The sequence below is a fragment of the Phaseolus vulgaris genome, chromosome 3 (genome assembly GCF_000499845.2).
Source record: "Phaseolus vulgaris cultivar G19833 chromosome 3, P. vulgaris v2.0, whole genome shotgun sequence".
Lineage (NCBI taxonomy): Eukaryota > Viridiplantae > Streptophyta > Magnoliopsida > Fabales > Fabaceae > Phaseolus > Phaseolus vulgaris.
This window is the reverse complement of record NC_023757.2, coordinates 8,189,850-8,243,786: the sequence shown is the minus strand read 5'-3', so window position 1 is coordinate 8,243,786 and position 53,937 is coordinate 8,189,850. Positions and strand designations below refer to the sequence as shown.

The 53,937-nt window shown below is 32.7% G+C and overlaps 5 protein-coding genes across 5 annotated transcripts; 4 read left to right on the top strand and 1 right to left on the bottom strand.

Moving 5' to 3' along the window:
- The first annotated feature begins 6,241 nt into the window (after positions 1-6,241).
- On the top strand, positions 6,242-8,521 carry LOC137806540 ((+)-neomenthol dehydrogenase). The gene is made up of 4 exons (XM_068606733.1): positions 6,242-6,434; positions 6,868-7,135; positions 7,233-7,415; positions 7,859-8,521. The coding sequence occupies exons 1-4, from the start codon at positions 6,388-6,390 to the stop codon at positions 8,267-8,269; spliced, it is 909 nt and encodes a 302-aa protein (XP_068462834.1). The 5' UTR covers positions 6,242-6,387; the 3' UTR covers positions 8,270-8,521.
- A 15,364-nt stretch (positions 8,522-23,885) lies between these two features.
- On the bottom strand, positions 23,886-24,541 carry LOC137806539 (uncharacterized). The gene is made up of 2 exons (XM_068606732.1): positions 24,384-24,541; positions 23,886-24,212 (listed from the first exon to the last, which is right to left on the bottom strand). Exons 1-2 carry the CDS (start codon positions 24,489-24,491, stop codon positions 24,117-24,119), a joined length of 204 nt encoding a protein of 67 aa, XP_068462833.1. The 5' UTR covers positions 24,492-24,541; the 3' UTR covers positions 23,886-24,116.
- Positions 24,542-26,380: 1,839 nt separating this feature from the next.
- LOC137806538 (probable phosphoinositide phosphatase SAC9) lies at positions 26,381-37,892 on the top strand. The gene is made up of 13 exons (XM_068606731.1): positions 26,381-26,582; positions 26,665-27,260; positions 27,899-28,031; positions 28,462-29,681; positions 30,004-30,111; positions 30,224-30,394; positions 30,727-30,969; positions 31,675-32,100; positions 33,311-34,132; positions 34,846-35,043; positions 35,129-35,587; positions 35,688-35,915; positions 37,331-37,892. Exons 1-13 carry the CDS (start codon positions 26,570-26,572, stop codon positions 37,610-37,612), a joined length of 4,899 nt encoding a protein of 1,632 aa, XP_068462832.1. The 5' UTR covers positions 26,381-26,569; the 3' UTR covers positions 37,613-37,892.
- A 3,193-nt stretch (positions 37,893-41,085) lies between these two features.
- Positions 41,086-41,992, top strand: LOC137806537 (uncharacterized). The gene is made up of 2 exons (XM_068606730.1): positions 41,086-41,422; positions 41,587-41,992. Exons 1-2 carry the CDS (start codon positions 41,211-41,213, stop codon positions 41,843-41,845), a joined length of 471 nt encoding a protein of 156 aa, XP_068462831.1. The 5' UTR covers positions 41,086-41,210; the 3' UTR covers positions 41,846-41,992.
- A 4,094-nt stretch (positions 41,993-46,086) lies between these two features.
- LOC137806536 (uncharacterized) lies at positions 46,087-53,600 on the top strand. Its single transcript, XM_068606729.1, has 7 exons — positions 46,087-46,288; positions 46,382-46,451; positions 46,548-46,707; positions 46,959-47,040; positions 52,040-52,256; positions 52,477-52,541; positions 53,121-53,600. Exons 1-7 carry the CDS (start codon positions 46,205-46,207, stop codon positions 53,373-53,375), a joined length of 933 nt encoding a protein of 310 aa, XP_068462830.1. The 5' UTR covers positions 46,087-46,204; the 3' UTR covers positions 53,376-53,600.
- Positions 53,601-53,937: the final 337 nt, after the last annotated feature.

The following is a 53,937-nucleotide window of genomic DNA, read 5'->3' as shown; positions in this document are numbered from 1 at the left end:
GACCACTCTTTCAATGCAACAGTTAGAACAAAATCCACTATCCACAACTAAAGAAAATGTTTTATCCAAAATATTACATCTTGTGTGGAATAGATTATCCTCTTGTGACTATTCTAAGTTACTAGAATGGTTACCAAGTAATCTTTTGACCATTAAATATTTTTCTGGAGGGAAAGATAAAAGAGGATCCACAAAAGATATTTTCTTTCTAGATTTATCGTTAGATCTTGAAATGCATGTATGTATTATGCTATGATCACCCATTTTTGAATTTAAAACAGAAATTGTTATCACAAAAAAAATCAATTCAACTTAGGTGATAAAATGTTTCCGAAAATATTTTTAGTTTTTGTGAAGTAAATCAAAGAATCTAGTATGAGTTTTCTCCAAGTTCACTTATAGGAAAGTTAGGTGAGTCACAATGGACTACTTAAGTATCAAAATTTTCCTAGCCAGAGTTTACCTTAGATAGTTCTCACAGAAGTTTTCCCAAAGAGCTTCAAAACAACTTTTAGAAACTAAGGTGTGTGTCTGAATGCAAAATGATCTACTAATAGCACAGAAAAATCCTATGTATCACAAAGACTTAAACATAAGAAAATAAAAAAGGAAAGTAAAAGCAAAAATAAAGGCAAAAAAGTAAATACTAGTGGAAGTAAACTAAACGAATCCTAAGGTGAATATGCAGTTGACACTAGGAGCCGACTCACACACTTCCACCACTAATTAGGGGTGGCAATGCAGGTTGGTCTGCCCACATAGGCCCGCCCTGCATTTGGCTGCAAAATGCGGGTCGGGTTGACCCGCCCTACGCAAGGAGTGCGAGCTCATTTCATTGGTCTGCCTCGCATAAGAGGTAACCTGCGGGCCTGCAGGCCAACACACATAAGAAAAATATTTTTTAAAAGAAAAATAAAATTTCATTAAATATAAAAAACCTTATTCATATTACTAAAAAATAAAATTTTATCCATGTTTCAATTCATTCAATTAAGATAAAAATATAAATTCAAGTATGTAAATTGTTAGAAGGCTTAATTAAAAATAATTAAAGTTTTGTTTTGCATCTATTTTTTTCTATATATGTTACATGTATAAGAGTATCTTATCAAACTTTTGCTACAAAATATTTTAATGAAGATGACTAATTTTTTAACTATCCTATTGAAATCTCTTCTTTATATTATTTTTTTATTAACAAAATTTAAATACAAGACTTTACTTAAATCTAAATTCATTGTCATTCTTAATACTAACTCTTTTAGATGATTAAAATGAAACATTCCTTTAGTTAGTACATTAAATTCATTTTTTTTAAAAATAAAATAAAATAAATGTCACACTACAGTAATGGGTGAATGAGGTATATTTTTTTTTTACTAAAAAAATAAAATAATTATTTTTTTATTTATACACTTCCTCCACCACTTTCGCGCTCCACTATACTCTCTTTTATCCAAAACAAAAGAAAACACACAAGCATGGAGAAGAAGGCCATCAAAGTGGGCCAAGTCAATATCGAATCTTGACACTTAGGCTATTACACTCTTAACTAGAAAGAGTTGCACCCTAACTATCAGCTAGAACTTTTGGTCTAGTGGTAAGCGCTTGATCCAATGATTAGTATTAGAGTCAAAGTCACAAGTTTGATTCTCAATGAAGTGATTGTTGCAATTCACATAATTGTCCTATGGCATAGGCTAGGTGGGATGAGTCACGGTCGAAGAGTTTGATTCCTAATGAGACAATTGTTGAGGAAAAGATTGTTGCAGGTGACATCAATTGTATCATGGTGGAGGCAAGTGGGTCAAGTAGAAAGAATTGTGCCTTGAGACTATCAACCATAACTTTTTGCTTAGTGATAAACGCGGATCCAACATTTAGCTCTTTAAGTATTCCATCAAATTGAGTAAGTTCTTTTGCTATTTAAAATTTGTCATTAATATGTTTATAATTATATCTTTACATTTCTAAAATATTAATTGTTTCTTTTATTTATTTGTAGGATCAAAATCTTTAAAATTACCCTTTTATTACTATATTTTAAATATTCAATTTAAATATTTTGAAGAAGAAATATATATATATATATATATATATATATATATATATATATATATATATTATTAATAATATTACTATCAAATAATAATATTACTAATAATAATAATAATGTTACTAATAAAATGATTTTATTAATATTTTTACTTTAATATATATTAATATAGAATAAATTATTATTATTATCTTCATTATTATTACATCAAATTATTAAATTAACATTTCCGTTTTAATATATACTAATATAAACTAAGATTATTAGTATTACTATTATCATAAACTATTATTAATAATAAGAAAATTATTAATATTTTTATTCTAATTATTATCATAATTATTTTTTATATTATTATTATTATTATTATCGCAATTATTATTATCGCAATTATTATTATTATTATTATTATCATTTTTATTGTTATTATTAAATTAATATTTTCATTTTAATATATATTAATATAAAATAAAATTATTAGTATTACTATTATCATAACTTATTATTAATAAGAAAATTACTAGTATTTTATTATATTTATTATCATAATCATTTTTTTATTACTACTATCAACATTATTACTATTATTATTATCATCATCATTATTATTATTATTACAAGTTATTAAGTTAATATTTTCATTTTAATATATATTAATATTATTATTATGTAAAATTATTAAATTAATATTTTTATTTTATTATGTATCTATATAAAATAAAATTATTAGTATTATAATTATAAAAAATGTATTAAAATTAATAACATTATTATTTTATTATTATTATTAACATGATTATTATTATTATTACTATTTGTCTTATTATTTTACTATGATTATTATTATCTTAAGTAATATTATTATCACTATATTATTATTATAAACCGTTATAGGCGGATATCACTTATGGATATTGATTAGTGGTAAATTATTGATGAATATCTATCACTAATTTTTCATCGATAAATCCTAGATTTGTTGTAGTGTTGTTCGCTTTAGAACTCGAAACTCCATCAAAATTTTGTCTTTAAAAGGAGTCTCAAAAGGTTAAGAGAAGAAGGTCTATATAATTTGTCTTTGGTCTTAACTCCAAAGTGATGTGAAAAATACTTGAGCAAGCCCCCTGTTGAGGGCTAAATGAATGTGGGTTCATATTTGGAACCACTTTTCCATTCCCACGCCCAATATTCTAACCTCAATATCATTGAGATAACATCACTAGGGTCAATCACTACATTCGAGTTATTGTCCTCTTTGGAGCCCGAAGCTCCATCATTGTTTTGTCCTCACAAATGGTGTCAATGCACTACAAGAAAAAATAATTTTAACGGGGTTTATTTTTACATTATCCAGAGTTAAAACTTCTATTAATTCGTTTACCTAGGGTTGCAGTTTCCCCCGCCAAACCATCCTTGGGGAACGTGTTCCCCAAGGTTTTTTTAAACCTTAAGAAAAGTCTTTCACAACCCCTGTTAAATACCATGATTTTAAGAACCTCATTAAAATATCATGGGTTTCAAAACCTCCATTAAATACCACGAGTTTCAAAACGTAAAATGACTTGTCGTTTGAAATAACCTCCAACCCCATTTTCCACCATCTCTAACGATCCTCTTAATTTCTCTCTTCCACCAAAGACACAATGCTCTCCAGCACAGGCTCAATGGCCGCCAACACCAGTCCTAACAATGAATCACAATTCACCCACACTTATCTCTATTATATCTAAGGAGAAGAAACATTAGATAAGATATTATCTTCTTCTTACTCTAATATTGCTTCTTCCATCACCTTACTGCCCTAACTTTATATATCCTAAATAATTGTAGTATTTGTCAGATGTGGGTTTCAAAGGCATGTGTGTTTTTGGATACGAGGACTTCAAAGATTGTAAGAACATATTGCGAGGAAAGATTAACTTTATTACTTCTCACTTTCACAGTTATTGGATGCATTTTAAAATAAAGGCTTTAATTTAAAATATTTCAAAATTACGAGAATTAAATTTTAACAATTATAACTAAAACTAAAATTGCACATAAATATACGTACATCAAAAGCTAAAACAACATAAGTATGGTTTTTTGAAGTATGAGCTTGTAACAAAAAAATAGAAATTATATAAACCAACTTCCATCAATCATAAGAAATATGCAAATACTGTTGAAATGCTTATTATCTAAGGTTATTTTGTTTTTAAAATAAAATTTTGAAACTTTAGAAAACTTATTTGTAATGTAAAGTTACACTTTCAAAATTTTAGAGAATTTAACTATAAAATATATTAAAACTATATAGTTTGTAATTATTTATTTATAAATAGATTTAATTATATTTATTTATTGAAGTTTGAAAAATCTGGAGTGTTTTAGTACGACTACACTAAATCTTTGGAATTAAACGAAGATTAAAAAAACCTCGTTATTTTGCTGAGATTTTAAAATAAACCTTTGGAATTTAACGAAGGATAAAAAAACCTCCGTTATTTTGTCGAAGTTTTAAAATAAATCTTTGGAATTTAATAAAAGTTAAAAAAACCTCAATTATTTTGTCGAGGTTATAAAATAAACATTTGAAATTTAACTAATGTTAAAAAAACCTTTCTTATTTTATTGAGGTTTTTGAATAACCTTTGGAACTTAACGAAATCTCCATTAATTAAATCAATTTTTATAGTTATATTAACCTCCGCTAAATAATCTCTATTAAAATACTTTTTTCTTGTAGTAATGTTTCCACCTCAAGTTCGTCCAAATAACATTTTGAAACCACACATCATGGTTTTAAGCCACACATTTTGAAGGCAACATTAAGATAAATGTGACATAAAGTATCAACACTTCAACAACCATGACTTTTAATAGTTTTTAAGTCAGATTTATAAAATTATTAAATTTACTGTGTTTAGATAACACTTTTATACCGTGGTCTAATTTAATATTGTCTAAAGTAAAAAAATAGTAAAATGCTTGTTAGGATAAATTACTACATTGAAGATATTTTCTACTTTGGAACTTGGAGTTCCGTCACAATTTTAATCTTAAGAGACGTCTTAGAAGCTTAAGAAAGAAATGTTAATTCTTTTTTACCTCGACTCAATCTATGAGATTATTAGATATATCAGAAAACATATATTATAAAATGTAGTCATTGGCTTATTTTAAAAAATACCATCATGCATTTTCAAAAGAAGTCCTACCATCCGAAATCATCAGTGGTTGAATTAATTTGCACAAGTTAAGGTAGCCATTACAAAACAATCATACTAATTATATGCTTGAAAGGACAACATTTATAAATTCTCTTTAGAACGTTAACATGTAAAATATTTTATTTTAATTTATGATCTATTATTATCATTATCAACTTCTATTTTATATGAAAATTATCATCTTCTATTTAATATTAATCATCATCGTCGTTATCTTGCATGTGATTTTGCATGTGGGTGTGCATAAATAAAAAGTGCATTATGTATGGACGTAAGATTTTTATTAATTTGGTAAACAATGTCTATTTATACACATGCATAAATATAAATATATTAAATTGTAACGGAAAGAATCTCAGTATATAGGAAGAAAATCTTTCCCATTTTATTATTTTAGTCATATTTCTTAGTTATAATTTTTTAAGCATACGTTAGTTATATAATTATATATTATCTTCTATTTTACTTATACTTAATATTATCATAAAGTATTATAAAATCCTGTATTTAATTAGAGAATTTGACTTCTAAATGATTTATAACTATAAATACTAGAAAGAGAAATCTGTCATTGTGCACATTTTGTGTGTGTAAAATACATTTTTCATATAAAAGAAATCAATGAACTTATTTTAAATAATTCAAATGATCTCATAAAAAATCAATTTATGGTGTAATATGATTCACAAGATAGTTTTTGTTTTTTAGCATATGTAATCAAGAGTTCCATAGGTTTAAACACATAGAAAAATATATCTTTATGGATTAAGAAATTAATCGTTCAAGGTGAGGAAAGATTAATTATAGAATGCATTTAACCGTGCGTTTTATTATATGAGGTTACGTCTGCAAGACTTAACAATGCAGATTTAGTAAAAATATTGCACGTTGCATTTTGCTGCTTATTTTATAGTTCCACCGCCACTGTCCCTAGCCAAGTCTACATATATTATGTGTCTCTCTTCTAGTTTGGTTCTATGATTGTTCCTTCATTCCAATAATGCATGTTTCTGTGTGGATCTTTCTCTATATGTATATCCATCCACTCACCTATTCCATTGCTCTCATCACTGTCTTCCTTAATTGAAGCTAAGCTCCTTCATATTCTCTCTCACACATATGGAACCCGAGCATTATTTTCCTTCTCCCTCTCTCCTCTCAAGCAGGTAGCCATCAATCTATGCATATGCATGTTTGATAATCAAGAATATCTTAAAATTTCAATTCTAGAGACCATTTTTTTCCTGTCATTAGTTTCTTCTGTTCTAAAATCCAGAAACTAATCTGCTTGCAATGATTATTAGTAACTCAACAAGTTTGCAATAAGGATTTGAATACAACGTTTTTTTTTCCAAAGGGTCTTCCCTAGGAACTATAAAGACTTTCCTTTTAACATTTCTATTCTTATGTGTAAACAGATTATGAGAATTGGATTTAGAATGATATCATGTTTAAACAAAGTTTGAATTGAAGGTGTTATTATTGAGATAAATTTGTGGTTTTGATTAGACAAGAATACATTAAAGTGTTGGTGGGGTGTGTTGCACGTGTTGTGTATGTTGAATGTATCTGTGCTAAGTGAGTGGTGAATGAATGAAGGTGGTGGACGAAGGAGACGGTGGCGGTGGTGACGGGAGGGAACAAGGGCATAGGGTTTGCATTGGTGAAGCGTTTTGCGAAACTTGGAGTGAGTGTGGTGCTGACTGCTAGAAACAAGCAGAGAGGGGAAGCTGCGGTGGAGACACTGAGAGAAGAAGGGGTTGGTGATTACGTTCATTTTCTACTCCTAGATGTCTCTGATCCCCTTTCTGTGTCCTCCTTCGCCTCCTCCTTCAAAGCCAAGTTTGGACCCACCTTGGACATTCTGGTGCCATTTTTGTTCTACTATTTTTCTTTTCACATTCTATCTCCGTCATCTCATGAATTATTACAAAACTAAGGCGTTTTGAATGTAATATGATCAGGTGAACAATGCTGGGGTATCTTACAATGAGCTAGAGAAGAACTCGGTGGAGAACGCTGAAAGCGTGATGAAGACTAACTTCTACGGTCCCAAGTTGCTCATTCAGGCTCTTCTCCCTCTCTTCCGTTGCTCTTCTTCCATCACTCGTGTGCTCAACGTTAGCTCAAGGCTTGGCTCCCTCAATGTACCTAATGCTTCTACTTCTACTTCTACTTCTTTTCTTTCTTAAAATGTTCCTCCATGCAAAAAAAATTACCTTTCTTAAACTTCAAATTATTTTCTGACTAAACTCATTTCTTACGAATTTATTTTTTAGTTTCTTTTTATTCGTTAAAACGTGACCATTTGGTTATAGTATATTAGCTATTGTGGTTTTAAAGTGAAAGAGAAATGATGAAGCAGGAAGAATCTCTCTTTTTGTTACACTTTTCTTTCTCCTTCCCCTTTTATTATTTTTATGTATGTGTTTCTTTTGTCCACACTGGTTTCACACCTTTGGAAGGAGTGTGAGGATGATGGTCTCAGATTTAATGTGGTGTTTAAGTTTGTAATATGAGAAGGAGTATTTGTTAATCGTTTATACGTTTTGGTAATACGTTGTTTGTTGAACTGTGTTTGTGAGAGCAGAAGGTGAGAAACGCAGAGATAAGAGCAGTGCTAGAGCGCGAGGAGTTGATGGAGGAGGAGATAGAGGGAGTGGTGGGTATGTTCCTTAGAGACGTGAGGGAGGGAAGGTGGAAGAAGGAAGGGTGGCCGTCATACTGGACGGAATACGCCGTGTCGAAGGTGGCTCTGAATGCGTATTCGAGAGTGTTGGCAAAGAGATATTCATACGAGGGAAGTGGGTTGAGCGTGAACTGTTTTTGCCCTGGTTTCACTCAAACCTCCATGACCAAGGGAAAGGGTACCCACACCCCCGAGGCCGCCGCCGCCTGCGCAGCCACCCTTGCATTGCTTCCGCCGCATCTCTTGCCCACCGGAAAGTTCTTTTCCCTTGGAAGGGCCGCCACCTTCCTCAACGCTACTTCTAAACTGTGATCCCCCACCCCACACCTACCTAATTAATAAGCATAAGCTAGTTTAATACGTTAATTACTACGTACTACCCATTAATCCACTCAAATGTATGTTCACACTGTATTATACTCTTTCTTTGTCTCTTACCACCGGAGAATTCCAAAATACTAATATCCTGGGATTCCATACTTGCCTTAAATATATGAAGAGAAAGTTTTGTTACTATTTTTTAATAAATAATATATCTGATACTATTAAGGTTGATTTGATAAATTAAGGGGTTTTTAACTATGATGGTTTTTTTTTTTTTACTAAAGGGATCCGTTTAAAAAAAATTACAAATTTAAACGCTTACTGGTAGGGATGGCAAAGCGGGCCAGCCCGCCCCGCATTGGCTCGCCCCGCGCTTGGCCCGCAAAAATGTGGGACGGGTTGGCCCGCCCCGCAAAGTTATTGCGAGCTAGAATTCCCAACCCGCCCCGCATAAGAGCTGGCAGGTTTGCGGGCCAGCCCGCGTTCTTTTTTTTTAAAAATTAAAAATTTATTTTTTTACATTTTGTTATTAAAAAATTGTTAAATTAAACCTATATATTTGTTATTATCAAACCTAATTTTTTTTCCTTCCTTTTCAAATATAGTCAAACATCAAAACATTAAGATAAATATCAAATATCACTATTCTTCCACTTCCAAAACATTAAAAATACTTAATTCCAAAACATTAAACATAAACATTAATTCAAAAACATTAAACATAAACATTATTGACATTCTTCCATTTCAATAACATTGGATGCCACCTTAGTAGAACCTTCATCCATTTTTTCATAATTATAATCTTCCCCGTCATCTACATATATTAAAACAATGACAATTAATTAATTAATTTTTCATAAAAATAATACAATAAAAATAAGATAACTTTTGGCTTGGTCATGGGTAACTTCTAAAATACCCTCTGCTTACTTCTCCTTCTCTAACTGGTGTCTTGCTCCTTTATCGTGTTTGAAATTGATTTAATTGGCATGACCCAGTTTAGGCTGGCCTGCTGCTACTAAGTGTCAATATTTTTTTCTTGCGGGTTTGCGGGCCAGCCCGCCCCGCCCCGCAACTGGCCCGCGCGGGTTGCGGGCTAATGCGGGTTAGCGGGTTGAAAAGGTCATCCCGCCCCGCGTTTTTTACCTGCGGGCCGCGGGCCGGCCAGCACGGCCCGCCCCGCTTTGCCATTCCTACTTACTGGGAGGCAACCCAGTCCACATTTTAGTTTTATGTTGTTTTATTACCTTTGCTGATTTTATTTAAAATAAAAAATAAAAAAGAAAAGTAAATAAGAATAATAAAAAAAAAATCTTATATGCCTCCTAATCATTTTGCAGGTTATGTATTTTTGACCTGGGGACAGGTTCTATTATTCAGGGGGCAGATCCAGCAAATGAAGCAAGACTGTAGATAAAAATTTTAACAAAATGCTGGATGATTTCTTAAGAATAGAGGATTGAACAAAAATATGGTTTTATCTCTCTAATTCTCTTTTCTTTTCAGTTATTTGGATTTTTTCTTATTTTATTTATTTTATTTTTCGGTTATTTTGTTTTCTGTTTATTTGCTTATTTGTTTGGTTTGTTTTTATTGCTTATTTTGAATAAATTTCTTGTTTTATTAGTTTGGTAATTTTAAGTCTTGAATTATCTTTCTTGACTAAATTTCAGTTTTAATTTGTTTGTTTTCTAGTTTATTTTCAAATTAAAAAGAACTAGAATATTAATTTTGAATTGTGGAAAAAAGAATTTGTGTTTAGATATTAAACAGTGAGATGAATTAGACACAGGTTAGAAAAGAAAATATGATTGAATCCCTATTCAAATATTGTTAAAATTATGATACATGAAAATTTAACAGGATGATTGATTAGGACAAATAATGACAAGACAAAAAGGAATGAGACCATTTAAACCAAGTGAGTGTGTGAACCTTAAACAGTTTTGAGAGTTTTACTGATGAATTGACAGTTGTGGTTGCTTAATTTTTATTTTTGTTGCATCATAAAAGATCATGAAGATGATTGAGGCATTTGTTTGTGTTAATTAGGAGTCAGGGCCAAAAAGTCAACCTTTATATTAGAATTCCAATTTTTTTATATCCCCTTTGGGCTAAGAAATTTTTTGTTAATATTGCACCTTAACCTTTATTGATATAATTTTCTACCCTTTAGCATGTCTAAGGAAGGAGAACATAGATGCAATACATATAGAAAAGGGAATGGTTGGCTCTGATTTTGAAAGTTCAAAAAGTTGAAAATAGGAAGAATCTTTTCCTATTATTGAAAAAAAAAACAGAAACAGAAGAAGAAAAAGAAATAAAAAAAAAGAAAGATAGAAAAAAATTTCATGAAAATCATGAAAAGAAAGAAAATGAGGAAAAAGGTGACATCGAAAGAAAGTGGTAATTAGATAACATATATGTTCTCTATAATTGAATTGTAGGTATGTTCTTCTTTAAGATGTGCATTTTGTTATCTAAGAAAAACCAATATTTTTTGGAAGCCCAGCCTCATTACAACCCTGTAAAAGACCTCAAGATTCATGTTTCTAATATGTTTGTGATTTGAAGATGAAATGAAAAGCAACTGTGATTTGTTATGATTCAGTGAAAATAGAGAGAAACACTTACCCGTGAGCATATGAGAAGATATTCCTTGATGAATTGTCATTTATTTGTTTTGATTTGATCCTGGAAATTGATTGTGTCTATAATTTTTTATATTTGAATTTGGAAGCATCATAAGTTTCTAATTTGATCTGTTGTTTAGTGAATTAAGCTATTTGATATTTAAATTCAAATATATTCATTTACTTTGCTTGAGGACAAGCTGTTGAAGATGGTTGCTGCCCCTTCAAGATTGTGTTTGATGAAGACTTGTATGTAGTGTTTGATGAAGACTTTTATGTACTTTTCATGTATTTTTGCTTTGCTTTAAGTGTGTCTTAGTTAGTGCTTAGAGGTTGTCTAAGAGTGGGCTTTTTGCTGGGTAACTCACCTCATAACCACTGGCCATGTGATAAGAACAAGCATAAGTTTTCTTAAACTGTTTTTCACATGTTTTACACAAAAACACGTTTACTGCATAAAAATAAATCTGTTCTTTTCTAAATAAACAGATTCATTTTTTCACTGATGCCTTGGCTAAAGTCTTGTAAAAATTAGATTTTGTGCATCAGGTATTTTGACTAAGTCTTCTTCTTTTCAAAACGACTGAGTTTTAAATTGTTAAACTGTCTCTGTTTTCGTTTTGAAAAATAAATCTATTCATCTGTAAATGAATAGATTCTTTTTGCCTCTGGTGCCATGTCAAACTTAAACGTTTTTCAGTTTTATCTCAGCACCAGAATGGTTGACTAAGTGTCCTCACTTAACAAATTCTCTAACTGCTTTTGAAAATAAATCAGTTCATTTTATTTTCACTCAGTTCATTTTATAACAGCTTTAACTGTTTTTCAAAATTCTGTTATAAGCTGGCTTTCTATAAAATGCAAACTTGTTTCTGAGCTTAATAACAATTCATACATTTGCAAAAACGAGTTTTGACAGCAGAGAATTAAGTGTTTACAAAGGATTAACATTTGTTCTTCAAAGATTTCAAAAATCACAAAGTGCTTGTTCTTGGTTTGGTTCAAATAGCTTGGTGTGAGGTGCTGCTACTGTTCTAGCAATCTTGCCTACTGGTTTAAGGCAGATCTGTGTATCCTCAATCAGGTGTAGTCGTTTCACATCTCTTTCTTGTAATAGTTTGGTTAAACACTCTTCTTGATAGGTGTTCTTGAAGAGTGGGTGTGTGTGTATGCTGAAATAGGTTTTTTCAGCAAGAGTACCTAAGTTCTTGTAGGTTTCAAGAACAGTGGGAATTGTACTTGGTTGTACTGTGTGTTAGTGATTTCCACCTATTGTTGGTGAAGACTGGATGTAGCTCAGTTGAGTGAACCAGTATAATTGCTTGTGTTCATTCTCTCTCACTCTCTGCAATTTCATTTCTGCATAATTGATAAAACAGCAAAGAAATAAATCTGTTCAATTGAAAATAAATCTGTTCTTTCTAGGCACTGTGCATACTGTTCTTGATTTCTGAAAAAGGTGTTTGAATCTGATAAGAACGTATACAATCTGCTAAAAACCATTGGAACAGACTGACTGTGATAGGCTGCTTAAGAAACTGTCAATGCTATCAATTGAACCTTAAACAAATTGCTTAAAGTTGAAGCTTGCTATTCTGTGATTCATTGTTCTTAATTTCTGGAAAATTGCTTGACATCAAGAAGAACACTCATAGTCTGTTAAAAGCCACTGGAACAGGTTGTTTGCAAAGGTCACTCAATTAATTAGCATGCTATCAATTGAACCTTAATCACTTGCTTGAAATTGAAACTTGTTGTTTTGGTATTTCACTGTTTTTCTAATCTGATAGTTGTGTGTGTGCTGCTGGAAATTCTCACTGCATAATCTTGTGATTAACCTTGTTGAATTAAAAGCTTTTCAAACAAAAACAGTGCTGAAATAAATCTGTTCATTTTCACATAAATCGATTTATTTTCTGTAAAACTGGGTTAAACATTGTTTCTGCGAGAAAGTTTTAAAAGGTCAATTCACCCCCCTCTTGAACTTTGGCACTATTAAACCCAACACAAGCAAGATTCTAAGTTGGGGAGAGTGATAAGTGTCTAATTTCAGTAATATTTCATATTAAAAAATAGGCACTTATGAGGATTTATTGCTAATTTACATATAAAATAATTCCTAATTTATGAATTTATACCTTTTTACATTTTTTATGATCTTTATTTGAATAAGAGTATTTTATTCTCAAATTTGGTGTTAATTGCAGATTTGTAAGGAAGATTGAAGATTTGGATTAAAGATGAATGATTTGAGCTAAAAAGATAAAGATAGAAGGTCCCAGAATGGAAAAAGATGCAAAGAAAGATTGGGCCTTTTTATGTTTTATCATTTAGCCCATTAACGCGACATAGGAAACAACCTAACCCTAGAAAACTAGGATAAATAGAGGGCTAGAGGCTCAACCTTAGTGTGCCAGATTGAGAGGAAAACACCATAGAGTGAATTGTAACCCAATTGGGAGAATGGAAGGTGATAGAAGTATGCGTGGCTAATTCTACCTTTGGGATTGGGAGTAATCTGCTCAAACTCTTATGTATTGAGGTGATATTTTATATATTAATATTCAGTTCTTGATTGATTATTGGTATTGTTGTTTTACTTTTAATTTTTCGTGACAAATTGAGAATCTTAAATCTGACCGGGAGGTATTTTTAGGGTTCGGACCTAAACAACAATACTTAACATATTTGAGTGCTAGGAATAGACTTGAAATGTTAATTGCTATTAAACGTCTGAGCTTCGTTCTAAGTTGTTCTTATAATTATGCGAGGGATCGATAGTTAGGGAACATTCTTAAGGATTTTATATACGAGGAATCGATATAAATGATTTTTATACGGGCATCAATTTCAATCAAAGAACTTAATATTGACATGCTAATCAAAATACTTGAGAGTGAGAGAGATGAAACTAATCCTTATTTTTCCAATTGAAACAACTAATTCTTTGTTTGTTTTCTTATTGATCAGTGCCAACACAATTAATTCAAAACTCTTTTAATTGTTCTGGTTTTATATTTAGCGATTATTGTACTCGATAATTCACTGTTCCTTGTGGGATCGATATCCGTCCTTAGGGACAATTATTACTTCTGACAAACGCGGTGCACTTGCCGTAAAAAGTCATCAGGCAAGTCGTGTCAATTTGGCACGACTTCATATGCACAAATCGTCCCAATTTGACACGACTCTGCCATGTCATAATGAAGTCGTGCCAACTTGGCTTGGCACGACTTCTGTCCTGTCATACTGAAGTCGTGCCAACTTGGCACGACTTCTGCCACGTCATAATTTTTTTTAAAATTTTATTGTTTATATATTGTGTAGTAAGTTATGTAATGTTAAAAATTAATTTGATACATAATTTTCTAAGAGTTTTAGTTTTAAAGAACAAAAAATTAGATAATCGTGTATCACAATTATTCATTTTTTTTCTGAAGTAATAATTTTTTTTATCACAATTAAAACAATACATTTTTTAAACCTGTTTATTTTTTTAATGTCATTTATATTAAAATATAAAAAGGTATAAGTACTGTAATTATTTTGAAATAATTAAATAATTAAATAATTTAAAAATAATTATATAAATTTTAAATAATTCAAATAATATAAATAATTTATAATTATTTTGAAATAATTAAATAATTTAAAAATAATTATATATCCAATTTTTTTCCTTAAAAATTATGTATCAAATTAATTTTTAACATTACATAACTTACTACCCAATATATAAACAATAAAATTTAGAAGAAAAAAAATTATGACGTGGCAGAAGTCGTGTCAAGTTGACACAACTTCAGTATGACAGGGTAGAAGTCGTGTCAAGTTGGCACGACTTTAGTATGACATGGAAGAGTCGTGTCAAATTGGAACGATTTGTGCATACGAAGTTGAGCCAAATTGGCACAACTTGCCTAAATTTGTAATTTTTTTTAAACGGACCCCATTTTGGTAAAAACAAAAAGAAATAACCCCATCATGGTCAAAAACCCAAATTAAGGAGGTATAATTACACTAATTTATTATCATATTTCAATATTTTTTTTTTATAAAAAGTTTTTATGTTAGGCATATGCTACTTTACATCTCAATTAGACTGACATCTCAAGTAACAACAATCATTTGTCATCACATGAAAAAAATATTATTAAAAAAAAGAAAAAGAAAGAAAATACAAAAGTATGGAGGGATTAGACCAAATTAACAAAAACTATACATATGTAGACTATACCTATTAATAAAGAATTCTAATATACTAGATAGAAGCCTATTATACCAATAAAATGATTCTCTTGATGGGAAAAACGCATGCGGAAGCAACACACATAATCACGAATCAACTGCAAAAAATAAACAACACAAAATTTAACATGGTTCGGTCGCACACTACAACCTACATCCACACATGCAACTATTAGGTTTTCATTTTTGTCATGTTGCAGACCAATTACAAGTACAATGATCTCTTTAAATAGAGATTATAAAAGGGACACAATGATTAAGCCCACTCACTAAACATGGTGTCTAGTCAGCCCAACCCAATTGGTCCTGGCTTCATACCCAACAATCTCCCATTTGAAGCCATGGAACAATGTTCACTTGTGCTTCAACTGTGTACAATGATAAAGCTCACTCACTAAACATGGTGTCTAGTCAGCCAAACCCAATTGGTCTTGACTTCATACCCAACAATCTCCCACGAAGTCACGAATAAGGGTGGGCAAAAAATCTAAATTACAAAATCCAATCCATAATTATCCAAATCCATATTAGTTTTAATCCATTTAAATGCATTTATCTCAAATCCAAATCCATATTTTTGGATTATAAATCCAATCCATTTAATTGGATATGGATTAAATATACATTGGATACATTTTTAGATTATCCAAATTGCACTTTGGGTTGCCTTTTGACTTGGCCTGATCCAGGTTGAGTCAAGGCAATCTGGGCTAAGGTTAAGCAAAGTCGGCCCAAGTCCACGTCAACCTGAGTCGTCCGGGCCCAAGTTGAATCGAGTCGATATGGGCCGATATCGAGCCGAGTTGGCCCATGCCAATGTCTAGTCGAGTCGGTCCAGGCCAATGTTGAGCTGAGTCTTTCGGGTCCGATATCGATTCAAGCGGGCCCGAGCCGAGCGAGCCCAGGCAGATGTCGAGCCGAGCGGGCCAAGGTTGATATTCGATCGAGCAGGCCCGGGCCGATATCGATTCGAGCGGGCCTGGGCCGATGTCGAATCGAGCAGGCCCGGGCTCAAGTTGAGTCGAGTGGAACCGGTCCCATGTCAAGTTGAGCGGGCCTGAGCCCATGTCAAGTCGAGCGAGCCCAAGCCCATGTCGAGTCGAGCGGGCTCAGGTAGATGTTGAGCTGAGCAATCACGAGTCGATGTCGAGCCGAGCCGGCTTGGGCCGATGTCGAGCCGAACGGGCCCACGTTGATGTCGAGACGAGTGGGCCCATGTCGATGTCGAGCCTAGCAGGCTCAGGCCGATGTCGAGTCGTTTGGGCCCAGGCCGATGTTGAGTCGTTCGGGCCCGGGTCGATGTCGAGCCGAACGGGCCCATGCCGATGTCAAGTCGTCCGGGCCCGGACTGATGTTGAGTCGAATGAGTCGAATGGGCCCGGACTTCAAAGTGTCTCCATGAGGCCTCCTTCTTGAGTCTCTTTGACAAAGAGTTTTCTATGTGATCCTTGGGCATAGAAATTTTCCCTTCTTTAAACGTGTGCCCTCTCATACTCACAAAACCCTCATTGTTGATGGTAGAGGCTTCAACTCAGGACCAACCACTAGAGCTATAGCAAGGAGGATAGAAGAAGACTGAGACTCTACTACTGATGACAGAGACACTCTCTTATACATGTTCAAAAATGTCATAACCTAGTACAAATTGTAGAGTGGGATTCTAATTTTCTTGCTTAAAAGTATAAGAGCAAATTTGCTTGTAATTTTTCTTTAAGTAAATTAGGGTTAGGGTTAGGATTCTAAAACCTACCTAGGGTATAATCGGGCTTAATTATATCCCAAATTTTGAAATTGTTGGTCGGCCTCCTACACCTATATAAGGAGATTCTTGGCTCATGTTTTCTAAGATCAATTATATGAGTGTTATGTTGCCAATTTGCAAGCCTAAGCACTTTGTTGTCTAAACCTCTTTAGGATAAACATCTTTGGTCTTCTTTTTCACCTTGAAGGAGACTAACCTATTAGAAACAAGTAGAATGGCAAAAAATGGACAGCATTTCGTTACTGATTCCAAGTTGAAAATATATGTACAAGAGACTCTTCTTTATAGTAAAAAAAACTCTAAAAAATGAGAGTGCTTTATAGTAAAAAAAACTCTAAAAAATGAGAGTGCTTTATAGTAAAAAAAACTCTAAAAAATGAGAGTGTGACAAGCGTTTACCTCCTTATAGGTTCAAATCCTCTCCGTTGGAAGAGTAACAAGTGGCATATCTTCATTGGAGGAAAAATATTCTCCATTGAGGAGAGGACATGAGGACTTTCATGCCATCCTCGCCTATTTTCCTATTTGCACCCCTATTTTCCTATTTTACACCCCACTCATTTTTTCATTTACACCCTACTTTACTTTGGTCCAAAATAAAACACCCAATAAATCCTATACAATTTTTACAAGGCTAAGAAGAAGAAAAAATACTCTACGATCTCTTCATTAAAGCTCGATCTTCGTCTATCTTTGAGGCCTAATAGTTTCCATCATTCCCTCCCTCTTGAGAATGATTTGTCTTCATATTCGAATGATGCTCAATGACAACAATCTTTTTTTATTTGATTAGGTGTTTTCCTCCAAGGTCAAATATTAACCTACAGTGGACATCAAAGAAAAGTGAGATAAGAAATTTAAGACAATTGTATTCAATGAAAAAAATAAAGAAATAAGGCCCTTTGTTATTTTTTTATAAAAGTTTTGTTGGAAATAAATAAGACCATTTCAAAAATATTTTGTTCACTTTGTGTTGTTCATTGCCCATGATAAGCAACAACAATTACAAAGTATTGTTTTTGTGATTTTTGAGTAAGTATCATACGGAGAGTTCAAAGTATTGCAATTTCCCTTTAAGGATTCATTTTCAACTAGGTATGGGATGTTATAAGATATTCCTTGTCCTTTCTAGATTCCTCTTTTTCTTTTTCAAACAACCCCTCATTTGACTTTTTGTGGAGAAAATGTTTCTAACTTTATCTAGTTTAGCTCCAGACACATATGTTTCTTCAAGGACATCCTCACAAGGGTTTTCTATAAAAGAAGAGTTTATGTCAACGTCTGGTTCAGTTCTAGACAAAGGATTTTCCTTTTTTCTTTTTCTTCTCTCTCTTTTTTCCTACATCTTTCTTTCTTTAAGATCTTGTAATTTTTCTCTAAATTATTTTTCTCTTTTGACACAATTTTTTTCTCCATTTATAATTTTTCTTCCTTTTTTCTACAAGCTCTTTTACTCTTTTTGCCTTAAAGTTCTAAGTTTCTCAACAATAATGACAAGTTGATCATCTCTTTCATTCAAAATTTCCTCTTTCCTTTTATGAAATTTAGCATCCAAAAGTTTGAAACATTTTTCTAAAGATCCTAAGTTCTTAGAAGTATGCCTAGACATCTTAAGTTTTGTATTAAAATATTTTTTCACAAGAAGGAAAGTGAGTTTAGCATACAAGGTATATTTTCAGGAAAGAGAGGTGGGTCACATTGGACACTCTTAAATACCAAGTTTTTTCTAGCCAAAACTTATCCCAATGCACTTCACAAATATCCTTCACCAAGTCTTTGCAAGGCTTGAGGAAGGTATATGAAGAAGCTTTATGCACAAAGATGTGGCTCGTGTTGCTGCACTTGCCTATCAAAGTTTCTCATCATTTGTGGTGCTCTGCCTTGGCAGTTGATTTGAATGAAATTGATGGTGCAAAAGGTCAACTTAAACGGAATTCTAGGGTGAGGGCAAGCAAGTAGGAGTAATCCAGTTATTAAGTCTCGAGGTTAAAAGAAGGTAGAGAGTGTTGGGAGCTGTGTTACAAGGTAGTGAAGTGGTCTTGGAAGCTGATAGGTAGCAGAGGCAGGATATCTCCTAGGTTGATCTACTGTGATTCATGCTGCTATGGTTGGTTATGTTGTAAAGGGAAGAGTGCTCTTCTCTAATTCCAGTAGCATGGTCTTTGCCCCTCTACTGGTGTTTGTAGAAGTAGTATCTCTGTTGGGATTGGCATTTGTAATATGTTAGGACCTTGTGAGTCAATTATGGTTGGGATGGTCCGAGTTAGTGTGGAGGTGAAGGTGTGGCAGTATGGGATGGGTTGCTGGTTCATGCAGTTGTTTTTGTGGATTTGCTGCTGGATGGTCTGGTATGGAAGTAGCTAACATCATGATGTATGGTTGGATCGGTTTTTTAGATGACCCAAGGTTGGTTTGCCGAAGCATGGTACTGGAGTAGGGGTGTGCAATGGAAATATTAGAACTCACTTTGTGGAGTTGTTACACGGTCTGGCACGGACCGGTGTGAATGAAGGCCTTATAGATCCAGAACAACATTACATTGCTTAAGAGATGCAGATTATGGTCGTGTTCTCATGTTGGAGTACTTTGCTTTGAAGTAAAAGAAAGAAAGGGAGTTTTATTACTCCTACAGTAACCATCCAGTTTTGGACTTTTTTGTACAATTATCTTAGTAGTAGGTGTGTATGTAGGCTGATTCTATGTAGTACCCGTTTGATGCAGGGCAAGGGAGTGTTAAGAGATCTATCTTTTAACCGTGTTATGTATTTCTGTTTGCCTAAGCTAAGAGCGTTCTTGTATACGGGTTGGGACACCCCTTAAGTGTCCCATTTTATTTCATTAATTCATTGCTGATAAAAAAAAAACAAATATCCTTCCATTGAAAACTCAACACAAAGAGTTTTCTAAAGATAGAAAGTAAAAGAAATCTTAAAAATTAGAATTTAAATAGCAAAAAATAATCTAGACGAAACCTAATGTTGAGACTTGTAAGCATTTGTGAGCCTTCAAGATACACTCATTGTCTAAAAGCGTTTTCTAAAGAAAGCAATTAAAATAAAACTTTCAGGAGATGGAATAACACCAAAGGCTCTTCAAAGACACCTAAAGTAAAGATAACAGCCGATTAAAAAAATTGAAATAACACAAAAATTTAAAATCTATGAAGTTATTCTCTTCTTTCTCAAAAGTGTTTCTTTCCAAGCCTTTACTTGTTTTGTCCTCCAAAGGTGAGTACCCCTTGCATAGTCTTTTTCCTTCTCTAGGATGCTACCTAGAAGTTAACTCAATTCTCACAAAGAACAAATCCAAGGTATATTCTACTTCAAAAGGTCGATAATAAAATCAATAAAAGCTAAATTTGAAAAGTGAAACTCAAGAGAGATTAGAGATGAGACAAGCTCAAAGATTATTAAAAAAATTCAAGACAAGCAAGAAATTAAAGGCTATCAAAGAAAGTAAGCAAAAAAAAGGAAACACCTAAAGATAGGCATTAGAATGGATTACAAAATGAAAATAAAAAAATAAAAAAAAAATGATGGGCCAACTTTCTCATAACACCAAAGTGAAGCTATAACTCACTATTCCAATAAGGGTGTTTCTTCTTACAACTTGTCAAAGTTCTTCCCACACCCCATCAAAGAGATAAAATGACCAAAATGTCCCATTTAATTCGATCTCATTCTGGAAAGCTTTTTCTAGAATACATTCCAGGAAATTTATTCCAGAAAACACATTCTGAAATGTATTATAGACATTCTAGAAATCTTAAACCTGAAACCCTAAACAAACAATTAGTGAAAAATAACAATCTTGTCCACTCACTCACTTGTATCACTCAGCTATTTAGTAAAGGAGGGAAGAATTGTAATGCACTCAAGAAAGATTTGCACTCTAAAAACAAGGTTTACAATTGGTAGTAAACACTTCAAGTGAAAGATGACAAAGCTCTTACACTTGCTCACCAAAGATCCCCACAACAAAATTTAAGAAAGATTTGAAAGACAAGCAAGAAAAGCTTAAAAGAAAGAAAGCTAAACCAAATGGGAAAAAGGATAGTAACAAAACTTTAGAGAAGACAAACAAGAAAAACACTTAAAAAAAAGACTCAAAGAAACTTACTTAAACTTTAATTATGAAGGTTTGAATGTCCTTAGAAATTGTGAAAGCAAGAAGGATTAAATTTCACAAGTATGAACACAATTTTCCATATACTTAGAATCCTCTTTAGTGATTTGCAAAGTGAAGGTTGAAATGTGAATGCTCTCAATTTCTTTTGTCTTTGTTTTTATGGATTAATAAGTTCCATATCCTTTTTGCATGCATATTTTTTGTTGTTATTTCACTTTTCAATTTTCGAAAAAAGATGTTGGGTTTGGATTTAAATCATATGAACACTTGCATTCTATGTTTGGAATTAAATCAACCACTACTCAAACAACTTCTAATTTGTTTTTAGTTCTTCACAATTAAAATCAAAATAAGCAAAATGGATTTAAAGACTCCTGGAACACTAAGAACATAAGACTAAAGCAAAAGAGGTAAGGAAAAAAAAATCACACAAAAAAAAATTCAAAAACAGAATTTAGGACAATTAAAATCATGCTTTGAATACCACATGATGTGAGTTGATTTTAGGATTGCGCATTTTATTGGTTGCTCTTTGTTTATGATTTTTTATTTTTAGCAATGTAAGGTGAGAATCAAAGAAGATCCCCACTGGACACGAACTTAACCAAGTGGTTAAGTAAGTGTGAAGGTTCACTTCTAAGGGACAAAAAGAAAAACACAATTATATGGTGAAAATGATGCAATGGTGCGGAATTGAAGAGAATAAGGCAAAGATAACTAACAATTTAAGAGACAAACATGAAAGTATAAAGAGGAATGGAATGGAGGGTGCAAAGAAAGATAAAAAAGTGGAAGAGATGAAGAGAGCTTAGGAAGAAAGAAAGATGTCACGCCACTTGGAGAAGAGAGGACTCCAAGATGAGTGGTGCAAAGAGACGCCACTTGAGATGTTACCCACCCAAGATAAAACCCAAAAATGAGAGCTCACAAGTCTCACAAAATACTCCTACAGAGTTTCTTTACTATTCAACTTCAATTTCCAAATACATGGAGAGAGAGAAGGAGTGACTTGGAGAGCAAGATGAGAGAGGGTAGAAAAGGAAGGGGAGAGGGGTTGCGTAGGGTGTTGACCATGGTCAAAACTGCACTTTAGGCATAGTTTGTAGAAGTTAGGTTAAAAACCATAATTTTAGGTGCATGTGCCATGAAAAATGGGCTTGGAACAAGCCCATTTTGCTAAGTACACTCCTATTTATGCTATGTAAACCTACTATAGCTTATTCTTCTATTTGGATCCCTAAAGTGAGCCAATTTATTTACAAATATTTTGTCTTGTAAGAAGATCAGAAGAAAGAACATTTGATTTTCTGGTCTATGCCCAATTCCCCTTCTGCTGAGGTCCTTTCGATATTTGGTGGGGTTTTGTCTTGTATGCTGAGATGACGGATCAAAATTGGAAGTGTCTCTTGTCTCCTTGATCATCTTCTTGACTAACTGGATTACATCAATTGATATATGACAAAATCAAATAATTCAAAAGAATTTAGACAAACAAGAAATTAAGGCACACAAAATAAAAGATAGCACACCAAAAGGAAACCTAAAAATAGTTTTAGAGTGGATTAAAAATCAAAATTCAAACTAGATTGGTTCAGGCCGCGTTAATTCCCAAATTTATGTAATTTTTGTTTTATTGTTTGCAATTTTTATCACAGTTTTCTAACTCAATATATGAAAATTTCGTAAGAAAATGTGAGCAAAAACACCTCGTCCAAATAAAGTTTTTACCGAGAGCAAATCGCACACCGTTTCCAGATTTTTTTTCTAGCACTTGATTATCCAGGCTTTTATTATTTATGATTTTTTTTTCTAAATATTAAACATAGATTGAAGTGCTTAAATATAAAATTTCATACAATTTTATAGCGTTAATAGCTCAAAACAATTATTTCAATCCAGTGAAATTTCTACTCAAATTTTCCAACGAGAATGGAAACCTATAGGATCCAATGAAATTGAACAAAACAATGAAGACATTATGAAACCTGATTCTATGAAGCTTATTAATGGTATAATAATAAGTCAATGAACTCAAGAACATAAATTAAAAAGCGCACAACGCACTACAAATTTTTTTATTAAGGCATTTTCTTAAACAATTTGCAAACTACAACTAGACATTTCGTCAAACATATGGTAACCTATCATACATTGGAGTTTTTATGAAAAATTTGGATGCACATGACTTGGAACATGATTGAACTAGATTATAAAATGAAAATCAAACTGTTTTAAGATGATTTTACCGATTAAAATTGACTAAAGACTCAAAAATATAAAACAGCGACTACAAAAGGTTAATATAACCCCGGAAATGAATTTAATTAATAGAGATTTTTTTTAACCTTTTGTTAAGTTTAAGGTTTATTGTTGAATCTCAACAAAATATTCCAAGGTTTTTTAAACCTCTTACTCCTCACCAAGTCCCTTGTTACACATGCTACACTAAAACATATACCCCTTGTCTATCTCATACCATGTATATTCGCCTTCTCTTTTACATTAATGATAACAAAGCATTCATCCATGTAACATTGGTGAACAAACCACTGAAGCCCTTCAAATATACAATGATCCTGAACAAATTTATTGATGTAATAAAACAGAATGACATATCAAAGGGTTTCATGTCGTACTTGATCGAAATTGTCGTTGGTGGGAACATGGGAGGAGATGATATGGTGAGAGGGCACAGGGAAGAGTGAAGCAAAGGAAGAAAATGGTTGGCACTTCTGCTGCAGAAAACTAATAGGATAATTTATTAATAGCTTGTGTTTTGAATCACTGAAACGGGATTGGTTTGATTTGAATTAGAATCATGATATTGCCATATATTCAAACATAATACATTTAATCTTCATCTTCTACTATGCAAATCTCGTTCTTAGGGTTGAAGTAAACAATTGGGTTTACAGTGAGGCTTTAAGCACTTTTAACAGTATATGTAAAGGGTAAAGGAACAATCTTCTAGCATACATAGAAACAATTCTTCCAATTCTTCTCATAAATCAAACGTAGAAAGAAAAGGAGAACATCAAAAAGTATAAAAAAACGCGATTTTTCATAAATTGGAGGATTCCTCAAACTCGTTCAATCTCTCGTCCTTCTTCCTCCTCAATTCAGCCTCATAATTTCTCAGCCTCTCATTCATTCTCTCCTGTAGACAGCACAAGTACACCCACATCAAACACATGAAAAAAATCTTTTGAATGGGAAAAGGGTTTCAGAATATCCTAGCGAGGCTCCATTGGGTAGCTTCAGAAAGCCATAAAATTGAAGAGGCAGAAGAAGCAATTGAGAAGAGAAAAGAGAGTGATGGCATGCTAACCTTGTAGTCAGATTCAAGACGGTGCATAACGTAGAATCCGAGGACGCCTCCGAGGATTGTACCACTCATGATTCGAATGTAGCCCCATCTCTGAGAAGGAGGTTTCATTGTCGTTGTTTCACTCTTGATTTGTGCAGAGAATGGTTTCAGTTTCAGAATCAGTGTTTAATGGTATGGGCTTTCTTTTTTGGATATCTTACACTGGCCCAATTTTCAGAATAAACTAGTAATGACTTCTTCTTCCTGCACCCCTACGTTTTTCTTCCTGCACCCCCACAATTTTTTTAATCCCGAAATTAGCCTTGATCTTTTATTTGAAAAAGGGCACCATGGTTACCGGAAATCGGATCTGGGAGTGTGCTACAAATTCATCAACCCAGACTGATTCATTTTTTTTTTTTGGATGAGGGGTGTTTCAGAAGCAAATTTTGCATAAATTATTGATTTCTTGATTGATGAATCCGGAAGCCTGATTCTGTTACGGATTGGGAGATCCGAAATGCATACTTTTGTTATGTATTGGTGGATCCGGAATGTTTTTTTTTTAATGATGGATTTTTGAACGTGAAATACATATTTTCACATTCGGATTGGTGGATCCAAAATTTTACTGAAAGTGCCAATCCAAAAAATTTTCGGATTGAATAAAACAGAATGAAAAAAATAAATACAGTTAAAGTGTATTTTAGGGTTTTTAAAAAAATAATAAAAATATTTTGGTCTTTCCATAACATTATTGTGGGTGAAGGAAAACTGCCACTAGTAATTGTTCTCTAACCAATTATTTCTCTTTTCAGCTATTTCTTTGAGATATCAGAACAAATAACTCTTGATAGATTTCCTTTCATATTTGTAAAAGAATTTCAAATTGATTTCTTAAATGACTGTAAAAGTATTTAATTTTTAAAATTATTTGAATGAAAATTGAAATTAAAAGTATTGAAATATTAATTCTTATTAATAGTTATAAACACAAATATGTTTTCCAAATTAAACTTATCTTGAATATAAAAAAAAAATTGAAACTAATGTTGATCAAGCCTTGTTTAGTTAAACCAATCAGTATACATCTTTTTCTCACTATAAAATATTACATGTGTGGCTCAACTTTTAGGTGAAAAATCTATTTTTTTATGCAAATTTGTTTAGTAAATAAAAATATAAAAATTATTTATTTATATTTTTTATTAACAATTGTTGAATTTTCTTAAAAATTATTATTTTTATTTTTTATTTATTGTTCTTCTTTATATTACATTACATGCAACCTTTTTGTTGTTGTTTTGCACATATAAATAGGGTATTTATTTTATGAGTGTAAAATATAAATTATGTAATTTTGTATTAAGTGTTTGTAGGATTTTTTTGCATTTTTCAATTAAAAAAATTGGACCTTATTTGTTATTAAGATTATAAAAAATCTTGTTAGATGGACCTCATAGATGTATTTTAGATTCATAGTATATATATGTGTGTGTGAGTTTTGACTTGTTTGTTTATTAAAATCACTCAATAAAGCATAAAAAGTATCTATGTCAAGGAAAAATAATTAGAATCAGAAATGGACAAATTAATCTTAATTGAATTGATCCGTGAAAAATTGTCTAAACTGAAAAAAAAAATTGCTTACACTGAAATAAATTACAAAAACAATGAAGTTTTGTGTTCAAGTTTATTAAACTATTTTGAATTGTTTAAAAATGAATATTAAAAAATAATTTAAAAAGAAAAAAATGGTTTCTATGCAAAGTGGAACTAACAGATAATTGGCGTTAATGTGTGGTATACAAATTAGTAAAATACATGGCACTCGTGTATCTGTATTTTTTTTATTGTGTTGTCTTATTTTTTATTTTTTTTATCAGCAATGTGTTATCTTATTTTAACGATTTAAAATCTAATATTCAGATTAATTTTAATTTTGTATTTTTACTTAAATTAAATTCTAGAAAAGGAATATGAAATCACTAAATTAACGTTCTACTACAGTACATGATAAAACAAACAAATTCTTTAGTGTTCAATTCATTTATCGTAAAATATATTAGCTCGCCTGAAGCGAGGCAATACTCATTTTGGTGGTTGTGAACTTGATTCCGTCGGAATCAATCCCCAAATCCTCCGTCCCTCGCCGGAAGCGATTCCGTATATGAGCGGTGGCGCGCCTTCGATTCAACTCCTAACCGATGGAATCACCGGGTAAGTTAAGCTGGATCCACCCGTTACATTATCGTTCGATCAGTTTTCATTTCCCAACGAATTCGCGTTCGTTAATTTTCAGGTGCTTTGAGGGACACGTCGGTTATCGTGGTGACGCTGGACTCCGACGATGTCTGCATCATTGTGAGCCTCTCCACCAGAACGGACACTCAGGTAATCTACGTCGATCCCACCACCGGCGCGCTTCGCTACGTTGCTAGGCCAGGGTTCGATCTGTTCAAGTCGCAGGGTGAGGCCTTGGATTTCGTCACCAACGGATCGCGATTTGCTTGCAAGAGCAGGACTTCCGCAAGGGCGATATTAGGATACGCCGCGTTCGGGAACTTGGCGATGCTCCTCGTCGCGACGAGGTTGACTGCCAGCATTCCCAATATGCCGGGTGGCGGTTGCGTGTACACGGTGGCGGAGAGCCTCTGGATCAGGATTCCGCTGCACAACGCGGTGGCGCTGGGGAAAGGAGAGGCCAAGAACGTGCAGGAGTTGACGGAGCTTGATATTGACGGGAAGCATTACTTCTGCGAGACGAGGGATGTTACGCGCCCTTTTCCGAGCCGCTTCCCGGTGAGTCAACCTGATGAGGAGTTTGTTTGGAACGCATGGTTTTCTACGCCGTTTGTTGATATTGGCTTGCCGCGGCATTGCGTCACGCTACTTCAGGTTCTGTGTTCTCTTCTGTTTACATTTGAGTGCATGTAGTATAACTTAATTTTAAAGTATCGATTGTCTGTTGAACCCTGAGAATTGCAAGAAAGTAGTGAAAGTTGGATACTCCGAATGTGCAATTGAGTGAATGTAGTATAACTTGATCTTGATATATCGGTTGCTTGTTATCTTGTTAATGGCGTGAAAGTAGGATACTCTGAATTCGGGAGTTCAATACAGTTTATGTTACTCAAGGTTTTGAATTTTAGTCACGGTTGTAGTTTTGTTGTTCCGAGATTTTGTACGAAATTGCAAACAAGTGTGGCCACAAGTGTCGTTGTGTTGCAGTTAATACACCCCACAAACCTTGATGTTGTGATCGACATTTTAGTTGCAGACTGTTTTTTGAACCCTGGTTACCTGTGTTATCTTGCTAGCTGAAATGTTTTGTTTGTGCAAATTGGGCCAAGAAAGAAGAGTTTGTTAGGAGGTTGATGAATTTTTCTTTTCTACCTCCGTACTTGTGCAGGCTCTGTCTCAATTAGTGATTATTTTTTATTGCAATGCTGTACCAAAGATAGTACATGTATAGAGCAATTAAGATGTGAAATTCGCACGTGCATTCTTTTGTCTCACTTGGTCTTGATGTGTAGGGGTTTGCAGAATGTAGAAGTTTTGGAAGCTCAGGTCAACTAGAAGGTATTGTGGTTCTCACAGCTCGTCGGAGTAGGCTTCACCCAGGTACTCGATACTTGGCAAGAGGGCTAAATTCGTGTTTCAGTACAGGTGAATATATCTATCATTGACTGTTTAACTTGCATTTTTCCATCTTATAATGAGTTGATTTATTTACCCGTAAGAATAGCTATCTGTCTGACTTTAAGGAAATAATAATTTATTTTAACTTAATATTGTTTGATTATGATTTTCATACTTCATCATGTAAATTATGGTTTCAGTAGCTCTACTTGTTTTATGTTATTAAATAGAACCTTATTTTGCTTCCCATTATGCATTCATATCTTCGTTAAATTTCCCAAATAGGGAAAGTTTCACAATCACTTATTTCACCCTAGTTCTTTTTGTAGTGTAACTTGTGCTTACTGTTTCTTTTCTATCATTTATTCATCATATATTCTGTTTTGCTTTGATAATCATCATTTTGTGCACCTTAGTATTGCCACATGCCAAGTGTTTATTAGGTTCCATTTTACAGGAAATGAAGTGGAGTGTGAACAACTTGTATGGGTTCCCAAACGATCTGGTCAAAGTGAACCTTTCAACACATATGTGTGGCGAAGAGGCACTATTCCTATCTGGTGGGGTGCAGAACTGAAAATCACAGCTGCAGAAGCTGAAATTTATGTTTCTGATTGTGATCCTTATAAAGGAAGTGTACAGTATTATGGAAGACTGAGTAAGAGATATGATGCTCGAAATCTAGATGTACGTGCTGGTGAGAAATCAAACAGGAAAGCTTTGGTTCCCATTGTATGCATAAACTTACTTCGAAATGGTGAAGGAAAGTCAGAGTCCCTTTTGGTTCACCATTTCGAGGAGTCTATTAACTTTATTAGATCATCTGGGAAGCTTCCTTTTACTCGGGTCCATTTAATAAATTATGATTGGCATGCTAGTACAAAATTAAAAGGTGAACAAATGACAATTGAAGGGTTATGGTTACTTCTGAAAGCACCTACTATATCCATAGGTATATCTGAAGGGGATTATTTGCCTTCCCGACAACGAATAAATGATTGCAGAGGTGAAATTATCTACAATGATGATTTTGAAGGTGCATTCTGCTTAAGAACACATCAAAATGGGATAGTACGTTTTAACTGTGCCGATTCTTTGGATAGGACCAATGCTGCTAGTTTTTTTGGCTGCATCCAAGTATTCACTGAGCAATGTAGACGACTGGGTATATCACTTGATAGTGATTTGGCATTTGGTTATCAGTCAATGAGAAATAATTATGGTGGATATACTGCTCCACTGCCACCTGGGTGGGAGAAGCGATCTGATGCCGTGACAGGAAAAACGTATTATATCGATCATAATACCAGAACCACCACATGGATGCATCCATGTCCTGATAAACCATGGAAGAGATTTGATATGACATTTGAGGAGTTCAAAAGATCAACAATTTTATCTCCTGTATCTCAACTTTCTGACCTTTTCTTACTTGCTGGGGATATTCATGCTACTCTTTACACAGGTTCCAAAGCAATGCATAGCCAAATACTTAGCATATTCAGTGAAGAAACAGGAAAGTTTAAACAGTTTTCTGCTGCACAGAATGTGAAAATCACTCTGCAAAGAAGATATAAGAATGCAGTTGTGGATAGCTCTCGTCAAAAGCAATTAGAAATGTTTCTTGGAATGAGGCTTTTCAAGCATCTTCCATCAATTTCCCTTAAACCTCTACATGTATGTGACTTGCCAACTGTCAAAGTTAACTGAGTGATGCCTTTCTGTTTCTTTTTCATGTATCAAGTGCCTAGCAATTGCAGTTTCATAATTAATTTCATGTTAGTCACTGAATCACATCTCCTTTCACTTTTTGCATCTCTCTGTTGCTAAATTTTCGGTATTAATTTCTGCTTCTGGTTGAGGGATTCCACTTTAACTGTTGACTTGTAATCCCAGTTAATACCATAGAATTTTTTTAATGTGGGGACTTTTAAACCTTGTGGTTTACAGTGGGAACAGACTAGCTGTTACCAATAACTTGTTTATCTGATCATTGTAGGTACCATCTCGACCGTCTGGTTTTGTTCTCAAACCGATCGCAAACTTGTTTCCTATTTCTGGTGGTGAAGCTAGTCTTCTGAGTTTCAAAAGAAAAGGCCTTGTCTGGGTATGCTAAATGTTTTTCTCTGTTCTATCATGTATGAATTTTTCAATTATATTTGCCTGAAATTTTTATATATCTCATCTTACCAAAGTATGTATACATTTTCCTTTTACAGATTTGTCCACAGCCTGCAGATGTAGTTGAAATCATTATTTATCTTGGTGAACCTTGCCATGTTTGTCAGCTCCTTCTCACAATATCCCATGGTGCAGATGATTTAACTTATCCATCAACAGTTGATGTAAGGACAGGGCGCCATTTGGATGGGCTTAAACTGGTCTTAGAGGTCTGTATTTTGTCCTCATTATGTCTCACAACTCATAATATTAACGTGTGCATAATACTACTGAAAGAGTTGATCTTAATCATGCTATTTTAATAAGAAGTCTTGCGTTCATTTGTACTTTGTGCAACTTAAAACTTTCTAAAAGGAATATTTTGAAAGGCATCTTCAATTTTTAATTATTATTTTGACTGTATTAAATAAAAATATTTAAATTTTAGTAAGCAATGGTTTGTCTAGCTATAGTGACGAGCAACTTATTACTTTCTTTTATGGAGTTTTTATAGATACAGTTCTGACATGACATCTGAACCCTGTCTGACATCTATTGGCAGGGTGCTTCTATACCACAATGTGCAAGTGGGACCAACCTTGTGATACCCTTACCTGGGGCAATTAGTGCAGAAGACATTGCTATAACTGGGGCAAATTCTCGTCTTCATTCCCAAGATGCATCACCCTTCTCCTTACTGTATGATTTTGAGGAACTTGAGGGAGAGTGGGATTTCCTTACTCGTGTAGTTGCACTAACCTTTTATCCAACTGTTTCTGGAAGAAAACCATTAACGCTTGGTGAGGTATATGAGTCGTGGCTTGACTAACTATAATAGTCTTTGGCATTTTTATTTAATATTCTATGTGGGTTGCATGACTGTACTATTTTGTCTTGTGACTAAAAAATCCTATATATTGCAAATATGATGCTTAATTTAACTGAATAGGTGAGTTGATAATCAATCATTATAGGTTTAATATATTTGATGTGGATCCATTTTGAGGTATCTCTGTATTGTGTGAAAATTCCCCATTTTTAACTAGGGGATGCTAAAGTATCCTGTGCTTTTAATTCTAATGTTTCCTAGCTATGTGAATTGTCGTTAGTCGGTGTTAATTTAGACTGCATGTCACTAACAATGAAAACTTGTTCCTTTTCTAAATGGATTTGATTCTAGCATATTTTCATTATTTCCTTTTTTTCTCTAAATCAATTTTTAATTTGATGAAACAGAAATACTTTCTAAAATGTCAAGGTCTTGAAATAAATTTAAAAATGTATATCTAGACGAGTGCTCAAAAGGCAATGCAACATGATTTTGATTGTTCTTCTACCTTTTTACTAGACCAATGGTTGAATGCTCTACTTGCATATGTGCTCTCCCTATCACTATTAATTCAATTGCTGAGTTAATTTTCTATTGCTCTACTTCTATTTTCAAGGTAGGCATGTTAATTTGGGTTATGTAAATCTTTAATTGCTGCTATATGTTGTGGTTTTTCTATAGATTGAAATCCTTGGAGTTTCTCTTCCTTGGACTGATATATTTACCAATGAAGGCCCTGGTACAAGATTAGTTGAGCATGTCAAGAAGTTTCAAGAGGAACTTAATCCCTTTTTATCTGGTTCAGATACAAGTCCATTTAACCCTTCATCCATTGAAAAAGTATCACCACCCAAGCAAGTAGGCACTTCGGCTGACCTTTTTCTTGACCTCCTGTCTGGGGAGGACCCACTTCCACACCCACTTGCGCAACCAGTTACTGACGATGTTGTCTACCAGAAAAGTGACCCACTTGAGTTCTTGGACCTAAGTGTCGAAAATCATGGTGCCAAAAGTGACAGTAAATTTTCAGCAGAAGATGCCCGACATTCAGATAGTATTGCTCAACAATATTTGACGTGCCTTAAAACTCTTGCAGGGCCAGGTCTGGTATGTTATCAATTTCATGATGTTTCAATGAATCATCATAAATTTTCCAAAAGCATTATGTTCCATACATTATTCCATTACTGTTGTCGTCAAAGATAATTCATGACATAATATTTGGATATAAGTTTCATTCATGATTGTTATTTGTTATCAGATTCTGTGCAGTTTCCACTAAGGAATATTGTTATCTTAATTGCCAATGTTCACACTTGTATTTGCATCATAGTACAGTCACTTTTAATATTTGGATTAAAGTTTTGGTGAATTCTGCACTTCAGTGGAATTTGGAGCCAGCTTATATTGGTTAATTTAGAGGTTTTTGGAAAAGAAGGAGGGCAATATTTTGTGGTGGTGGTGTGCAGATTTTTCAGTTCTCGTGTATTTGGTTGGATTGAAAAGTGAGTTAAGGTTTTATATGTATTTGTGGGCTTTAGAAGGCAACTTCCCTATTATATTTTCTGAGGATTTGGAGTGTTTTATTGCATTGACAAGCATGTTTGACTTTACTCTTTCCTTTTTATTTATTTTCTTAGTGCGAAGGAAATCTCATTCTACATTTTTTATTTGAGTAAGCCCCTTAAATTAGGCCTCAAGGTTATATATAGGCCAGGGGTTTTCCATTTAGTCCCCTCGTTTTAGTCCTTTTTCACTTTATTTTTCTCTATTGTATTGGCCCAAAAGAGACTAAAGAGAACTGAGTTTTGCAAATTTGGGATTAACAGAAGGTTATTAAAATCTTTCGGACTAAAATGCCTGAAACCCTCCTTGTCTTTCTCTCTTTAAAGAGTTATTGTATAAAGAGAAAAATGGAATAGATGTGTTGTTTACACTCTGAGATATATAGGTCATGCTTACGGCTTCTCTCTCCAGTACTCATGGTTATTTCAAGGAGTTTCATTTTTCATAGGGAGAGAGTCTAGGCAGCCTTGATGCATATTGATTCCTTCTTTTCCTATCATGTATTGTCTTCATCTGTTTTAGAGGATATTTCTATTATGAGTCATACTTTCTCCATTTCTCACTAATACAATTTCTTTATCAGAAAATGGGAAATGAATGTATAAGATGTTGGAGAACTGGTTAATAGTGATTAGCAGGGCACTGAATGTATAAGTTATATTATATTTATAGCTCTTAAACGAAACAAGTAATTGTTCTATTGGTATCTTCAGTTTAAATCTAATCATGAAGTATTTTGGCTGTTTTATAGCAAAGAAAAATCAACTTCATTGAAGCCATGAAACTTGAAATTGAACGCCTTAAGTTGAATCTTTCTGCTGCTGAAAGGGATAGAGCCTTGCTATCTGTTGGAATGGATCCTGCAACCATAAATCCCAATGCACTTCTTGATGAAGCTTATATGGGAAAATTATCTAAAGTTGCAAACAATCTTTCCCTGCTTGGTGAAGCTTCTCTTGAAGATAAAATTATTAGTGCTATTGGTCTTGAGACTCTTGATGATAACCCAATAGATTTCTGGAATATTATCAGAATTGAGGAAACCTGTTCTGATGGCAAGTGTGAAGTGCGTGCTGAATTTAAAAAGGCAGTTCATTCATCTAGCACAATGTCATCTACTGGTTCTTCAGAAGCTTTATTCTTGTGTTCTCAATGTGAAAGGAAGGTTTGTAGAGTTTGCTGTGCAGGGAGGGGGGCACTTCTGCTTGTAGGATATAACACTAGAGGAGAGGTCATGAATTACAATGGTGCTTCAAGCCAAAGTGGCCAAGTTGATTTACCTGTAAATCGTTTATTAGCTCGAGATGGTATAATTTGCAAGCGGTGTTGCCAGGATATTGTGCTTCATGCATTGATTTTGGACCATGTGAGGGTTCTGATTAGCTTACGAAGAACAGAACGTGTGGAAAAGGCTGCTTGCAATGCTTTGACGCAAATCATTGGTTCATCCTGGGATTATCTTCTAGAAAAGAATAATGCCTATAATAACAAGCCTACTGGAAAAGCAGTACGTTTGTTACTGAACGGATATGAATCCCTTGCTGAATTTCCTTTTGGCAGCTTTCTACACCCGGTATATTTTTTAATTTAATATATTTTAATTTTTGCCACTGCGTCATTTTGTTTTACTTTTTCATGTGAAATATCAAGCCACGTACTGTTGCATCTACCAAAGATGTGTTTAATCAATGATATATGGCTTGCATCCAAAGTTGAACCATGCATGGACGAGATTAATACCAATTATCTTAATGATTTTAATTGTTATGGTTCATCGATGAATATGTTTTTGTAGAAAGAAAATCATTTGATACAACTGATGCAAGAACTTGAGAATAATTGTGTATGTGATTTTTTGTATCTGAATTCTTCTGTATGATTATGCTGTCTCATTTTGCTAGACAGTGGAGATTTTCAAGTGATATATCCAGAAACTATAGTAAAAAAAAATATAAGCCTTGTTTTCTTGAAAAGATTTAGAAAACTAGCAAATACCATAGCAAACCTATCTATCGTTATTTATATTGGCTGCTTTATAACAAATATTTAACTATTTTCAGTGGTTTAATCAACTGTCACTTTTTGATTATCCTCTTGTTTGTTTTGTACTAATTGCGTGTTAAGTGAAACATTACGGGGTTTAATTTTGTGTTGCTACTATTTAGCCAAAAGAAAATATTTTTTGCTACATTCGGGAGCCAATATGATTCTGATCTTTCAAATACAAGGGTAATCCTTCTTTTGCAACACATTTATATGCTATAACCATTAGCCATGCAATTGCAGTTTGAAGCAGCAGCAGATTCTGCTCCATTTTTGTCATTGCTTGCTCCTTTAAATTCTGGTTTGTGGTTATCATATTGGAAAGCTCCATCTAGTACCACTGCCGTTGAATTTGGAATTGTCCTTGGCAATACTTCTGATGTTAGTGGAGTTATATTAATTGTCAGCCCATGTGGCTACTCTGCGGCTGATGCTCCAATTGTAAGTATTCATTTGTCACATTTCCTTTTTTTCCTTTTATTGTTCATTGTGTTTAAAATTTAACTCTAGGAATATGTTGGAACAGGTACAAATTTGGGCAAGTAACAAAATACACAAGGAAGAAAGATCTTTAATGGGAAAGTGGGATCTGCAATCCATGATTAATTCTTCCTTAGAACTATATGGACCTGAAAAGTCAGGAACAGAGCATAAAGTGCCTAGACATGTGAAGTTTACCTTCAAGAATTCTGTTCGCTGCCGCATAATTTGGATAAGTTTACGCCTTCAGCGACCTGGTTCAAGTTCTATAAATATTGGAAATGACTTCAATCTGTTGTCTATTGATGAAAATCCTTTTGCACAAGAAACTCGACGGGCCTCATTTGGAGGATCTATTGAAAGTGAACCCTGTCTTCATGCCAAGAGGATTTTAGTGGTTGGAAGCTCCGTTAGGAAGGAAGTTGATCTTAAACCACAACAGAGCTCTGACCAGTTGGCCCTGACAGGGTGGTTGGAAAGAGCACCACAGCTAAATAGATTCAAGGTAAAATCTGTGCTATTTTGCTTCATCCTTTTGTGATAACCATTTTGTTTTTGAAGTTATCTCAATCTCAAAAATATATATTAACCTCTTATTTTATTAGGTTCCATTTGAGGCTGAAAGATTGATGGACAATGATCTTGTACTGGAGCAGTATCTGTCTCCTGTTTCTCCCCTGCTTGCTGGATTTCGTCTAGATGCCTTTAGTGCAATCAAGCCTCGGGTTACCCATTCACCTTTTTCAGATGTACATAGCAAAAGTTTTCCTTCCCTTGTGGATGACAGATACATCACTCCAGCTGTACTGTATATTCAAGTATCTATTCTCCAGGTAATTAATTACTGGAACATTACTGCTTCTGTCACTTTTCTCTTGCCTAGATCAGTGGAGGTTCTCCTTCCATGAATTGCTATGTTTAGTAGAGCTCTGATTCTGTATACCTATTTTTTTTTTTTTCTGGCCATGGTTGTTTGGCACCTGCACAGTAATATGCAGAATGAATTTTAAAAGAAGAAAAAAGCATCAAGGTTTAATTCACAAAGCATTTTTTTTATATCCACGAAGAAGCATAAGTTGTACACTTTTTAAGTAATAGAAAAATGGTTCGTCCGTTGTTTGTTTTTTAGTTACACTTCATAGAAATTTTTCTTTCATAAGGGTAGATTTTTTTAATAGAAACGAGAGTGCTAAGGCATCACTATGTTGTTTGTACCCCAACTATGTTAGCACCACAAACAACATCAATCATTTGCAGCACCTCAAAATATTATAAAAAGAAAGAAGAAAATATGAAAATATTGGGGGGACCAAACCTGATCCATTAATCCCTAACCCTTTAAAAGGGTAAAATCAAATCTTTCTAGTGCCAAACTAGGAAGATTATCCCACCAAGTATAACCTTGACATCTAGTGCCAAACTCAATGAGTTTATCCCACGCACTGATTACTTTCTCTAAAAATATGCAAACAATGAATGCACATAGTATTACTATTTACACAACAATTCAACTTGATTCTAAGGAATAATACGTGTATTAGACCGAGCTTAAATAATAAGTTGAGAGTTACGCTCAATCCAAAGATTAGTCCAATCACACTTATCATCCCAGCATATAAAGCATTATGAACACTAAGCTATGAAGAGAAATAACCCACAATGGAAGCATGATGATCGCTAAAAATAATCCCACAGCCAAATACACTAGGAGAACCTTTAGCTGTCCCATCAGTATAAGTATATTACATTTAAACCAATGTGAAGGAGAATGAAGCCAAAAAATCAGGATAATAAGCTTTTGCACATTGGACTCCTACAATCGGCATAACATTTCTTTGCCGGATTGACCTCGACATAAGGGTAAAAAGTACGAACTCTTAGTTTTAATGATATTTTGAAAACTCCTACGTATATTTTTATCATAAAATAGCAATTCGAAAATCTTAATCTCTTCGCTTAGGTGAAGAAATATAAATGATTCTATATTACATTGGCTAGAGGCATAAATGGTCCACCTAGTCTATGCTAAAATTCTATTTTTTGTTTAATTGGAAAGGGGCGACCAGGATTGATTTGTAGACCTCTAACTCTCTAAAGGCTTTTTTATGAACCAACTATTCCATAAACCTAAACTGTCGAATAGATACTTTTTTTTTTACATTTGACACCTACCCACCCCTCTTTTGAAATATTACTTTCTATTGATCTTTTATGGGTGAAACGACCGGATTATTTTGATTGATTGCAGGAACCCCATAGCATGGTCACCATTGGTGAGTACCGATTACCAGAGGCCAGAGCTGGAACACCGATGTACTTTGATTTTTCTAGCCAGATACAAACTCGCAGAATTTCTTTCAAACTACTCGGAGATGTTGCAGCTTTTACTGACGACCCATCAGAACAAGATGATTCTGGCACTAGAATTTCTCCACTGGCAGTGGGGCTATCTTTGTCTAATAGAATTAAACTGTATTACTATGCTGATCCATATGACCTTGGCAAATGGGCTAGTCTGGGAGCAGTTTAATTACACGTCAGTACTGGTTATTACATTGATTGATTGTGTAAAAACCTTTTCACATTATGTTGTATTATGGTATGTAAAGTTCTTCCATTGATGTAATAGTATGATAGGATTATTCTATTAGGAATATTATTTGTATTATTTCTGGGTTAGCTTGGAAAGGTGGGATTTGGGTGTTTTGATTGACTTTGCGATTGGAGGTTCCATTTCAGTAGTTATTTAGTTTACCAAAAGGGTGAATTTCATTTTTGACTTATATTTTTAATAAATTTGTTTCTCTCAAGTTTTATTATTTTATACTATTTTTTAATTAGAATACTGTCTATGTGTGTGTACATGTATTTTTTATTTTTTAAAAAGTGTATATTTGGTGTATAAATAAAAAAAATTGTGAATCAATTTAGTAGTACAATTAAAATCAAAATTTTATTCAAAATTAGAATATTAGAATATTTTCTTTTATTTATATTATGTATGTGTTACGAGAGTAATACTGAGATCATCATTTAAATATATAAACATTAATTTAATAAAAAAAAAGTAAATTTATTCAATATTTAAAAATTTATTTTTTATTATTTTTTTTAAAAAAAGTTTATACAAGTCAACTCATGTGTGCGACCGATTAATTGATCCATATTTGACAGATTATATAATGGATCAAATTCATATTTACTATGGACTTTTTTTTTTCTTTTCTTATTTTCATATAATACAAAATATGAAAATACTTTTTTATCCTTTCATTTGCATATTCAGAATTATATAATCTGGAAGTTTAATCTTGAATTTGGATATAATTTATGAATTATATAATCCGAAATATATTTTTAAAAAAGGTATTTCAAATTATATAATTTGAAAGTTTAGATTTAAGAGTAGCTTTTGGGTTATGTAATACAACCATGCATTTGAAAAAAAGGCTTTCAGATTACATAATTCGAAAGTTAATCTCATATTGGAAAGACTTTTGGATTATGTAATATGGAAACTAATCATGTTTCTGAAAAAAAAAACTTTTGTATTACATAATCGGAAAGCTAGTTACGAATTTGGAAAAAGACTTCTGAATTACGTATTCTGAAATATTACAAATAGACATATTTTAACACCAAAAATTTATGGAGGTGAAAGAATAATATATGAAGGGGGCAGGATGAAGCAGTCTTACTGCATGTGACAGGTCAACCCAGTCCATACTTGCTAGCTATACAAAGTGGGTCAGCAGAAATTGTCACCCATAATAGTATGCGGTTGCAATATTTTAAGTTGAAACTGGCAAGCTGATCAACACCACTTGATCTTACCTAAAGCAGAATTTATTGGAAATTTTACCAAAATGGTGCACTTTAGTTTGAAAATTACGTAAATGAGTAAATGTAGAAAAAATTATATGAATGCGCATTTCTGAGTCAAAGTTGCTAATGGTGTAGGCAACATCAATAAATTCATTAATTTGTCCATTTTTTTTATATTAAAGTTGTCAATCGGATTGACAACTTCAGTTTAAATAAAGTTGGACATTAGATTGACAACTTTAGTATATTTTATCTCAATTAAAGTTGTCAATTTGGTTGACAAGTTCAGTTGAATTTTTTTTAAATAATTAATATATTTTTAAAATTAAAAATGTATATAATAATAATTTAAAAATTATTTAAAATTACATTAAGTGAATAAAATATTGTGAAAATTTGTATTTTATAAATAAATAATATTAAAAAAAATTAAAACTAAATTTTGTTTTTACAAACGATAGTTGATTAACATGTATAATAACATTCCTTACCTTCCCTCATAGATAATTACGACATTTTATCATTTAACTAATTTCATTTACTTCTTTATGACAACTTATGAGATGAAACAACCCACAGTACAAACAAAGTTATTAGTTATGCGATCTGAGTTCAAGCAAACATTTTCCTAGATAGATCGCATATCGTTAGAGAAATTAACTCAAGCATACGATGGGGGAAAGAGGTATGGTCATATGACCACAAATCTAGCGGAATGCATTAACTTTGTACTTAAGGGAGCTCGTTCTTTGTCGATTTTCACTTTGGTTAAGACAACTTTCAAAAAAACAAAAACATGATTTGTTGAACGAGCATTCAAAATAGACATCATGTTACGCACAGGTCATTATTATCCAGAAAATATCACAACCTTACTTAGAAAATATCACAGCCTTACTTAGAAAATATCAACAAGGTTCATCTATGTGTTTTGTGGAAAGGTTTAATGCAGAAAATTCTAAATTTGATGTCCAAGAATTAGCCACCCCCAACATGGTCGACAACCTCAGTCATATACAATTAGATTAAATGATTGATGGTGTGATTGTGACCACTTTCAAGCTCTTCGACTTCCTTGTCGTTCGTTATGGCTCCTCTTGTCATTTACAAATGACGGCATTCATTAATCCAGTTTATAACATCCACACAATTAGAAAGACATATATCAAGTTGAATTTCATCCCGTTCGAAACGAGGATTTTTTTATCTACTTATATTGGGCCAAATTTCATACTTGATCCCCACATGTGACGTAAAAACTCGAGACGATCAATTACAACTCGTTTGCATAATGAAATGGATCAACCAATTCAGAACAAGCCAAAAAATGTTCTTACTATCACAATGAAAGTCACAACAGAGGAAATTGTCCACTTAAAAAGTAGAATAATCCTTTGTAATGTTGTTGTCATCAAATATTTTAATATCTTATTCTTTTAATGACTTATATTCAATAATTTAATTTTTAATACATTTATTTTAGCATAAATACATTTATATTATTACTTTTTACATATTATATAATTTATACATATATCATATCATATATTTTTTATAAGTGTATTTTTAACTTTAACAATATTTAAAAATTAGAAAATATTTTTAATTTATCACAATTTTTAACCCAATTATTTAAAATTATTGTAAAAGAAAATCATTTTAATTTTTCAACTTTATATATCATTTTCTTAAATAAAATTAAATTAAATTTTGGTATTATTTATAAAATAATTTTTGTAACTATATATTTTTATTTTAAAAAATATTAATTATCATTTGTTTCAAATTGAAAACTTTAATTGATATAATGAAGTTGTCAATCCATCCAATTTTATTTAAACTAGAGTTACCAATCCAATTGACAACTTTAATTAAAAAAAATTACAGATTAATGAATTTAATTAATGCTACCTACATCATTTACAACTTTAACCGAGAAATACTCCCTTTTTCGCATTTTTGCATTTGCTCTTTTACTTAATTCTCAAACTAAGTGCATCATTTTGGTAAAATTTTCGAATCTATTCTTATGATTCATGTATTTATGTAGCCTTCTCATTCCCTCATTCACGATGGTTAGTGATTTTCAATGAGCTTGGTACCATAAAGGCACGCGTTTGGTTTTAATAAAAAAACGTGATTTAAATAAATAGCAAACAAGGGCGATGAAGATGGGGAGGTTCCACGGTGGACAAAGCGATGGAACCTTATCTGGAATGAGCCAATGGATTTCCACCATCAGATCACACCACTTATTCAAATAACATCCACATCTTGTTATTGTCCGGGGCTAACGTTACCCAATGGCTCATTTGCTAACACCACCTCCTACCACTGCTGCAACACCTCTCTCCGCCGCCAGAGCCCGGAAGAGCCTCCTCTATTCTTGGAAAAATGGTCACTTTCCAACGTCAAAAGTGTGCTGCTTTCATCACCAATATCAACAGTCACAGCCCTCTTCCATCTCCGATCTTAATAAAGTCCCTCCTCATCGTGGCCACTCTCTGCATCGCAGGTATCTATCTCCTTTATTATCAGCATCAACTGCAAAACTTGTAATACTTTATAAGTTCTCAAAATAAACAAATGTTATTAATTTATTATTATTGTTATGCTTTATTGAAATTAAATGGAATAAGGAATGGTGCATTGTTATTACAATTACAATATTGCATGTAGGACATTAGTGGGGTTGAGTGGTGCGGCAGTGGTGGGGTTGGGTTTGGTTGATGAGCAAAGGGCAAGTGGTGCTGCAAGGCGTCCACCGCCTCCACCGACGGAGAAAAAGGACCCCAGCGTGAGTGGTGTTATGGCTAAAATATTGGCTAGCAAGAGGAGAAAAGAAGCCATGAAAGAAGAAGTTGACATGCTAAGAGCGAGAGGCAAAAGTGTAAATAAAGAGGCACCACCACCACCACCTCCTCCTCCTCCTGAATAGTTTCCATGTGTTTAACCTTTCTATTGTCGCTTTCAAATGGTTAATGTTAGTGTTGTATTACTATTATAAGACCTTTTAGCTGCACAGGTTTTATGGAGTGAAATGACCTTCTTTCTTGAAAGGAATAAATGTGGTTTTCATTTACAATTTTCATTTACCAACTTCTTAAATCAGGTTAGGGTGGAACAGCACTACTCAAAGATTTTTAAGTCATATAACTGTCAATAATGGTTGCGCTTACAAAGAGCTAATGTTGATATTCCATTACTATCTTACGACAAATGTATGAAAAGTTAGATAATAATTTGTTTTTAGAAGTGGATATCGAATCCACAATTAACATTGAATCTTCAATAAACATTTAACTCACAATGAAGAATTCTAAAATTTGAAGTATAATATTTACTAAATATGAAAAGATGTGTAAAAATTTGTTTGAAAGGTTGTTTGTATAATGAATTTCTAAGAAATTAAATAAAAGCAAAGTAAATGGTTTGGATGAGTAAATTGAGAAAATTGGAATTTGGTTTATCCTTCTGACTTTTTTTTATCTTCAATTATAAAAACATATAATATAGCATTGCATCTTTATTGACATTGATGCACATATAAAAATCATTTATATTGATTTTTCGCATACAAAATTATTAAGAATATTTCTTAAATATTGATTTCTCGCATATTTATAAAAACCTTTTATCATGACGAACAAATGTTATAAAACAATTAACATTTTAAATATATTTCTAGCATTAAAAAATGTTAAACATGATCATTTATGTCATATGCTTAAAAATACTTTCTAGTCAAATCTAAGGATCAAAATTATGAATAAAGATTCAAACTTTAATAATAAAATAAAATATTATAAATAAATCAAAAAAATATTATAAATAAATATCACCTCAATACATAAGAGTTTGAACAAATTCTGAGTGTTTCTCCTTAACGACTGTCTTCTCTAGGATTTTCTATTTCTCAATATCCTCCCAATGATGTATAGAGTTATGTCTCACGCCTTCTATTTAACCTAATTGGGCTTGGGCTAAGTGACATTTCGCTCAAGCGAGATATTGTTTGCTTAAGCGAGTTTGACGAGAAAAAACCTAACTTTATTGGACTGAACTCGCTTAAGCGAGTCTTGGGCGAGTTCCTCTGGAGTGATCATGATTGGGTGAGTCCCCAATGTTTCAACTTTGTCTTTTCATCTTGTCCATTCTTCTTTAGCCTTTTTTTCTCTATTTTCCCTGGAATCTTGAAATTAACACAAATTTGTGAATCAATCATCCACATTCATCTTATAATCCAAAAATATGTAAAATATTCAAATTCCTAAATTAGGGGTTGAATTATAACTATTTTATCAATTAAAATCCATAAGCACCTATATTTTTTGTATGAAATATTAATGAATTATACATGACACTTATCAACCATGGGTTCCTTGCTTTGATTCACATGATGCAATTGTGTTCTTGTATTTTGGAGGAGATTGGTGCATGCAACGAAAATCTTTGAAGATTAATGAAGGTTTCACTAAAAATGGAGATGGAGGAGATGAATAGGCATGGTGTTTTAGGTGCAAGGACCAAGGAAAAGGTTAATCCAACTTCCTTGAGTTTTCACTAGTCTTGAAAGCATTAGTAAAGAGAGATTTGGAGAGAGTTTGCTAAAAATTCATAAACACATTTAATTTCATCTAAGTTTTAAGTTTTACAAGATGGGAACCTCTTATTTATAGGCTTAAGAGTCTTTAAATTGTTCGTATTGGATGTCTTCACCTTAGTTAAGTTAAACTTAACTATGGGGTAAAGGTAAAATCAAACCCATGATCGTCCAAGCTTCTTAGGTGCTTTAGAAACCTTTGCTTAAATGTCAAGTAAAGGTTTCTAAAGTGCATTTGATTTATTTTTAACCTATTCTAAAAATTGACTAAAAAATACAAAGCCAAAAAAAGACTATTCTACTATTTACAAATTTATACAAACTAAGAGAGAGATTCTTTTGTATATTTCTAAGGTTGATCTTCTACTTTAAGCCAAGTATATGGTGGCTTGGAAGTGAAGATGGTCCTCCATCAGAATTGTTGTCCAATTTTTGAGACATTTGTACTTGTTAAAGTTATCTCTAGAGTTGTTTTCTTGCTACACAAATTTCTAAACTCCTCCTAGTAGTGTTGGTCCAACCTCACTCTAGAAACTAAATGTTAGCCTAACGTGACTTAAAATGAAATCATATTTTCCATCCCCTTTTGAAATTTTCTACACTTCTTACATGCTTCTACTATCATTCATCTTTCGCTGAAGAAATTCAAATAAAAAACATTGAAGAAGAAGATCTACACAAAAGCATGCAAGGCTACAAAGTTGAATTACATCAACTTGTACTTGAGAGGTGGAAAATACTTGTACATGAAGAGGGGAAAAATACTTGTACTTGAAGAGTGGATAATACTTGTACCTGAAGAGGTGTATAATACTTGTTCTTGGAGAGGTGTTGAAACTTGTTGTAGCCAAAGTGAATTTGGTTAGTGAAAAGCTATTAAGTGATTTGTTTAAGGGAAATGGACGCAACTCAAGTAGTAGGGCGAACTAGTAAAAATTTGTGTATACTTTTATCTTATTCTTGCTTATTAGACATTGTTTTATATTGTCTATAAATTCACGATTTGAGAACTAACTCCATTCAACTCCCCTTGCGAAGCCAATTACATCTGTAAAAGTAAATTCATCCATTGATTGAACTTGCTAAATATTGATTATTGTCAATAATTCCAATATAAAATAGTTGTAGTGTAAGGTGAAGTTTATAAGTTCTTGTATACTAGATTTCTTTTTAAGACAAAAACATCTAGTTGTAGCATCTTATTACTTAAAGCATTCGATGGAGCTTGTTACTTCTGATGAGATTTGTTTATTATGTTAGAACATTTATTAGTATTGGACACATTTGAGTTGGTGATTTAACAATTTTGAAATAATTTTTATTTAGATAGAATTTTTTTTTTGAGTGTTTATATCATGTGTATTGTTGGTATACGTGTCTTAGTATCATCTCTTACTTTGAGTCTTCTTTGTATCATTTCTTAAATGTATAATTCAAAATTCATATTATACTAGTTTTTTTAGTATTTATTGGGATTTCTTAATTTAAGATATTTTATTTTTATTATATTGATTAATGTTTTTTTTTTAAATTTTAACCTTAAACTAATTATAACTACCAATAATGTCAAAGATTTAAAACTAATAAATATTTTTACAGAAACTAAAAAGCATATTTTAATCTTAAAATATAATTGAAATACATCAATACTTTAAAAATTGCACTTTTAAAAATAAAATAAGCTGCCAAAATCTAAGTAAACATTTTAACTCCTAAGATAAATTATTGTTTAGAAAAAAAATCTATTTTAGAATTTAAGTGACACAAGATATGATTAAACAACTCAAATATTTGGAAATCAGCTGAAATTAGGAAATTCATTCTGTTCCAACACACTAATCACATGAAAGAAATCTTAATTACGGATCTTGTTTATCCTCTATTTTAAGGAATAAAATCTAAAAGCTTCATTTTATTTGAAAATAAAATGTAATACATATATAATTTAATTATATTTATATCCTCTCAAATTTGAAATAAAACTTCGTCTTTTACATTAAAAAAGTATTTTAATTCCTAAAAGTTTTAAAAATTGTAATCCTTCAATCAGTACATGTTAAAAAAACGGTGATAAAACACTTGGAAATAAACCATATCAAATATGAATATAGTTACCACTTATACCATTCCTTTTAACTGTTCCGTTAGAGTGATACAAACATCAAAGGAATAGATGAGAACAATAAAAAAAAAATTAAATATATATTTTTTCTTGTATTTACATTTAAATTGATTTTATTTTTTAGTCTAAATTTTAATTTTTTTAATATTTATAATAAAAAAGTTATTGAATTGATTTTTATCAGTTCTTTTAGATAATAAATATTTTATATTAACTTATTATTAAAATTAATGTTATAATATTATATAATATAATCTAAATTCAATATCATTTGTAAGTAAAAAATTATTTAGAAGTCATTCTAATAATAGTGAATAAAAATTAATTTCACATTAAAAAAGAAAAATATATATTTAATTGAAAAAAATTAAAAGTTAATTAATTTAACTTTTTATTCAGATTATTTTATTTATTTTTCTGTAATTTTAAGGTTGTAGTTCTAAATTAAAGAAAATATCACGGATAAATTACAATGGCACTGCATCTAAATCCCTAATCTACTGTTTGTGGAGAGGGTTTGGCCCAAAGTAATTTGATGAATTTGACCTAAGCAGAGCTGAGAGCGCTGCAGAATGATGCCCAAATGCTCTGTTCCGCCCCATCAGTTTCACACCTTGAACGGTCTCCGACAACTCGCCGAAACGCGCCGTTTCAAGGTTACTTATAATCATAGCATTTCAAAATTTTATATTTATTTTATACCCACACAACACAAATAACATCATCAGATATGCTAATACACCATTCAGGTATGGTTGTTGGACCAGTTCGGAGTCCTTCACGACGGAAAACAACCTTATCCTGCTGCTATTTCAACATGTAACTATTATTCCACACTTTACTTTTTCTTTTTGCTTCTCATATCCTGTGTTGTGTCTTATCAACTAATGTCTCTTTTGTTTCTGTTTTTCTTAGTAGAAAATATTGCGCAAACGGGTGCTAAGATGGTGATCATAAGCAACTCCTCAAGACGATCATCAACCACCATTGAAAAAGTGAAGGGTCTTGGCTTTGATGCCTCTCTTTTTCTGGGGGCCATCACTAGTGGAGAACTAACTCACCAGTATTTGCAAAGGTTGTTTCTTGTTTCTCTCCTTTTCATGCAGCACAACGTAAACCAATCATTAAGTGACTCTTACATTCCTTTTATTCTATCATTCTTCTGTTCATAACTTGCTGCATTAATTGCAATCATAGTACAAATTTTCTGTTTCATGTATAACATGTGCCTTTGCTATCCATGGCTCCGTGTCCAATCATCATTTCCATCATTGTTTCTGAATACATTGTCGTTCTGTGTATAATTTTATTGTGTTTTTTAAGCAGGAGAGAGGATCCTTGGTTTGCGGCATTGGGAAGATCTTGTATTCATTTCACTTGGAATGGCCGGGGAGCAATATCTCTTGAGGTGTGTAGGGCAGCTTCAATTCTGATATTCACCATATTCATATATTCAATTGCTACTTCCTAAAAACCATTGCTTTATCCAATATAACATGACATTGTTCTTTGAGTAATTTTTCATGGAACCTGGTTTATAGTTGTATCAATTAGTTTGCTTAGAAGGGCTCCTTTCTTTTTAAATGATTGAGGGAATTGAGGAAATTGATTTGTGCTAAACATGAGATTAGCAAGGTCTTTTTCATTTTGTCCATTTGAAAGTCAAATGGTTGTTTTCAATTATCTGAAACCTGGAGAAGGTATGTGTATATAAATTTTTGAGTTAGACAATGCAAAGATGATTGCAGAGGATAATATGCATCAAGGTGTTGAGAATATTTGTTTAGTAACTTTTATTTAAATTAGACTTTGGGAAATATTTCTGTTTTTTTAAATATCTTTTACTTAAAATATAAAAATATATTTATTTGTTATTTAGATTAGGAAATTAAGATTGAGATATTTTTAATATTTGATATTATTTTAATCCCAAAATTCCAATAGTGGTAGAGTCATCGTTTTTACGAGACCTGTAGAATGGAAGGAGAAAGAAATTTCTCACAAGTCAGCTATTCCACTCTTTTATGGCAAAAGTTATGATCTTTGTGTTGTAAGAAAGCAAACTTATAAAGAGCGGCTAAATTTATGGGAACTTGTGGAATATGATTATACCATTGATCCTAAAAATCCCACCATGGCCCAAATCAAAATGCAAAAGAAAAAAAAGGACAAAGAAGGAAAAAGTGAAGTCATGTTTGTTTGTTGGTGTTTCACCTCATTAGAATCATGACCCTAAAGTCACCCAAAGAAATTTGAGATTATTTGAAAGGAGAATATGAAGGAAACAAGAAGATTTGTGGCATGAATGTGCTAAATTTAATAAGGGAGTTTGAACTACAAAGGATGAAAGAGCCTGAGACAATTAAGGAATACTCAAATAAATTGCTGACTATTGCTAACTAGATAATTTTTTTGGATAAGGAGTTTCTAGATAATAGACTCTTTGAGAAAATTATGGTATGGTGTTGGAGAGATACGAAACATCTATTACTTCGTTGTAAAACACAAAAGATTTGTCTACCAAGGTCATCAAACTTGAGAGTCTAATTAAACCCGTGGGAACTCCGTAAACTCGATTCGTAAACTTGTAAGAGTTCATATGAAAAAAATATTTCAATAATATAATTAACTAAAGTAGTTAAAACAAGTAAGTCCACATCATTAAAATAACTACATTTAGTAGTGAATGAGAATTATATAAGTTCAAAGTATCTCGAATAAATAAGTTCATACAAAAATTACAAAACATAAGTTGTTAAAGTCATATAAATTAAATAACTAGAAATGGACAAATGTCTAGTTTCTATGTCCAATGACATCATCCTCTCCATCATCATCTCCATCACCCTCTTGATTACCATCAAACTCTCCCGAGATGAAAATTGTGCCTCCAGATTGGCATTATAAGTTATATTATAAAGATCAAGTGCATCTACAGTTGGTTCTTGTTGCTCTATCTAAGTGAACATTTTAACCATCATATTCACATTGAGCTTGCTCAATCTAAACAATATCATCTCCCTCTTCAGTTATCTATTCATCATCTGACTCCATATCATCAAATGGAAGAGCAACAATTTTTCTAATTTGTTTATTTTTCAACGTCAAGTTCATCACAAACAAAATCATTCATCTTTTTCCGATGCAAACAATTCCTTCTCTTTGTATGAGCCTATAATTAAATAGGAAATTTTAGTAAATATATAAACCAAATAAAGAAAATTTTAGTCAAGCTTAGAACTTGGATAGCAAACCTCTTCAACAATGGAGTTTCATCCCCAAACATCTCCCACCTTTCTCCAGGAAGTAGTTTCCTACATTCCGTTGTATCATCCATTGAAAAAAGTCTTCTAGCATAATGAAAATCAAGAAGTTGCAATTTTTTCCCCTTTCTACAACATCTTTAACCAATCTTCTCATGCACATATACAATCCCTCTTTGACCTCAGAATCATCAAGTCTAAAATTAGGTTCATAGTGGAAGTGGGAGTTGAGAGGCAGCTCAGTTGCATGCAAAGGCCTATGGAGTTGATTATCCCATCATGCATCAATTATTTTACAAACATCTTCATAACTACATTACCAATTATGATATATTAGAAATAATTTCACAAATAGGCAATTAAATTTTGAAAGAGAAAAGGTATAAAATATTTACCTTTTCTTAATATTATTGAAATTGCACTTAATCTTTTTCCTTTGCACAATGAAACCCATTGCAAGCTTTATATCTTTGTCCACCAATACCACATTTTCAACTTTTCTGCCCTTTTGTGAAGTTCCAAACTTGCTTATTTTCCACTCGTCATAGTTAAACATGGTCAATAATGATGCTTTCAATTCACGAAGACAAGCTAGAGTTAAATTAGCCATGACAAATCTTATCATACTTGACCGTATCATGTTTCTTCATTTTGGGAACTTCTTCAACATGCTAATTAACATTGTTCTGCCATAAATGTAAGTGGTAATCTTTCTTCCCTTGATAATAATTTGATGGACCTTCAAATTCTTTTCAAAATCTTCAAAGATCTTATCAATGCAACGGGTAGCAAATGGGGTCCAATACAACTATTCCCTTTTTTGCATAAAAAAATCTCTAGTTGCCTTGAATTTTGCAGCATTATCAGTAACCACTTGCACTACATTTTCTTCTCCAACAAATTTCACAACATTATCCAACATCTTTGATACTTTATCAGTTGCTTTTGAGATGTGTTAGGTCAATAAATTAAGAAAAATAGTCTCTTTAGGACTATTCACCAAGAAGTTAAAATACAACGCCTTTTTTTATTTGTCAAGGATTAAATCAATTATTTCCACTGCTTGCTTCAAGAGCTTCACTCTTACATCATGATAAGAGGGGGGTTTATAGTCAACTCCATATTTCCCAATCATTTCACACATTTTTGTAAAAGCTGGTTTTTTAATTACATGGAATGAAATGACACGTGTAAAACAATTCAACAACTTGAGCGTCAACTTCTTTATAGCCTTTTTTAATCATTTGGTTAGTAACTTGAACTCCCCCTACTACTACCAACTCTTTCTACTCCCTTAAAACCAAACATACTTTGTCTTTCTTCGACCCCCTTAGTTTCTTCACTGTCTTCATCAATTATATTCAACCTATTTTTGTTTCCTTAGCTTCTGCAACAACTTTTATCATCAATGTTTTTTTATTTCTTCTGAAACAGAAGCATAAGGTTCAAAATCTTCCCTAGTTCCAACAAGATGATGCTTGAATCTAAATATTTCTCCACTGATCTCTGAACAATAATTACATTTCACTTTTTTATCATTTCCACTAATATCTATGTTGTGCCTCCATCCAATATTTGGTCTATTTCTTGGAGCATTTTTACTTATACTTTTAATAAATAAGCCCAAACATACCTTCAAAAAATATGAATTTAAAAACAAAATTTTTGAAATTAAAAATAGAATAGAATTGAAAATAAATCTCTAAAGCAGATGTACCTTTGTCTGCCCTAATCACGCAATCATTTTCAATTAAGAAAAAAAAATCTTTGAGTAGATATGACCAACTGAATAGAGCACGACCAAACCAGAAAAATATTTGCAGAGCACGACCACGGGAAACAGAGACTGTAGATGATGACACAACACCACGCAACGGTGGTGGCGCGAATGATCAGAACAAAGGCGACGCATAGGGACAACGACGAATAGAGAGAACGCGACCACAAACAAAGAGAATGAGAACCATGACCACCACGAACACAAACGTTGACCCGAATGTGAGCAACAATAGGGGAGTTTGTTTAATTTTGGGTCAGAAACGGGGTCATTTTAGGTTTAAAAAAACCCTTTGGACTCACCAACTTTGTTGCATACTCGCGAGTTCAACCGAGTTCACAGTGAGTCTTCTTAGTTTTCTCCAAAAACGAGTTTTCTTGTGAGTCAACTCACCTAGGGTGAGTGGGAATGTAAACTCGGACTGGTTAACGAGTTAACTCGCGAGTTTCATAACCATGTTGTCTACAATTGCTTTGACAAAAGTGATACATGCCTTGCAGGGACAAGTGCAAGAGAGAAGATTGTGTTGTTGAAGGTATTTTACTTCATACCGATGAAAGTGCTTTGAAGTCAATAACTACAAAAGGAACAAATAAATTATATTGACTCCTAAATTAGGACTTTGACTCCCTAGTCAAACCTGAATTAGGCTCAAATTAAGCCCACTTGTGCACTTATTTTTTTACACAACAAAATTCCTTATTCCTTTACATTTTCTACACTATTTTATTTACAACAACTACTCCTATACATTTTTATAAAGCTAAGAAAAAGAAAAAAAGATTCTTCAAATGTGGATTCTCCCACCAACAAAGCTCCATCTTCTCCATTCTTCTCTGCCCAAAATGTGGTAGTCGGATGGTCCTCCATTAAAAGATACAAAAGAATGATCAAAATCAAAAGAAGATGGATATCTATTGAAGAATTTTGATGTCAAAGAGAGAAGAAAGTAGATGAAGAACCACATTCTAACATCTATCATGGAATACACAATAGGCATAGAAGATGAGGTTGATAAAAGAAGAAATATAATGAAGAATGTCAAATTGAATGAAGATGTGATCCCATGCAAGAAAGGGATAGATAATAGAAGGAGAATCAAATCTGAAATTTGAAATTCAAATAAATAGATAATGAGGAAAGGAGGAGTGTTGAAAATTTTTGCTTAAGATCTTTTATTTAGATTAGTCTTTAGAAAATATTTCAGTGTTTTTAAAATATCTTTTACACAAAAATGAAAATATATTTATTTATTATTTGGATTTAGGAAATTAAGATTGAGATATTGTTAGTATCTGATATTCTGTTACATTTTAATCCCATAATCCCAACACAAGGGGTCTAAAGTCTTACAGCAAATCATTTAGGGCTTAGACTTGCAAGTTGTGGAGAATGTTGAAGAAGCTGAATTTGTTTTGGCGCATGGTACTGAAGCCTTGGGGAATGCTGATGGGAGTGCACGTTCAATGAAACTTGAAGACCTTGAGAAAATATTGGAGCTTTGTGCTTCCAAAGGAATTCCTATGGTTGTAGCCAATCCAGATTATGTAACTGTTGAAGCAAGAGACTTACGTGTGATGCCTGGTGAATTGGCTTTATCTTCTCCTTTCTCCCTTTAACCAAATCTAAAAGTTTAATGCGTAAGTAGTAATTCGAAGGTATTCTTTTCATCGAAAGTGGAAGCATGAGTTTTCTTCAGATAACATGTGTATTGGTATCATGTTACAACATTTTTGTGCCTTCTTTTTCTTCTTTCCAGTTTCACCTTATACCAATTTTTCGTGTGCATATTTTAAACTTATAGGTACGCTGGCAGCTAAATATGAAAAGCTTGGGGGTGAAGTAAAATGGATGGGCAAACCTGATGAGGTGATGATTCTGTCTCTCTTTGAATACTATTAATTCCATTGTGGTAGTTGTTTTCTTCTTAGTGTATTCTATGATTTTAGTGCCTAGACTGCTCAGATTTTACATACACAATGACACAAGTAAGAATACGAGTTTCTGCACATATTAAGTGGTCAATTTATACCCTGAATCATTTGATACACAGTTCATGTATCATCTTTCAAAATTATTAAGTGCGTGTTTAATCCCTCTAGGATTTTCAAGTTAGTTCTTACAATTGTGCACATAATAAATGCAATCTCAACAAGCAAAAGTAAATTCACAGTTTTAATTTATCACGTTAAGCAGAATTAAATGGATTAAATTATCTAAACTGTTTTCCTTGTAAATTCTTCATAATTCTTATCCAGAGCTTGATTTTTTGTTTTCACTTACATATTTGATACTGGTTTTTTCTGGGGAGCAAGTAGCATAGCAGCATCTTTATATATATAATAACATGATTAAGATCTTTGTGGAGGCATCGTCTTCTGTTGCATTGGCAGATGCATCCTTATTCCATGTTCTTGGCAATCTTTGTAACAATTGAGATTTTTTCAGATAATCTACAAGTCAGCCATGGCCATGGCTGGGACAGATGCCTCTGACTGTATTGCTGTGGGTGATTCATTCCATCATGATATTAAGGGTGCTAATGCTGCTGGAATAGAATCAGTTTTCATCACTGGTGGGATTCACGCTACTGAACTTGGACTCCATGGTTTTGGAGAAGTTGCAGATCCATCTTCTGTGCAATCACTTGTTTCCAAATATGAAGCTTATCCATCTTATGTGTTGCCAGCTTTCACATGGTAGAACATCATCTCAGGGAATCTGAGCCACTACAGTTATAATTGCAATTCTTTTGCTCTTTGCATGATTTGAAATGTGACAAGACTCTTCATGTTTCATATATTTTCTCCACCCCCCATGCTTATGTTGTATTTTTTACAGGATGCAAAGCAAATATCATTTACAACATTGTGTGCTACATTGGAAACACACTCCTTGTTCAAATTATAAAAAAAAGGATTTTTTTTATTTGTTTTTCATAGGTATCCTTCTTCCAAGTGATCCTTACTTGAGACATGACCGAACACTAAATGTGTGCATATTTTGTAGCAGGGGTTATAAATCTGGATTGTCACGTTACGCAATATTTTTGTTTATGTTTTTATAAATATCTCGAAATGTTAATTTTATTTCCTATAAAAGTTTTATAACTCTTTAGTCTTTACATTTTAGCAAAATTGCATTTTATTTTATTTTCTAATAAGGGACTAAAATTACTTTATTTTTGATGATTGCAAAAATTAAAACAATTCTTTATAGGGAACAAACTAAAATACTTCTTATCATTTTCTGAAAGTAAGGTTTT

What these genes read in the sequence shown, in the direction of transcription:
- LOC137806538 (XM_068606731.1), top strand. An exon ending in AAAGAAAAGGCCTTGTCTGG is followed by an intron (nt 30,112 to 30,223) that starts GTATGCTAAATG and finishes TTCCTTTTACAG; the next exon opens with ATTTGTCCACAGCCTGCAGA. An exon ending in GGCTTAAACTGGTCTTAGAG is followed by an intron (nt 30,395 to 30,726) that starts GTCTGTATTTTG and finishes ATCTATTGGCAG; the next exon opens with GGTGCTTCTATACCACAATG.
- LOC137806537 (XM_068606730.1), top strand. Translation starts at nt 41,211, where the DNA reads ATGGCTCATTTGCTAACACCACCTCCTACCACTGCTGCAACACCTCTC. An exon ending in GGCCACTCTCTGCATCGCAG is followed by an intron (nt 41,423 to 41,586) that starts GTATCTATCTCC and finishes TATTGCATGTAG; the next exon opens with GACATTAGTGGGGTTGAGTG.
- LOC137806540 (XM_068606733.1), top strand. Translation starts at nt 6,388, where the DNA reads ATGGAACCCGAGCATTATTTTCCTTCTCCCTCTCTCCTCTCAAGCAG. An exon ending in CCCTCTCTCCTCTCAAGCAG is followed by an intron (nt 6,435 to 6,867) that starts GTAGCCATCAAT and finishes GAATGAATGAAG; the next exon opens with GTGGTGGACGAAGGAGACGG. An exon ending in GACCCACCTTGGACATTCTG is followed by an intron (nt 7,136 to 7,232) that starts GTGCCATTTTTG and finishes TAATATGATCAG; the next exon opens with GTGAACAATGCTGGGGTATC.
- LOC137806539 (XM_068606732.1), bottom strand. Translation starts at nt 24,491, where the DNA reads ATGAAACCTCCTTCTCAGAGATGGGGCTACATTCGAATCATGAGTGGT. An exon ending in GTCTTGAATCTGACTACAAG is followed by an intron (nt 24,213 to 24,383) that starts GTTAGCATGCCA and finishes TGCTGTCTACAG; the next exon opens with GAGAGAATGAATGAGAGGCT.
- LOC137806536 (XM_068606729.1), top strand. Translation starts at nt 46,205, where the DNA reads ATGATGCCCAAATGCTCTGTTCCGCCCCATCAGTTTCACACCTTGAAC. An exon ending in TCCTGCTGCTATTTCAACAT is followed by an intron (nt 46,452 to 46,547) that starts GTAACTATTATT and finishes TGTTTTTCTTAG; the next exon opens with TAGAAAATATTGCGCAAACG. An exon ending in AGACTTACGTGTGATGCCTG is followed by an intron (nt 52,257 to 52,476) that starts GTGAATTGGCTT and finishes TTAAACTTATAG; the next exon opens with GTACGCTGGCAGCTAAATAT.